The following is a 63,640-nucleotide window of genomic DNA, read 5'->3' as shown; positions in this document are numbered from 1 at the left end:
GATTTCCCCCTCAGTGTGGCAACAGTAAACATAAACCAGATCCTCTATGATCAAAATCATTAACTAATCTTGTAATATTTAAACACGGCTTCTAATAGCATCTTCCTCCAGACCTTTGAAACTTTCTTGAGTGACTGCTCAGCCTTGCAACCCAGATCTCAAAACATCCAGAGTCCAGAGCCAGTGGAGGGTGCAGGACCAGGCTGACTTCCTCGCACCATGACTGGCTCAGATGTTTTGAAAAAAGAAGGGCAAGGGCTAGGAAACACGGTGCAGCTATCATGCCTTTAACTCCACCTCATTGCCCTTTGCCTCCCCTCCCTTAAATACACTCCTTCTTACACTCCAGCATTTCATGTCACGATTTATAAATTTACCTAGAAGTTTTGAGTCACAACAACCAATGCCAAAAAGATTAAAATAAAAAAAAAAAAAAAATTGCAAAGTTCAAAGGCTGTCTGAAAGAAGATGCCTGGAAGAAACTTATTTCAGCACTTTTTAAGATTGCAACATCACCTCTACTTGCATAATGACTTTTCTTTGTTTTCCACAGAAGCTTTCTCTCTCTCCATGTTAGAGACAAGGGCTGTTCTGGGCCCGGCTCAAGGGTCTCTCATGAGTCTGTCTGACCAAGTAAAATTTACCCAGTACATGAGAGAAACAGCAATGATTTGTCCTTCTACCATCTTATTTTAGCGAATACGGAGGTAATTAAAGAGATTAGTTTCCTCTACTGTGTGTTGAAAGCACTAACAGTGGATGTTGGGCTTAAGGTGTGAGTGAAGCAAGGGCTGAGCGCCGCAGACAGGAAAGGAGTAGGTGGATGTAAGCTTTGAACGGAGTAAGACGACAAATCAAGAGGGAAGGAAGTACCGGGATAGGATTGGATTGTTGAGCCCGCTCCCCCTCGCTTGGGAAGCCGCGGGGGTCGGGCGCCCAGGGCGGGGACGAGCCCGGGGTCCGTGCGGGACGCGCCGGCGGCGGGAGCGGAGGCCGCGCCAGGGCAAGGGCGCCCTCTGCCGCCAGCGCCCGGCGCCCGTGGGGAGCCCCGTCCTCCGTCCCGCGGCGCTGCCACAGCCCCGCTCTTCCTTACGGCAGCCATCATCCCGAAGGAGGCACGAACTCCGCCGTTCCCGGGGAGCCGGGGGACGGACGGGGATGAGGCCGTGAGGAAGGCAAGGGCCTGCCCGTGTGGCTGGGGCGGGCTCGGGCGCCATCTTGTGCCCGCCGGGCGGGAGGTGCCGCCTGACGGCTGCGGAGCCCATCCCGCGGGAATGCTCCTGCCCCTTAGGAAACTGGGCGCCTTACTGCTCTTTCTGGAATATTGCTGGGCATTAGCAGCAGTTCAAAGGCTCCTTCTTTTTGTGTTTACACTGCTGAGGTATCATTGACAGACATGCCCGAGGAGTCTGGAAATTAAAATCACAGTAAGCCCTACACAGTAAGGTCAAGCCAGTCTCACAGATAAGCTTTTCCATACAGTGTATGATGAGCCCTCGACTCAAAGCATCAATCTTTGCACAGCAGAGCCCCAGGAATAAAGCACTGGTAGGGATTGTCCAAATCCTCACAACAGGGCCCTTACATTGCAAGCAATTATTATAAATATGTGTAATGCAGAAAAGTCCAGAGCACACAAGGCCGGAACCCCCACCTCCCCAACAACCAACCAACCAAGCAAGCATGACACAAACAACAACAACAACAAACCCCCCACAACACTATCCATCAAATGTAAGTCTTGCACTAAAATCCACAGATCTGGCATTGGGATGTGGCACATGCCAAGATGAAATGATGGCCTTCCAGGCTTCCTGTTACTTACATCCATCGAGATGGTACCCACTGGGCTGAAGAGGGAAATAAACCAGGACAGTAAAGGAGGACCTCTCAGTAATCATTGCTAATTACTAGCCAAAGTAGAACAGCTGCAGGTTGAGAAGATGAAGCACAATTATCCCAAAAAAAGGTCAAAACAGTCATCTGTGGTGGGATTTGCACCCCAGCGCAAATTGCAGAGTGGGTACCTAAAGCAAGGTAGACTGCAAGCCAGACTCAGACACCTGCTTTACAATAGGAGTTTATGGGTTGAAACACAAGATGCTTCCTTCCTGTTTGCAATCACATGGATTTCTGTACACAGAGGCACCAAGGTTCTAGGCCCGTAGCAAAACTCCTGAGGTGAAAGTTTGGATCAGCTAGAGACCTTCTGCCTCTCAACAGCCCGCTTTGCAGCTGGGTTGGAGGTCTCAAACTTGTCTCCCTCCGCTGCTTTGCACAGCCGACCTGGTAAGCTCAGGATCCCACTAGATGGCAGGACAGTTTAAGCCTTTGCTATTTCTACTTCAGAGCAAGCGCCCTGAGTCCGCAGTGGGCCACTGGTCTGCGCTGTCTGTACCCGGGGAAACCCACACTCGCCGCCATCTGGGGCTTAGCTCACTGAACACACATGGAGAAATCCATGGAAGTCTTTGTTCAATTCTGTTTCATGGGCTTTATCACACACAGAGCACTGGCAGAAAAAAGAAAGGAATATGAACTAATACTAATTTGCTAAACCTTGAAGAATTCCTCTTTATGTGTGTGATACATAAAGGATATTTAGCCCACTAATGGTAGCAGGTAAAGTGACAGTAGTAATAAAGTGCAGTTTAAACTTCTTATGCTCCCTTGTAATTTTTAAGTAATCAAGTGGTAAAGTGCAGTTATAATTTCTTAATAACATCTGGAAAACATCAAAGCGAATTTTCTATATATATTAAAAATACCTAAATTGTTGTATAGATGCACAATAAAATTACAAGGGTACTTCCTTTTTTTTTTTTTTTTTTTTTTTTTTTTTTTTTTTTTTTTTTTAGCATGCTGGGTGGGTAAGGAAGGATACTTGCTTTGTTATGTTCTAAAATGTGGAAATGAAAAAGTTACCTTTCTTGCTTGGTACTAAAGATGAAATTCTTTGTTTTAAAGCCCATGAAAGTGCTGTAAAATGATGAAAAAGATGCTACCTGTACCAAACTTGCAGGAATGGAAATTTGGATTAATGCATTATAATACCAGATTAGCCTTAATGGAAGTTTTCTGCTGTCATTTATCAAGGTAATTAAGTATGTGCCTAATTTTAGGCACCTAAGCAGTTCTATTGACTCCTGTGAAACCCCTCTGCATTTGAAGTTAAGCATGTTTTAAAATACCCTGCTGATTCAGGGTCATAACGTTTTGGCCATGTGAACCAAGACAATGCACTGTTATTAATTACCCATTAGTTGAACTAAAGGAGGGTGGTACAGCCTGGATAATGGTTGAAAGGGATAAACTGGCTCAGTGACAAACATATTCAGAAACACTTCTTTTGCTCTTTACAGACTCAGACAAAGTTTAATAGGACTATTATCTGTCTTCAGCCCACTAACAAGAAAATGAACCAAAGATTCCCCAGCTTCAGCTGTGCTTAAGTCAGTAACTCTGCCCAAGCCCCAGAGTACTGGACAGCATGGCATAAAGCCCCCCCAGACAGGCCTAAAGGCGTGAGTTCTCTTCTGCCTGAGTCAAGAATCATGCACTAATACTATTAAACTCTGCTCCAAAGACCAAAGTTTATATGGTACAATGTCTCCCACATCAGTCAGTTTGGGAGTCAGTTTATATTGGTCAGAAATATGCATTTGGCTCACAACTGGAGAAACTGGGTAAAATCCAGACACAACTAAATATTCCTACTGCTACAACTAGCTAAAAAAGAGATCTCTCATGCAGCCTCGACTAATACTTGTTTAGACACAAACCACGTGGCAAAGAAGCATTTCTGTGTTTGTAACTTGGTTAATTTGTAATTAGATAATACACAGAAATTACAGATATTTTAAAAGTGTTCATCCTGCTTTTAATTAAATTGCATTTTAAATCTTAGTTTTTACTACTGTGTTTTTTCAAATTTGCTGTTAAAATTCTTTTTTCTACACAAAATATTTTCAACTACAGGTTCATACAGCTCAAGTAAAAAGTAAACACCTGAGTGCTTACAATAAATTCCCCAGGGTGCTGAGCATTCTTGACTAGCTGTAAATTATACATTTGTGAGCACTTAAATGCCATTTATGTATGTAGTTATAGATTGGGGTTTTTTTACTTAGAATTTAGCACATGAATAATTTGCTAAATTCAGCTGGTTAATTGGTGTTTCAATAGAAAAAAAAAATCAAACTAGCTTAGACTAACAAAGTACCTAAAGTATCTGTTCCTGTAACAGATACAAAATTTCAATGTCTGTATTGTATCAAAGAAACTAAATATATCCAGTGCTGCAACTGTGAAAGAAGTGTAGAATTCGATATAGGCCATGACCCAGAAGAGCAATGTATATAAGGACTTACATTTCAGTAATACTCATACACTTGATTTTGATAGGATCACCACAGCTTCTTCTAATTTACCAATTTTACGTACTGTGGTGCTTTAAAGGAGGCTAGTATAGGAAAATGGGACTTCAACCCAGACCAAGAGTGTGTACCACAAATAGTTACCTCCTAGGCCCTCTCCACTGTGGTTTTCAGCTCTGGTCCTCCAGTATCAGCTAGTTCTCTCAAGCCACCTGTTTAGATCCAGTGGAGTACGTTATTTTACCTTTCCAAATCTGAAAAAAAATTGGGATGTTGCATTTATTAAATGAAAACAGGTTTAAGAGGAGGGAACTAATTGTCAGTTCAGTTGAATTAAACTGGATCCTTTATTGAATGGTCCCCAAAAGCCAGGGTATGAGTAAATTGCACAGTAGGAACGAAAGCTATATATTATAAGCTCTCCTGAGCTCTTACAAGCTGTCAGGTTTAGATTACACAAATATTTCATAGATGGAATACCAGTCACATGTGGGATGTATCCATCAGTGATGTACATAAATGGCTGCTGCCCAAGGAATCGTGAAGGTTCATGTCTGTACCTGAATCTTAAGCCTCCTATAATAAGGGAATCAATGCCAAGTATTTTCAGGAGCATGATTTCCAAAACAAAACAAGTCCTTTCAGTAGAGAAAAAACTTCGCCTAAAGTCTTTGTAAAATTCACAGTGATCAAAACATCTTCACTGTCAGCAAACAACAAAGCAAAATCCAGATGAAATAAAAGAAATATGTATTATTGGGCTTTAAATATTGTCCTACAGGAGAAACATTAAGAAATCAACCGAAGACAGAAAAGATGATAGTTATTTAATTTCCACAGTAAGATTAAACAATTTTCATCATTACAAACATATCTACTTTACTTTAGATACACATGAACAGCTACAATATTCAGCATGAAAACAAATGGCTGAAGTGGCGTGACCACAAAGAGTGAGAGGACTGAGATGATCTGACATAATCAAATAGAGGTAAGGAGACTCTGAAAACAAACACTGATGTTTAAGTAGTTTATAAAACCTTCTGATGACAGGAGTAGAAGAAATTTTTTATATATATATTTTTTTCCTCACACCCATCTACATATGTCTAATGAGAATAAAGATCTCAGGAGATAAATTACAGATAATTTCTGTAATCTAATATATACTTAATATCGCGTTGCGGGGAATGTACGCACCTCTGTGTCAGAGAAAAAGAAGCTGTTCTAGGAAATTAAGAAACAAGATTTTTATTTTGAAACAATGTTCCTGGTAGGTATATTAATTTGAACTGTCAAGGAAGATTAGTTAGGACGAATACTATAACCAAAACAAGAGAGAAAACTGAAAACTAGAGATACATTCTTTAGTTCTCTTCCTGTTTGGATATGCAGAACATTGCTTTTGAAAGATGACAGTAGAAAGAACTGTATGCCATCCACATAATCATCTAGGTACAAGTGTGTTGCAGAGTCATGTTCGGGCTGCCAAAGTTGCTACCACACTTCAGAATGGGTGACACAGGGAAACTGGGAAGTCTGTTGATGGGATTCATGAACCCAAAAGTCCTTAGGTGTTAGGAATCATTGCGTTTTCCTTCTGCCTCTTGACTTTCCAGCAAGGCTTTGGATGATGACACTTCTCCACCCTCTGCTCCTGCATCTAAACAGAGACAGAATGAAACATTTATATCACACATATTCTCAGAGGTTTTTTTTTTTTTTTAATGCAACCAAATATTTGAGTTCACTGATCATCTCTGTTTGGACTGGCTCTTTATTACCACAGTCATGGGTGCTTTAGAGAGAGAGATAAAAACTTTGAGAGGCATCTTCTAAAAGCTGATGTCCGATTGGTGTTGATTTGCCCACTTCTTGGACAGGGTGATCAATGTGCATTTGGCTGTAAAAGTAGATAGGAAATAACATTGTATTACTGTTGTTATTTTTTTTTCTGGGTCATTTCCAAAATCAAATTAGAATATTGCATTCCTTTGAGCACTGTGTGGTTTCAGGTAGATAACATTACAGTTTATGGATATGCCAGTTATCTGTCTGACATTTGACAATAAATACCTGTTATGTGAATTTATCCTGTCTTCACAAAATAGGGGATTTTTTGTTACTCTGAGTTGGAAGTTCACTCACAGCCTAGAACTGAATGCTTACATGACTGATAGAAATAAAAGCTCCCTAGTACCTCTGGTCATGATATGTATTGTTCCACGCTGTTTCTTTTGATCAAGTTTACTCACTGAGAAGCAGAAACTCCTCTTGCCTTGATTTCCTTGCAAAGCACAATAATAATTTTCACATTACCTTTAAGCCCTACATGGTAGTACCAGGTCCATAGCTTTTGGGGACAAGGAGAGGTCTGCTCAGCACATCTGGCTGTACTGTCCTCCACTTCATACTCCTCCATCTCCTCCACAGTCATAATCTAAGGGGTACATTTTCTGAATTGCTATAAAATATCAAAAACACTCCAAAAAGTTATATATCTTGGTCTCTACATATCACAGCAAATATATAATGCTGTACACAATTCATCAGCTAAAGCCCTTGATGAAACTGCTTGATGTTTTAAGTCTCCTCAGAGATTCAGAGGCTTTGGAGTTCTATAGCAATAAAGAACCGAGTTATTTGCCACCCTCCAGCTTTATGTAGCACAGCACTGTTGTGGAAAGGGAAACAGGGCAATCTCTGCTATTGGCTGTGTTGGGGTTAGGTTTGTCTCTTTTTCAGTCTAAAGAATTTTTCCCCATAAGTTACCAAGGAGACCAAGTTTGGGTACTTAAGAGTACTGAACTGAAACAAAGAGGTGGCTGAAACCCCGGTTTGGGAGATTTTTTCTTTTTCTGTCAGGGAGGGGGTAACTGCCTTCTCTGATAACAAGCCAGCTGTTAAAAACCGGGTGGAGCAGTGCTGCTTATCTCTGCTCAGATGGGACAGTGTTGCTTATCTCTTCCACTACCACTTACTCTTCCACTACCCCCATGGGAATATCTGTTAATGGGCCATTAAAGCTCACCAGTGACATGACACATTGCATCACACTATTGTAAGATGCTCTACCCAGGGAGGAGGAGCCAAATCATCTTCACCTAGATAAAAAGGAGCCACAAGTGTCACCAGACATCCAGTGTTCCCATGGGACTCCCAAAGGAAGATCGGACCCATCCCTGTACCCTTGGCTCCACAGGATCATCGCTGCTTCCAACAGGACCACATCTGCCACTCTAGGAGGGCTTACTTTTCTTGGACTGTTTCCAACACCAACAGGGTGTCAGGTTGTATTTCTGACTCTGTCAGAGTTTTCTAGGATTTCTCGTTTGTTTGTTTACTTGCTTATTCTTCTGTACTACAACATTTGTATTTTTAATATCCCTAGTAAAGAACTGCTATACCTGTTCCCCAAATCTTTGCCTGGCAGCCTTTTAATTACAAATTTATAACAATTTGGAAAAGAGGAGGAGGGGGGCTTGCATTCCAAGGGAAATTCCAATCTTCCATGGCAGATACCTGTCTATCTAAACTAAGACAGCTGTTTCTGTGCAGGCTGGACATCTAATATCAGTTGAGTCTTTCAGATAGGGTAGAGCAAAACAGTTTGTTAGAGGAAATCTAATCTCATACTTGGTGGCACTTAGGTGTGCAATAGGTGCTAGTTAAGCTGCAGAGTGTTATTGGCAGAATGGTGCTCTAACATAGGTTACCAAATGTGGAAGACCAGTACCGCTTCTTGCTCTCAAACATCTTACAGCCTCCTCTTCAACCTTTGGCTCACCAGTGACACCAATCAATTATTCAACATGGTTCCAGAGCACCTGTGGAAAGTCTCAGCACTCCAAAACTTACACACCACCAGAGGATGATCAGACATGGTACAGATGGTCTGCATTCCAGAGTTAGGCTTCAAGATAAACAGCTGGTGCCAGAATCTCTCCTGTTCACCTCATGAGAACATCAGCTTTATGTGGCTTTGCATAGTACGTGGACATTTGTATCATACAGATACTGTCCTTGTGTACTCAAAAAAAAAAATAGAGCAAAGAGCAAAGTCTCTTTTCTTTTCTAAACCAGAAGGTATTAGCACATCCTGTTCCTGACTTTTCACTATGACAGTAGCTGACAGCATTTTAGAAAGAGGAAATGTACGATCCAATGAGCATTAGCTAAATTTGAAACGAGATGGAGAGAGTCCTCCTCACCATTTCCCATAATCTTCACTGAATCTGAATTTCAGAGTAGCAACAAAATAGGGCACACTTTATATAGCCACATGTTCCATCTTCTCTCATTTATCTAATTTCTTTGTTCTGGGCTGCAAATGACTTTTCTTTTTAAATGACTTATTGTTAAAGTCAGAAATAGGCAAAAAAGATGCCCAAATGTTTCACAAACAAACTGTTTCCCTGTCACAGAATTTGAACTTCAAAACTGTCTTTCCATTTTGATGAAATCTCTGTTTGCTTATTGTCTCATCAAAACTTTAATATACAACATAATGAGGCTAAAATTCCCATCTAATCCTTGTGGAATTCCAATCCCAGAAAGCACCCAAGCTGTCAGGGTGGACCTAACTGCATCCTGTATTCACTTCCTATTATCACTACTGTAAACTGCTGACAACAGAATCTGCTGCCTTCCAACATGCTCTGGCACACTTATATGTCAATGACAAAAGCCAAGGGCAATTCCATGATCTTTATTATTCTTCAAATTCTGGCAGTGCTGGTTCTGTATTTCTAAGAACGTATCAGTATATTTTGCTAAACCTAACGTAACTATTTCATTTCTTCTTCTTCTTCTTCTTCTTCTTCTTCTTCTTCTTCTTCATGAATTGGATGGAGAACAGGAGAGGAGGACTATTGTGTCATCTGGAGGACCAGATGCCATGCTGTAACTTTTCTTATAAAAAGACTTGCACTCTTTCCTGTTTGTTTTGTAGGGACATAATTTTCATATTCATAGGGGAAAATGTCTCCTCAGGACAAAATAATGCCTTCTTCCAGGACCCATTCAGATTCTTATTTTCCTTGCTTCTCCTGATTCAAGTCAGGTTATGGTCATTCCCCTTTTCACTCCTCCAGGAAATGTTCTTTCTACCGGCTTAACAGTCCTCTGATGGGCCCGTGTGGGCTTTAGATTATAGAGCCCCAAGCACATGACTATAAATTAAATCACCAAAACAGCAATAATTTGAGATCAAATAAATCCTTCCCCCTGGTCTTTTTACGGTGCTTTAGGAGGCTGTACACCTTACATCCTGTAATTTCTTTGGCCAATGTAAAAGGAGGATATGCAACCCTGGAGACCCTTTAATGATCTACTTCAGTTCAGATTCATGGACCGTTCACACCTCAGCACAGGCTTGCCTTCCCTTTTGCTGCACTCACACCATCACTGCTCCTGGATGTCGGACTGTCTGTTGTGCTGGTACCACAGCAACAGCAACAGTGATGGGCATGTGAAGAAAAGGTTTCCTGAAAAAAGTTCTTATTCAAATTTAAAAAAAGTAGGGACAGACCATGCTCAGGAACAGTCTATATTTTTTGTTTCTTAGGCATGAGAAATCAGATTTTTCTGAATCTGGAAATTCCCCTGAAGTCACTCTGAAAGTAAAAAGAACTCACAAAGCTGGTGTTGATTAGACCTGGGCTATATCAACAGAGCCTCATCTAATTAAAGGACATGGCAAAACTGGGCACTGGTCTCAGATAACCAAGTTAAAAGCCTACTAAACAGGAATAAAATACTATAAACACTACTCTTAATGTATATGCCTGAGTTAGGATAGCTGTCATTGTATTAACAGCACAGCTCTGCTGTCTTATGCAAAGTTATCTCAGCGCAATAGTACACTGGCATTTAGAGTTGGAGTGATGTGTTATCCTAGTTGCCTGGAAATACAACTGTATTTTCTCTCAAGGGAACTGGAATTCAGTTCCAGGCACTTAAGTGTTTCTGTAAGCTGCTAACACTATATCTCTGAATGGATATGGATATGGGTCAGTATGAACTTGTCTCATCAGGAGGCACAGGAGCTAAATGCATTGGAAGGCTGAATTCAATTCTAAATGATGAAAGTAATGTTAGTATTGATATCAAAACTGCACAGTGGTGGAAGTCTTAAAAAAAAAAAAAAAAACCAACAAAGTACAACTGCATAAAGATGTCCTTTTCTGAATGCAAAGCCATTACCTTCTGAAACAGAGAGCTCAGCCAGTTTGTGTGGCAGGTCTGAAGTTCCAGCACCAGCAGGAGAGCCCAGGATATCTGGTAAGGCGTTTCGACGACCTGCCCTTCCTGATGCAGCAAAATCTGTGACCACAGGCTCCACATCAGTCATTGCTGACTCCTTTCCTCATAGCAACATCTGCATATGGAATAAACAGAAAAAGAAAACAGCTGTATCCTGAGGGATGCTGATCACCTGCTCAATAGTACAATAGCCAGAGGTTTTTCCCAATCGTTCTTTTGTTATTAAAAGCCATGCATTTCAATAGTAAGTGTTTAAGCTTTATTTCTGCCCCTGAAGAATATAGGAGACTGTCTGTGCGCGTCCTTACCTTGCCATTTGCACATCAGACTGGCACAATGAACAGTTCTGCACCGACAAGAAACCTGTGAATAGGGTCAGCAACAGCCCTTTCTGCCAGCCATCTGTATGTCCTTTTACGACCCATTCTCTCTTTTTAAGGGGTTTTGCCATACAATCACTTGGAAGAGAACTAAAATTCTGTTGCCGTACAGTCTGTGTGAAGTAAAGCATGTTTTCCTTATTATGAATCTTATTCAGATTCCTATTTAAAATCTTGTTAGAACAAACTCATTTCACAAAGGAGCAAACTATATAAAATGACCTCTCAGAACACCAACTGAAACTCTTTGTAGAATTTCTTTATCCTTCCATATCAAACCACTTGTTTTCTTCTGCTGCTTGTTAACCTTCACTCGAGCATGTGACTTTTATCAAATAATTAACTGAATCCTAGAAATGATGGAACCAATCGTATTCTGTTCCTGTGATCCCTGTCTCAAAGCCCATTGAACTGAGTGGGAAAACTGAGGACCACAATGGGCTTTCAATCAGGGACAGAGATGTTTGCGTGATCACACCCCGAGTCAACAGATGAAGTGTGAACACCTAGAGCAGAAGGGTGCTTGGCTGCAAGTGGCACACAAAGTGTGGAAACTGCCCTTAGCAGTCACAAAAATAATTTACACATGTGGTAATTAACTGAGCAATTTATAATTAGGTATCCATTACTCAATTTAAAACAGTAGTTACTTGCTCTATTTGAATGAGGTTCTGTTTGCATGTGGGAGCAGGAATGTTGTCTCTGTGTAAATATGGTCAGTGCTTTTGTGTGGGAAGGGATACAGATGGTACTGGAGACCAATCTGACAGAAGGCTGTTAGCTTTTGGTTGACAACTGGCTGTATTTAGACTAAGAACTGGATATGGAAAGTGTCAATCATGTTAGTGTTGTTCATATAAGAAGCAGAGCATCACAGTCCTCATTATAAAACTCTGCTAAGCTTGGGAAATATGATTGCTTTTATTTCATGGATAGAAAAAAAAAATACAAATAGATATCAAACATGACTTGCTGTGATGTGCAGGAAGGAAGAGGCAGAACTTTGATTACTGATACTGACCTACCATTTCTACCACAAACATTTTCTTTTCTCCATCAAAGTGCCTTTCAGCTGTGTCAATCCAAAACCAAGATGAAATATTCTTAATCTTCTTTGTATCTCTAAGTCCCTTGCAACAGAAGAAATGAATCCTTGTTTGCAAGAAACAAAGGCACAAATAGGACCGCCAAATCTGAAAGGTGACCTGAACATGCAAATAAACCGCTTGCTTTAACCAAGGGCAGTAAGTGAAAGGTCTCCTCTGGAGATTTAACAGAAGGTTCCTGTTCTGCAGGAAAACAGGTCAAATCCAAATGAAACTTTTCCATCAGTGGCAAAATACAGAAAGTATAGATGGGCATTCAAGAATGACGTTATTCAGAAAACATAAAAATCAGAGTCATCAAAGTTGGAAGAGACCTTTAAGATGATCCGGTCCAGTGGTCAAACATGCACCAACATTCTCAGTTAGATTTAGCATTAGATTTTAGATCAGAGGGTGAGATCAGCGCTTGGCATGAAATATGAAAATAAGGAGAACAAATCCATATTTATACACACAGTCTCAATGGTTTTTGGAGGTGTTCATATTTATTAAACTCTAGGTGTCCTAAATGTGTTTCCTCAAATGCTCACCACAGTAAGTAAAGAGACTATGAATTGCACTTCAAAAAAATGCTTGGAGTCTTCTTTTGCTTAGTAAAATTGTTAAAATTATTCTTAATGCCAAAATACCAGCATGCTTGCATTTCATGCCCATTTCAGCCATTACTACAGTGGAGCCAAAAGTATTGTAATGAGTAGACTGCTGTTCAGGTAAGATCTACAGAATGACATTAACATCAAAACACACTTCCTCAAGCCTGCCTTGTGGACTTCCTCCCACCCCCTTTTCTCTCTTGCATGGATGTTTTGGCCTCTAAGTAGTTAATTTTTTAAATGGAGAAAATCTGGTCTACAAGTCATGCCGTAAGAAGCTACTCTCTTCTGCAATACAATTTGCAGTACAGTTTGCACTTTTGCACTTGTTTCAAAGCCCTCCCTTTCCTCTCCAGCACATCTCCTTCTCCTCTGACATAATCTGCCTCCACTGCATAATACTAGGCAACCCAGGAAGATGATGAAGGACACAGTCTGATGTGCCTTCAATTAAGTGAATTTTGATTTATGAACTTGATTTAAAAAGTATGCAAATCTAGACAAATCTAGAACATCTGTCAGACAAAAAAATTAGCTGATCATTATCCATTCATCTGGTGGCTATAATTCAAATATAGCTATCTAAAAATACACCATTGTTCATATAAGCAACATTTACCATTACAGGTTTTCACCTTTGTTTTTTTCTACTTATACTGCACTAGCACAGCAGTGTGTTTGAAAGATGTGGGACTACTCCAAGAGGCTTAGAATTGACATTATAAAACATAAGTCCATTCATAGGTCCCTATAAAGCAAAACTTAAGGTCAACTCCCAACATATGAAATATATTATTCAAAGTAGCTTGCTGCTGTACTTGAGAGAAATGCTATTTTGTTCAGTAATGTTCTAAGGGAGTTCATCAATTTAATTCTGAGGATCTTTTATCAGTATTTTCTAAGGCCTACATCCAAGTAAGGATAGAGTTTTTTTGCTCCTGGTCTGTTTCTACCTTTACAATTTTTAACACATTCATTGGAAAATATGTCTACCTCTCTGCATCTGTTAAGCACAGTATTATTCATTCCTCCTCACAGAGTAAACAATAATTACAATGTTCACAGCATCTATTTTTCTCAAATCCACTCCTCCTCCTCCTGCTGCCAACATCTCCTTCCACTTCATTGAACCCATTTTGCTCTAGCCTTATCCAAGATAAAAATACTCACATGCTGCCAATGCCTGTGTGCAGTTGTTTCTCTGAGTTTCCAAATTACTGTTGTTATTTTTCACCTGTGTTGCTGCTCACCAGACTAATGGAGCACAGTTCTAAAGGAACAGTGCCAGATTTTCGAATCACAAAGTTCTGTACTTCCCCAGCTCCCTTTTTGCCGCAGCGAAAGACCAGTCCACCCAAAAGCATAAGGCAACTGGGTGGAAAAGAAGAGCTGGGCAGAGATGGAGGCTGCCTTCAGAGGATCAGTAGTAGGAAGGCAGGTGCATGACCCAGAAGGGGTCAGTTAAGATACTGAAGGCTATGACTGTCGTCCCAGCTATCACTCCATCAGCAGGACTAACTTTGCAGCTCATTACTGGGCCAAGACAGTGTTAAAGAGGTTTTGGGAGTATTAGATTAATCCTCTCATACAGGCTTCTGAAATGCCTGCAGGATCACCCAGAATGCACAAGAGACAACTCAGGTGTGCATGGGGGAAGGAAACACTCTGCTTGTGAAAATTGACTACAGTCAAAAGCAAAACTCGATTAATGATCTATCAGATATTCAGGTAAGTGTCCTCAGACAAAATAATGGCAGGTAAACTACCAGTGACATTTTCTCTAAAAGAGAGCTAGTTTGTTAATCTTTGAGTCTTCTTTTGCTGACAGCATAGCCAACCCTTTGAGGGAAAATGAGTCAGAGAATCTGGTGAGAATTTATTTAAACAAATGACAGGAAAAGAACAAATAATTATCCTGAAACAATTTGTGTTGAGAATCAAAGGAAATAATGCTTCAACTTGTTTAGTCGTAGCAGGTGCCACAGTCCACATTCAATGTCAGTGTTGTCTCTTCTTCACTCTTATTTGTTAGAAAATAGATAAATCACCACCTTAAGTATTTGTGAAGGCTAGTTTTGCTTCCAATCTTTCTACCGTCTAACACAGACAGAACACCAGATTTGTTCTGCTTGGAAGTACAAACTCTTCTTCAATAAATATCAAAAGGTTCCCAACATTGGCACTGTGGTAACTCCACTCCATGCAGGAGCCTAAAAGACCAAATACATCACTCCTTGCTATTCAGGCACTTTTGTCAAAAACTTATGAATAGTCTCTGCCTGTGCTATCAGAGAGAGCTATATTTCCCAAACCCTGTTTATTCTGAATGTCCTTTAGTAGAAACAAACTGGAAAGCATGAATTTCTCTCACAAAACAGCTTAAAAATTCAATAGCCAAGTAGTACTTTCAGAGCCAGACTCTTTCTGTGTCTTGAGGGTCACTTACTGTAAGATGCATTTCAGCATCTTAATATATTCAGAAAAAACTTTAATCCTTCAAGTAGTGTTCAGCTTGTCTTTATTTACTTGTAATGAGTGTTCTCCATGCACCTCTACCCCAACAGCTTGTAGGTTCAAAATTTTCTAAGCAAAGAGAACAGAAAACTTATTGAATGAAGTGCTTCCCATTGTGCAACTGAGATGAAAACCACATCTTCTTGCTATGCAATTCCCATGCTTTCACATCCACTTCTGCTGCAGCTGCATCCTCATGTCTTTGTCTCACTAAAGGTCTCAGAATAGGAACATTTTCATTATACATGTTCACGTGATCATTATGCTTTATCCTGAAGCATTTCTGGACCACAGAAACCAAAACCAACCAACCAACCAAACAAAAAACCCAAAAAAAACCAAACAACAACAACAACAAAAACCCAAACAAAAACACACCTAGGAACATCCATGCTTTTAAGGAAGACAGCTTAGAGATTATGATGATAACTAACAGCAATCTGGGCCCTTGCCTAAATTTTGTAAGAAAAATTTCTCTTATGTGTTTTTTCATATCAGGAACATTTGTTACACACAGGCAACCCTACTTCTGGGAAGCACACAGAAAGATAAGCAAGTGTTCTTTACCAATACATCTTTACTGTATGTATATCCAAACACAGGGGTTTCGATTTTGTTTGGCGCTTAGGGAAAAAAATCACACATTTCTTAGTATGCAGAAGCATTATAGCTAACTATATGAACGATAAAAGTGATCCACTAAGAAAAAAGAAGTAAATTTGTAACTTTTCAGGTTTTTTAATGTTATCACTAAACTAGAAACAAAGAGTGCTTTTTATTATTTCACACTAGAAAGATGATTCGGGTTTTCTGTATCAGCTGAGTTGGCCTTTCTCAGAAAAATGTTCTCAGAAAATTTTCTCAGAAAAATTTTTGTTTTCCTATGCAAGGAAACTAAATTATATTCCATCTCGGTAGATCTACAGTGCAGAAGCATGTCCTTCTACATCTGTTTCAGCCTGTCTGTTACAGCCCTATAACACATGATATTTTTGGGATGACATTTGAAAGTTTGGTATATTGTGTAACAGGTTTTCCCTTTTGATTCTTTGCAGTGTATACACCTGTTCAGGCATTTTACACAAAAGTCTTGTATGTTATTTCCGCTCTGGGTATATGACCTGCTCTACACTCTTGCACCAGAATCAAAATCCTTATCAATAGTGTGCAAAAATAGCTTCCATTTTTCATCTTCTTAATACCAAAATGGTCAGACTGGGATATCATGATTGCACCATTCCTCCATTTCCTGGTCTCAGAAGCACTGAATGAATACCCAAGATATTGATCCTGTTGTTCAGAAGCCCATCATTTTAGGGCACAGAATCTGAAAAACTTGGCCAAAGCTGTAGGATCTTTTTCTTCAGAACGGAACTTGGAAACTTTCAGTTGAATTTTCAATCCCTTCCATGAAGCCAGTATCATACTCATGGGAAAGACAAGAGGAGGAAAAATGCAACATAGGACTAATCTTGCTGCCTTTAAGCTTCTGGAGGATGCACAGATACCAATGCTGCAGTTCACCCTCTACAAACCTATACAGAGTAGAAAGCTTTTGTAGAAAGTGAGCTGTGTCTGACCCTTGAGTATGCACAGTGCTCTGATGCACAGGAGAACACATTACAGCTCTATATAATTGCAGCTCTAAATGATGGCACAATTTTCTCTTTGTGAAAGAAAATAAGGGAGAGAGGAGAGGTCATGATAATGACAACTGAATCAGAAGTTATCTGCAGCAAGTAATAAATGAAGTGACATTAGCTGAAGGCAGTCGATACCAGGCAACCAAGCATGTCATTTTCCAAATGTCTGTGAGTGACCAAGAGCAATGACAGACATAAATGTTAGTCAACTTCATGGGAAACACAGTTCAATTCTAACTCATCAGCCACGCTGGAAAGAAATCAAACACATCCCCTACTATGGAATAAGAAATGAAGCTCAGTAGTAACAGATCAACTTACCAACCTAATTCTTCCTCTTATATTTTGTCTGTTCATCCCCACAGAGTTTTCATTTCCTGTTGCAAATGCACATGCCACTTTCTGAGTACAGCCACACAGTTCCAACCTGTTAAATCCTTTCTTAGAATCTGCATCTGGCCTGAAATTCAAGAGAATTTTGCCCACTTTCAGGAATATGTATGAGGAGTAATTTCAGAATTAGAAATAATTTTTATGGCTGCAACATTGCAGTTCGATTTTATTTCTGATCTTTTGCACTGTCAAAGACACATAAGGAATTTAGTATACCCCAGCCTCTCCAATCTCCTTTCTCCTCAGCCTTTCGACTGGGAATTCCTTGGGGAAGCATCATTGAAGTTTTTCCTTCTTCTTTGGTATCTGCTGCCCCCGCATCCCACAAGCACTTCCTGTAACACAGACAAGTCATCTACCAGCATAAACCAGCATATGTACGTCAATCTATATCCTTCGTTAGAAGCAGTAAGGAATTTGGCTCTTTACTTGTCAGCTCTGTGGAATAAAACTATTCTGACAAAACCACTTGGAAAATTGAGGCAAGCTAAGAGCTTGAGGCATACAGGAGTCCACTTACACAATGCACTCCAGAAAAGGAATCAGCCCAGTGTAATGTAAAATGCTTTAGTGAGGAGATGAATTTACAATTTAGCAGAAATACGAGAATGGAACAATCCCATGCACGTAACCAACATGGCGGTGTACCCAAAGTCTCTCACTTTGGGAAGGCCCAAATCTCCTTGAAATCTTACTGACGTGAATGAGGAGTGTTTCCATTTGGCTTAGAGTGAATCTGAGTGTACCTGTACATACAGTATGTTCCCAGGAAGGGAAGTCCTTGTAGAAGTGCTTACAGAAGAGGAGTTGAGGAGCAAGAGGAGTTTCCTGGTAGCGACATGTGGACACAAAGGGTTGAAAGCTGGGAGCACAAGGCTGACAGAGAGTAAAAACCACCAGGAGCTGTAACTGTGTTTCTATGTAAAGAGAGATTACCTGAGGGTCTGTGTGAGACAAAGAAATTACACAGGAAGCTAAAGAGACGCGGGAAGAAAGGAGAGCTCTGGAACCTTACTGAGGAAAAGGAACAAAATCAGTACTGGGGACTTTCTTTGGAAGACAAGGAAGATGGGAGGAAGAGGCTTGTTCAGTCCTGGGGAACACTGCAGGAGACCAGCTCTGGTGCAGGATGAGCAAAGAGATGGACACAATGGAGGCCCTATGCTTAGCAGCAAACTAGCTAGGAAACAGGTTGGTTTGTTTGTTTAAAAACATGTTAACTACACCAAGGGTCTCTCTTCTCAGGGTTTTTTTGAGGGAGATAAATTATTGTGACAATATGATGTGCTACAACACCTTGGCCACCAAATATGTAGTATTTGTGACAACCTTTACAGACTGATATTGTTTGGAGCCCTCAAAAGAACAAGTAACTCCAATAAGAGCTTGTGCACAGAAGTGCCCTGCAGGCGGTACCCTTCCAGGGAGAAAACTCCCTGTTTGTTTCATATTAAGACCTCCAGATTGTCTCTTGGAGGTAGAAGTGGGTTTGGTGAAAGGGTTACCTTTCTATTATGAAACTGGTGAGGGACAGAAGCTTGTGATTCTTTCCATTCAGCAATTAGGTGGCAACAGTCTAGCAGCAAGCAGTGTGAATAGCTGCAGGCACCTTGCTAAGTTCCTAAGCCTCCAAAATGTGGGACTGGGACCATTTCCATTAAAAAGCAAGGATAAGCTCTTAGAAGTACTTTATTGATTTAGCTATGCAAATAAAAGCTGACATTTTATTTTATCTTTGCCACAGTCAAGTATCATTCTGAAATTATTATTATTATTATTTTCTTTCATTTGTATGATTCTTCCTTCTTCAAACTGTCTTGGTTTAGGAAGACAGGTATCTGCCAGGGAAAGCCGGAGAATGTAAACTACCACCACCACTACCCTTCTTCCCAATTATAATTTTTTCAGTTAAAAGCTTTTAGGCAAAAGATTTTGGAAATAGAAATAGCACTTCTTTACTAATATGTAACAAAACAAACAAACACAACTACAGCACTGATAACCAAAACAGTACCAAGAACTTCGAGGACTTGGCTTCACAAAAACCCAGGGCAGTTTGTTCTCGGTGCCCCCGCAGGATCCTCAGAGCACCAAGCTGGGAATAGTGGAAAAAAGAGTCTCGGGCTGGCAATTGCAGAGTGGCAGAAATGTCCTGGCAGAGCAGAGGCAGGGCAGGGGGATGCAGGGTCACGCTGTAGCAAGAGGAGCAGCGCTGATGGAACCACCACAGCAGGGCAGGGCTGGCCCAGCTGTCGCAGGGCGGCAGAGGAGCCCAGAACTCCAGGGTGAGCAGACGATGACAGACTTCCCAAGACTGGGCCGCAGCGAAATCCTCCAGCAAGAGCACCCCGAACGCCAAAAAAACCAGACCCCCCTGGCTGCCTGAAACTGTCCTTTTTTCTGCCCCAAAACCCCACTCCCCTCTGAGCTTCGACCATCTCTTTGTTTTGTTAAATAGTCTTAAGTATGACATTTAGTCTCCTTGGTAACTTATGGGGAAAAAATTCTTTAGAGTAAAAAGGAACAAAAACCCAACCCCCAACACAAACCTACAAGCTGTATTCTTTTAGCCTGGATCAGACCAGGAGACCATCCTGGATCGGATTTACTTCTTCCCTGCTCATCTCAGTTTCACCTGACTGATGTGGGAAAACTTGGGTTTAGCCAGCTTTGGAGTCACAGCCCCAAGCACTTCTTCACCTCAGCATAGGAGAGGATACTCTATGTCTTATAATTACATAGTTTATGTCTGATGAACACTTTGGAAAAGTTTAAGTCCTACCAAATCCACACACCATTCTTATCCGTGAGTAAAACTTTCCTATTTAAGTTTTTTATTTTTGCATTCTGGTTTCAATAGTGCAAGCACACACCAAGAGGAGTCACGATTTCCAGAACAAGAATTACTCATTGCAGTCTGTTAAAAAACAAAAACAAAACCAAAAACAAAACCAAACCAAAACAACAAACAAAAAAACCCAAAGCAACCAAACAAAAAACCACAACAAAACTCCCAACACAAACCATGCCAACAAAAATGAAATGAAACTTAGTATTAAATTGCTAATTACTCATAGAGGACTGGAAACAGCATTTAAAACAAAGTATGCTTAAATATATTCTTTATTGAGTAGTAAAAGTACTAACATACTAATAAAGGCTAATTTTATTTTCTTTACCATGGAAAGCTGCAAGAAAGCCTGCTTGTCTTTGTCATGAGCATGCCTGTAAATCTAACACTTCAAGTTTTTTATTATTCTGCTGGCTTCCTTAAGCACCAGCATGACTGGTTAAGCAGGTGACAACTTCAGCTATTTCAGAAGCATTGTTGATAGAAGCATCTCTACCACCCTCTTCAGCAAATACCAGTCTGAGAGCCCCTCAAATATCTTGCAGACATCACCCCAACACTTCTCTCAAACATGGTTCTTGGGGTCTCAGCACTCTTTGCTTTTGCCATGAAGCTCTGCATAACTATTTGCCCTGTAATTATTCATCTATTTCTCACATCTATTTCTGTCGTGTCTCATACTCCACAAAAGATCTGGGCTTCCTGACATACTCTTCTGCCTCATCCAAGAATACTCCTGGAAATCCAATCCAAAATACCTCATTAGGCATTCTTCACTGAATAGGATGGTGGAATAAGAATCATATTTGCTCAATTCAATAAATGTTTGAATAGTTAATAAAATATTATTTTATTATGTCTGTTCAAGGGCAGTAAAAGTTCTTTGATTTTGTTTATATCAGTGAACTATTGCAAGATAATTCTATAAAGCTATCTCTGCTGGTCTACCCAAAGGTTTTTCCAATCACATGTTTCTAACTAATAAAAGATAATTTCTTTCCCTAAAAACTTTGTCTTGACCATGTCCTTAGACCACCACAGGTGCTAGAAAATCGTTCTGGTTCAGTTTGCCCTCAGGGGAAGATGAACCAACAGAGAAGAGAACACTGTGCTTTTTGGACTAATCTGGTGACTGTTAAAGTAAGCCCAGGCAGGAAACAGCCACTTGGCAAGTGAACTCCAATACAAGGAAAATGGAGATGACCTCCAACTGCAAGTCAACCTGGTGCCCTGAAACAGCCTTTAATGAGTTACTTAAGTTTCCTACTGGTCTCCTTGACATGTCAGTGACTTTAACATTCACAAAGATGAAAAATCAATAGGACATAAGGATACCTTTTGAGAAGTTATATGACTTTGCTGCACTGTCTTCAGCAATTGCATTTTAAATGAGGACCCTCAGTTCCTTGCTCAGTATGTTCCATTTATACTATATTTATGCTTTAGCATATTTTTTTGCCTCAGAAACAGTATGTCTTCTATATTCAACGAATAATTTTTCATTTCATTTCATTCTCCAGCATACATCGTGCTTACTCTAATACAATTTCACTGAGGTCACAGTTTACCTGTTCAATCTTGGCAGTAGTCCTATTTACTGATTTTAATGAAATTACAGCTAGGAAAATGTGCCCCCATCTCATGGTGACTCACCAAGAAAAAAGACTGAGATTTGAGACATCAGTCTTTTTTAGGTTTATAATTTAAGTTAAATAATGACCTTGATTCACAAGACTTTCTCAATTATATTTACAATAGACTTTAAATTGCAAGTAAAAAAATAAATTCAATCAATTACAATTCACTGAGACATATCCTGATGGTACATGTTTGCAATTTGACCCTTCAGTTCCCCACATACTTCATCTAATTGCAAGGGTTGTGTTGCTTCCACTGAAATTTGATAATACAGCCAGGACACAGTACTAGGAATGAGCACTTTGACATTCAAGAGCAGATCACTGAGTCAGATTAGGTGATAAGGGTTATCTCCAGGGGACAGGACACCTGAGGATAGAGTCTGTGGTTACCTGTGTGCCAGAAAATCTGTGACTGCACCATGGTCAGAGACCACAGGGTATTTACACCCACAGGCACAAAGGACCAGAATAACAAAACCCTTGCTTTTAATCCTCTGCCAGAATGTTCTGAGACTGGGGGAAAAGTTTTTTTTCCACAGAATAAAGAATATAGGGGCATAAGTATTTGAGAGCATCCTGTTCTTAAATTTCTGGAAATGAGCCAGCTAAGCAGTGCTCCACTGAGTATCACTGATGAAAGAAATTAAGTAAATCAAAAATCCACAATCCCACAATCTCTTGAGGGGTAATGAAGGAAACAAATAGGCTATATGATTATCCATAATACACATTAAGAATCCTTTCCTTAGAACTTATTTTGGATTAATTTTACACTTCAGGTGAAGGGTTTATCTGCAGTACTATACTTGCTTCCCCCTTCCTACTTTTAGATGACTCTATGTGTTTCCTCTGCCTCTCTGCTGAAAGGATACCATTGATCACAGCAATTTATAAACCTCCCTGACTTTCATGCTGTTTCAGAGTGTCTCTTTTTCCTAAAAGAATAGGTCTAATAGTTAAAATTCATAGTAGTTACAAGTCTAAACAAGTCAGTAAAATACACATGGGATTAATTTGGTTTTATTTCTTTGGCCTTTCAATATACTTGTATTTTATGAAAGTATGAATCATCTCTATTACCCTCTAATGACCTTAGCCTGGGACACTCAACGAGCCTTCCTATCTTAGAGCTTCACAGTTATAGACTAGTTTCATAAAAAGGAAGACATATTTCAATCAAAATTCTACTAAAATATACTAAGAAAATTATTTTATGGTCTCAGCGAGCTTACTTGGCAATTAAGAAAAATTATTGTCTCTCAAAAAATCTAAGCCTTAAGAGCAAATCCCTACCTCCAATAGTTAGAGCCTATCTGTTTTTCAAAAACAAGAACCAAACCCAGAACCCAGACCTTTCCAAAGCATGCATGAGGCTGGTAGGCAAGTAATTTCCAGAGTTGAATTAATGTATTTTAAATTAAATCAATTAAAATTATCTCTAATTAAGGCTGATGGCTTTCAAAGAACCCTTTCCATTTTGATAAATGATCATCCAGTAAACATGCCATGCTATTAAAATACCTGGATTAAGTGTTTTAAATAGGGACCACAAAAAGGTGTATTTATATCTCAAATGATAAGGAGGCTGCAAAAACCACCAGTACATATAGGATGATTTAAAAGATGAAAGTAGAAAGTTCAAGTGTGCTTTTTATAAATTACTGGAATGGAACACTCAGACTTTCAGTACTGAAAAGGAGCATAGAATTTTTAGCAGGGCCTGTTACAGGACAAGAGATAATGGTTTTAAATTGAAGGAGGATCAATTTAGATTAGACACAAGGAAGAAGCTTTTTATAGGAGGTGGTAAAACACTGGCACAGGTTGCCTAGAGAGATGGTGGATGCCCCATCATTCAAAACATTCAAGGTAAGGTTGGATGCGGCAGTAAGCAACCTGATCTTGTTACTGGTGTCCCTGTCATCAGCATGGGGGTGAGACTAAATGAGCTCTCAAGACCTCTCTCAACCCAAATTATTCGACAATTCTATGATTCTAAGTATGGCTGGACCCTTAAGATATTTTAGCTGAGATACCATGATCCACAGAACTTTTATTTAACTTTCTTAATCTGCATGGGCCATTGATGCTTAAGGAAAGTGAAGGAATGAAAACCAAAATATAAACAAGCAATCAAGTCTTCTTCCTATTTGTCATACAAACAACATGAAGTGGAAGTTCCACATACTGATTCCTTTGGATTTAAAAGTTTAACAATCAGTTTGTTTTCTCCTCATCTTTTTAGTTTTAATTTAACATTTAGTCTGCTATATTCTGAGTGAGAGGTGGGTTTAATTTTGACATGTTAGAGCAATGTCATTCTTCCACAAGAGCAGCAGAAGCAACAAGCAAGATCTGTCTAAGCAACTGTTGCTTCCCTTTGGAGCAGAATTGGATAGGATTTTCATCTTGAAAACTCAGAGGAAAAGGAGAACCTGCACTTCCACTGTGTAGGGATGGCACCATGTAATTCCTGAATCACATCAATTTTAATTAAACTATTTTACTAGGTCCAGACAAGAGAGACACCTCTGACTGCTCCTGAAGAGTTGCTTGTCAGTATTCAGGGACTGGCACAGGGTGGGAGAACAGTCAGCTTGGGTTGCTATGGATATGGTGACTGCTTTAATCACTAAGGTCTTTGACATTTCTGAAATTTTCATTTTTTGGTTTCATCCCTGGAAGTCCACAAACTTCACTTGGTTTCCTTGAAAGAGTCCATACACAGCCTCAGTGATAGAGCACATTTCCTAGAAGGGGATGAGGCAATGAAATCCCAGACCTTGCTTGGTTTATCGCAGGAGGATTGTTCCTTTGTGCACTCATCCAGCACTGAGACAAAAAAAGTCAAATCCTGACAGCCACAGAGGTCATGCAGGAGGATGAGACGTCCTTCAACTCTTCTGTTACCTTGAAAGAGACAGCACCAGCCCTGCCTTGCCTCTGCCTACCCTCCCATGGCAGCAAATGCCTTCTCTCCTCTGTCCTACAGCACCAAATTCACACACTCATAGACATGCTCTCTCCATGCAGAAAGTGCCAGTGTCCCCTTCCTCACCCAGCCTCTCCCACCTTGCCCATGGAAAAAGCCTCCACCATCCCTGCAGAGGCTCTTCCCCAGGCAACACAACAGGTGAATCTCCCCACAGAAAGACAGAAAAATGAGCAATCCAACCTTGCAGAGAGGGAGTTACACGTGCCATTTGGTGTTACATCTGCCATTTCAATCCCTTGTTGAAGGCACTTTGTTGCAGGGGGTTGAGGAGCCCAAAAGGACTCGTTTCCCTTTGTGTAAAGATTACTGCTCAGCAGTGACATTTTGTAGCTTTCAGATTTTATGTTTCACTGGAAATAACAGCCTCCTGGCAAGTTCCTCTTAAGGTTTTGCATTGGCATTTGGTCAGAGTGTGTATCTACCTGTGCAATGTGTGGATTCAGGAACTGCAGAATGCTCAGAAACAAATTTTTCTCATCTGCTAAGCTAATGACCTCTCCTAAAATGCCTGTGAGCTCTGAACATTTCCTTATTTAGTTTTGTCAGCATAATTATATTACAGCCTGACACCCGACAGCGTAAATTAATCAGTGTTCTTTTAATTTTTTTATTTTCCATACAAATTCCCCAGAAGTTGTTTTTCTTTTCCCCCATTTTATCTTATTAAGCACAGAAAGAGAGAAAAGGCAAAAAACCAGATAGGCATTATCACTGAGTGAATCTTTCTGCAAGCTCATACTTCTTTTTCTAGATTAGAAAACAACTCTAAGACTATTTTAGAGGACATGTTCTGCAAAGATGTGTCTTTCGAGAAACACAGAGACCTAAGTGCATTGCTTAATGGAAATTCCATAGGAGGATTTCTTTGCGTGGTTTTTTTTTTGTGTTTTCTGTTTGTTTGTTTGGCGGTGTGTGTGTGTGTGTGTGTGTAAGTATGAGTTGAAGTTTCAAAAGAAAGCCTGGAAGTGATACTGACAAGTGCAGATCATTGAGGAATTATGCTGATGTTGTAGTACTCAAAATATTTACTCCTTGGTTTATATACTGGGATTTAGTTCTGCATTAAGACCTATACATTCAAAAGGTCAAAAATAAGAAGGTGCTTGTCATGGTCTCCCAATGAGTGCATATCCTTAGAGACGGTGGGTTCTCTTTTTCTAAACTTCATTCAGCACTAGAGATTAGTACAGCCTACATCTCCTCTCCAGAGCCTTGCATAAATCTGGATGGAAAACTGCAGATAGCGAGATTTCTTTCTGCAGATGACCTTTTGTTCTTGAAGACCTACCAAAAATTACAGGCATGATAACATTTTTCTCTGGTCTTGTCTGCTACATACTTATGTCTCAGTTTAAAATGAGCAGCTGAAAGGTTTCTTTTATTTATAACTTGTGTTTTTCTTAGAAAAAAGTACAGAAATAATTCTGCATTTTCTTGACTGCAGATGAGTAGACATGACTTTTCATGGAACAGGACCTTTATGCAAGTCTCATTTTAGTCCCATTTCAAACATTCTATTCCTTACAACATCAACCAAGCCACAGCATCTTTGTTCAATGAAATGGAGGTTCCGGAGAGCACTGCCAGAAAAGAAATCCCTGCAGATACCCCTCCATAAAATACTTGTGCATGTATGCTGATAGAGGGAAAAAAGAAAGAGCAAGATTTGCTCCTGCCTGAGAAGTTTCAACACTCCTCCCTCCATTGTAGAGCCCTTCACATTTGTGCTGATTGTGTGAAGGCCAAGGACAAGCAAAACCAGCTATTCCTTCTCAATTCAGAGCTGTTTGTGTCCAGTACTCCATCTCAGACTCCTCATGGTCACATACAGCTCCAGAAACCTGGCTCTGATACAGATATCCCTGCAGGGCTGACCTGACAAGTCTGCATTTTAAGGGCCAAATAATTTGTTTCACGCAATGAATCTTTCTTCCCCTCCGAAGGAGGAAATGGTGCACTCACAGAGGAACTGAACTCATTTCTGTACTTCTCAGCAGGGAACTCCCTAAAACACTGATAGTCGTAGCCAAAGGACATAATTTTAACATATAATATGGAGGACTTTTTTGGCTTTTAATCTAACCACATCACTATACCAAACAACAAGCTATTTCTAGTGTTTCAAAGGAGGGCCTAGAAAGACAAATATGACCCCTCAGTGTGTAAAACCCAGCAGTGGGATAACACTGACAAGGCTATGAACATTTAAATAAAGGGGAACTTCTCTGTTTGCTTAGTCTGTTCAAGGCAGTAAGGAAACAAGCACAGCTCCTTAACTAAACTTCTTTAGGAATGGCAGATGCTAATGAAACCTTGTTAAAATGTTATAAAAACAGCTCAAAAGAGTTATAGAACACAAACAAACAGAGTTACAGCAAACAGAGCATAAGAAAAAAGCTACTTACAGGACAGCAAAAAGAGGCTGATGAGTAGTAGAGACACCCAGAAACAACTGGAAAGTGACCTCAAAGTCTGTCTTCTCAGCTGACTACAGCAAAACACCAAGGGAAAGCTGAACTCTTGCCAAGAAGGAAGATAAAGTTGCATGCATTTAAAATAAATGAACAGATTACAAGTTCACATACAGGAGGGCATGTCATGCAGGTAGACTTCCAGACTTCAGCTTTTCATTTAGGGCACTTTTGGTACAAAAATAAATCCTTAACAACAGTGTCATTAAAGGAATTCTTCATCCTCTCATAATGGAAGGCAAACCTCTCTGCACCAGCAGTGCTGTTACATTCACCCCAAAGGTGGCAACAGGTGCTTGGATACTGAGCGAGCAGCAAGACGTGTCTGTCTTGTGGCATTCTGCTATCCAGAGAACAAGTAACTGTGCCATAAAAACTACTTTCACACTGCTCTAAGGTAAATACTACTTTGCCAACACATTTTCAGCAATTATCTAAAGCAGAGCTCACATTTCAGCATGTAAACACAGAGAGTTTCATAGCAGACAAGAAAGGTAGCTGGAAATAACCACGCTGCCTATTTTGTATTAGCTGTATTAGTGGATTTGGATGAAGAATCAACCAGACTGCAAGAGGAGGGTCATTTAGTATGGCTGCTTGGCAATCTGCACAATTCTGCCCCATAAAATGCTAAATACCTTCATGCTCATGGTTCAGGGATGGCTTCAGCCCCACAGCACGGTCTCAAGGGGGGCAGCATGAGCTACAGAAGAAAGCCACTACTCAAGCTGTGCCAGCAGCTCCAGATTCCATTGTCTCCACAAAAATAACCTGCCATCATGTAACTACCAGAGAAGCATATTGCCACTGGAAAAGCCTCCCTGTTTGTAAAAATCAGAAAGGCTGCAGCACACACATATTTTGTGTGCCACGTACATCAGCAGGGCAAAAGAAAGGAAAGGAACAATCAGGAAAAATTAACTTCTTGTTTGAGGAAATGATTCAGTGTTCTGCACCAAGTAAAGGTTGCCTCTATCTGACGTTTTTCAAGGATCAGTCACCTACAAATGCGGGGGGGAGGGGGCCTGGAGGGGAGATGGGGGTTTATTTACCACTAAATAGGTTTCTTCCAACACAGAAGATCCAAGCTGAATAAAATTCAGCTGCTATAAATCTAAAGCAGTCCCACAGGAGTTACATTTCTTTAGATGTGAGATGGGGCAACTGAGATAGGGGTCTTAGCACAAACTGTTCACATCAGCTGATTACTTATTTGCTAGAGTGAGAAAGGAAATATTTCAGTGGATGTCGGTGGACACACAAAGTTAGGTAGCAGAAACTGAAAATAATTTGCCTACATACATATTCTTTTTCTGTACAGTGTCATCTCTATTTCAAATATTTAATGTAGACAGGAAAATAATATTTAAAAAGCTAACAATTTGTTTAAATGGTTACATTAATTTAGCCTTCAAGCAACTTATGGAATAATTTGGGTACAATATGAAATCACACTGAAGTCTACACCAATGTATTCAACAATTCAGCTCTTGGCAAGTATACCCTTTCCTTCCCCAGATTCTCTTTTGGGTGAATATTCTTTTCACTGCACTTTCATGTTGAGAAATAATGAAATCACTTCATGAAACTTAGTACAGATTTTGCGAAGGGCTCAGAGAACTCTTGCCTGTTTCACAGCTATTAGTTATAAAAATGCTGCTCCAGAAAATTTTTAGAATATTAACAAAGCCCAGCTTTTTGAAGTAGATATGGGGTCATCACAGAGAGATTACTGGATTTCAAAATACTTCAAAATAAGTGTGCTACTTTTCAGCTTCCACCTCAACATTTCTGCCACAGTAGCTAATATAATAGAACATAAATTTACAGGCAAACCGCAATCTTGCCTGAAGCTTTTAGCACTCTGTAAAATTAGTTTTCTTCTTGTGCATATCAGCTATGCCTATTTTATTGGTTTTGCTCAATTAACACATGCAGGAGAAAATTCAGTGATATACCTGTCCTTGGCTACTGGTTACTTAATATGCTTCATTTATTTTAGTATAGTTGGTAAAGCAAAGCAAGAATGGATTTCTAATTAAGAACAAGGGTCTGAAGAGAGTAGTGTGAACACAGGGAGACAGAAAATTTTATTAGAGTCACACTACCTGCAGAAAGGAGCTATATGGTTGATACCATGATGATGCCCACACACAGCTCAGCTGGAGTAAGGCAATGGCCAACAGCACCATTAGCCCTTTTCCCAAGCTATTGTCTTCCTTTCCATTCCCGCTCCCTTCAGTAAAACATGCCTGGTATTAGCAGGGAAGCATCAAATTGTGAATGTTATCTCAAGTTAAAATGCTGTCTTGTTCCAAATCTGTTGCTCACCTGAAGACCAAAACCCATGCTTTTACTACATTACTGTACAAATTGTTAGTACAGTCAGTGCTTTGAACCACATCCTTAGCCCAAAATGCTTTCTTTGCACACATGCCCTTTCAAACCTGACATTTTGTGTATTGATTTTGGCTGCTTTATAGGTACTTAAGTGCTGAGAAGAAGAAAACACCACGCACATACAAAAGGTCTGTTGATGGGTTCTCTCTCTTCTATTTTGAAGCACAAAAGCATTACACATCTTTGAAGCTCTTCAGGGATCCTACCAGCTAAAGGATAGATTTTTTTTTTAACAGTTACTGCAGCTTCCAAAACTGCGACTTAGAAACCAAACTTTCACACTTAGAAGTTTAGTGAGTGGCTTGGTGCCAGATAAACTAATGATCTAAGAGCTTCCTAATATGCAGCAGGATGCTTTAACGAAAGTTTGCCCATTACATATTTAAGAACATATTATTTGCTGTAAACTTGGATAAATTTTGTTGGTCTAGCAGCAGTGAGAGCATTCAGAGACTCTCAAACAATACACTTAAGTTGTGCAAAGTCTACCCTGGTATGTCATCCTTTATTAAGCTACTTTTGTACTTTCAATACATTTATTTTTTCAAGTAATACTGAGACTCTTGGTTTTTCTACCAAAAAAAAAAAAAAGTACTATTTATTAAATTGCTAATATATGAATGAAGTATTCTGAACTTGAATTTAGTGCACTTGAGAAGCTTAGCTAAGTCTTTTTATAGACCAACTAAGCTATCTTGTATGAAATTTTTAAAGAAATCAAAATTAAGACCATTGGATTGATGCCCAGAATGTTCTCATGTTTATCACACAGATATAAAGACATTTTAGCTTATTTGTAACATGCATTTATTTTGTATTGTTAGGTGTGGACATCCCTACACCGATGTCTGAGGAAATATGTCATCCAGTTTATCTCTGAATGCTCTTACCATAGCCATTACGGTGAAATAACTAAGGATGAAAAGAAGTTCTCTGAATTTCATTGGATATTAAACTGTTTGGGGTTATCCTAAAGTGAATAAAGGTGGAGTTAAGCTCAGTGCAAGCAGCCATTTGCAAAGTAAAACCTTTCGTGGACGATTGTGATGAAGGCCCACCACTGTCCCTGGAATTGATCATGCCTTATTTCTTGTTTCACGCACCACAATTCCTCACAGCATCTGGGAGTGGATTTTCTTCATTCTTCAGCCAAGAACATGTCTATGTATGACAGGTGCCATGACACTTTTGCTTGAGGTAGCAGATCTGCAAAGTAGCAGATAAGCCAAACTACAGAAATAGATGCTGAAGTTTCTTCTCCCAAGCCGTATGCTTCAGAAAATTACTTCAACCTACAAATTTCCTACATGAAGAAAGAACCACCTGGAACTAACCAAAAGGTAACACCTGGGGAGGGGCCTGCCTAGGGATCCCACCTGTCACAGACTGCTCTGGGTTGCTAGGCAGCACCTGCATCTACTCACTGCTCACTTCAGCTGATAAAGAAATCATCACCTCTACAATGACTCCTTCAAACCACCAGGCATACTTCATTCTTCCTTTTGAAAACATGCCCAGAGGAATACCTTGGGATTTGAAGAAAAATTGCCTGGAGCTGCTATCTCCTAGGTGAATGCTTTGATCCCCAGGGAAGAAGTTAAGTTGAGCAATAGCACTTTCCACTGTGCAGAAATATTGCAACTTAAATTCTGTTTTTGTGATGTCAAGTCAAGTTTTGCCCTAGTCTTTACACTTTAACCTCTAAGACAATGCTTTAACTGAGTGGAAAAAAAAAAAAAGTCAAATACTAAAGGAGGTCAGTGTAAGCTGTGAGACGCACACAGATAAAGAGACTACAAACATGTCTAAAATAAGCAGAAGTTATTTATGCAATTATTTTGCACCCTCTGGGCATCAATTTTTGTGTTTGTTGCGTGTCTCCTACTGTCCCCTCAATCCCCAAACAATGACAAGCTGCACCAAGTTCAAGAGCTGGATCATCACATAATGAGGCCTGAACTGATGCCAACATGTACTTTATCACACATCACAAAATGCCCCTTGTTTTTTTCTCCTCACCAAATAGAAAGCTGATTTGCCCAAGGTCAGAAAAGCCTTGCTGACATGGCTTTTTTGGAAAGAAGTTCTCAGGTACATCCCAAGTTAACCACTGAAGTTGAACTTAGTGAATTCTGCAACTGCTAAGAAAACAGCGATGACCAATTCTCAAGGTGGCCTAACTGGATGAAATGAAGTGACTTTTGATAGGCAAACTTATTATTCCACCTCTCTGTCAACCCAAGCCCTGGGTGTATTCTGAGAGAGACTCTTTGCTCTCTTTATTGTAAACCAATCTAGCAAGTTTCTTCTTCAAAGTAACATTTTTAAGGAAAAAATGTAATACCAAACATCCAATAGAGGCAAAAAAAAAAAAAAAAAAAAAAAAAAAAAAAAGGTGTTCTTGTTATATACTTCAATATAATTTCAGAAACTTTACACTCATTAATCCACATTAGAAATTTGACCTTGCAGTCCCTTCAATTTTAAGAAAGAAAAGAAATTCTGGAATTTCCCTAGTATTATTTCAGATTTATTATTAAGTCATTATTTCAGACTACTCATAGGCACACTTTGGATGATGTCTTTGTATCTGCCCATTCTGAATGAATTCTGACTCTGCTGCTGAAGAAAAGCATGAGCTTTCTGAGCTTTTCTCAAAGTCAGCTGAAGAAATGAAGGGAACGAGTAATATAATTAGGAAGAGTACAAAGTAGTTCAACTTTATTCTGTCTAGTCTTCTAAAAACAGTTCTGCATATAAAAATGAATTAGGGTCACTGCTTCTGGGACAACTAAAAAAAACCTATTTAAATCAAAGCAAGGAATCCTGCTTGACTTTGCTGAATACTTTCTGAACAGATGGAGTGCATGAGACATGAAGAAAGGTCTGGGAGGAAGCAAATTCTCATGGGCCCTCAGAGGCCACAATTCACTGGTGCTTCAGAATATCAACACCGATACATTTAGGAATACACTAAAATGTCTGTATCCTGACAAAAAAAAAAATTAAAAGAATAATCAATTCTTTCATGGTGAAAACAAGTCAACAAAGCAAGTTTCTTCTCTTCAGATGGGAGTAAATAGATGAGGCAGTCAGGCAGAAATCAGTAACTTAAACTTCAGCATTGGTCATAACCATCTTCTTCCCCAGGCAGATTTACAAGGCCACAGGGACAGGCTGGCGTAAGTTTGAACTCTGGTACAGAATCAGTCAAGGTGCTGACTGGGTGTGAAACGTTTTACACTTTCTCATGCAAGAAATCACTCAGTCTCTTGCCAATGACACCTGGTCTTGCTGTATGTGGTTTAATTTTTTTTCCATCTATTTTTTTTGCCTAAATGTGAACATGTATCCCACTGTCTTTGAGCTCATTTCCTGCTCCTGCTTCCAGAAATTACTCCACTTTATTTTGGACCCTGAATACAAGTTTTTTGAACTTGCTTAAGGCTGGAACACTAGACAGTGTTATTTTCATGGAGCAGAAAAACCCCTTCATTTTTGCAATACAAAAATACCTCAGTTAAGAGTTTGCTATAATTCTGTTCTGCCTTCCTGCTAGTTACTGCTGTGCCTTTTTGCCAGCCACCATCTTGAAAAGTCAAATATCTGCTTCCAGATGAGCAACAATGTAAGGAATTATTCTAAATAAAATATATGGCAGCATGAAAAAAAGCAAACATTTTCTTGCTTGGACATCTGCCTAAAAGTCCTGGCTAAGCAACCCTCTTATGAAGAAGACAAAATAGGAGTTTGTCCACATCACAAAACCAGCACACTTTTCATCATGTCACCAAGGTGGACAACAGCAGTGTAACCCTCCATTGTTTGTAGGTCTCTGAGAGCAGGACAGGAGGAGGTGATTGGGACAGAGCCAGAAGTAGAGGACAAATCAAGGCTGCAAACTCAGTTATAAAATCATAGAATAATTCAAGTTGGAAATGACCTCAGGAAGTCATCTACTCCAACCTCCTACTCAAAGCAGAGTCAATAACTAATTCAGATCACACTTCTCAAGGATTTGTCCTTTCAGCTATTGAATATTTTCAAGGATAAAAAAATCCTTTGTGCCAGGGTTTCACTGTCATAATGAAGAAAAGTCTCTTCTTTACCTCGGGTCTGAATTTGTCCTCTCCTTGCTCATAATCATAGTCTCTCATAACCATAGTCTCTTGATCTCCTGCTGTGCAGCTCTGTAAAGATCCAGGCTCCACCTTCTCAGCAACATAAGGGAAGGCTTGTCATAGGTCCCCCCAAGTGTTCTCCAGGCTGAACAAGCCCCATTCCTTCATCATCTCTACAAGTGTTCCTTTCCGACCCACTCCTGCTCCAGTTTATTAACATCCTTTTGGTAAGGCAGAAGCGAAACTGGACAATCTTCCATTTGTGGTTTAATGAGTGCTGCCCAGGATGTTGTTATGCCTCCCTTGGTCAGTAAAATTTAGTTTGCTGTGGGCAATGCACAGAGCAGGGTAAAATGATTAGGGTTACCAAGAGTTTTCAGATTGAGCTGCTCATCCCAACAGGTGTGAAAAAGATGAGGAACTATCTACTGACAGAGCAGGAATCTATATTCTAAGAGTCTTCATGTTTTTGAAACTGGGCATGGTGACAGATTTCCAGTTCGGCTGCAAGACATATAGAACAGAGCATGTGGTATCCAAATCAGGCATCAAAAATCAGCCTTTTTATTCTAAATAGGGCTGGCACTGAGTCCAGTTTCCAGATGGTTTTCTGTTGCATGTTTCTGTTGCTTAGAGGAACACAGCAAAAACAGAAGGGGAAGCCCTTCTCCACAAAGAAGGAAGGAATCAGGGAAAGAGAAGTAAAAGCATGAAGAATGAGTCAATAATTAGTAAGTTACGTCATTTTCCATGATACTTTTCTCCAGCAAGGAACCAGCCATGGAAGCTCTCACTTTTATGCCAAACAATTCAATGCTTGATTCTGCTGTCTGTAGTAGCTTTGGCTGGCATTTTCCAGTCTTATTTATACAGTTAGATGCAAAGCAACCCATTAAAATGCTTGTTATTTATTAATAAATGTGGTGTCTGAAAGGACAGATGCTCTTGTTTACCATCCCTTCAGATTTCAGTCAGTCTTCATATCATCCTCTATTCTATACAAAATCTGACTTCTTTTGTTCTTCATTTGCTTTTGATATTTAATTATTCAAACCGCTCGATGACTGCATTAGGCTCTGGTTTAGTTGTTTCCATATATAGAAATTTTCCTTACAGCTCACTGATTGCACATTCATGTATTAATCTAATTAAACAACAGTGGGAAATTTCAGTTTAAGAATTTGAACCCTGGAGTAGCTGTAGCTTCTGAAAGATGCCCAGCACAGCTGCAGAGCACATACTTAATACAGTGGGGACATGACAAAGCTGACCTAAAGGACTGCTAACTACACTCACCTTCAACTATGTGTAGGCGTTCCATTTATCTGTGGTATTAGAGCCCATTTAATACCTAGCAAAAGACAGCTCAAATACAATAGAGGATAATGTCAAATCAAAAAACTGAAACACACTATACAATAAAATGTAATTTGAAATTTAAGTTGTAGCACTACACACTGTTGTGCTGCACAGCTCCAGTACACACAAGCACTCAATTTCATGTCCAGTTTTCATAGCTGCATCCTTAAAAACAAATTATTAAGCACTCTGTACAACTGGGACCATAAACATTTATTTAATCTTATTTTCTAACTTCATCTTTCAAAATAGTAGCTGGAGGCTGAAGAGACGCTACCAGGACACAGAAGGTCCAAATGGTCAACTTTCTGTTCTTAACTCTTCAGGGTACTGAGCACTGCTGATGTCCACAAGTCTCTACCTCTGCTGGGGAGAGGTAAATCTATTTAGCAGCTTAAAGGATCCAGCCCTATTAAAATTAAAGAAATTGAAAGACTTCATCAGAAAGGTTTATTTAATTGGGGAATTTTTCTTTTCTAACAGTAAGACCTTTCCCTGCTATCTGATCTCCTGCAACAGACTGGGTCATTCTTGCAGGGCTATTTTGCTGCTGTGGTTTTGAACCCAGGCCCTCTGAGGAGACCAACAGAGCAAAGATATAGCCAGTTATAAACACAGGGTTCTCAGGATACCATCCTGCCTAAGGGCATCCATAGGAAACTGAGCCTGGGGCTTTTGGCTGCTGCTCAGAAGCAGTAGCTGAGATATAGAAGAATTGGAGCACAATAGCCTTTAACTCACTGCTCTTTCAGCCTTTGTCTCTTGACCTTCAATCCATCCTTATAGTTTCCTCACTCTTTACCAGCATTTCTTTTTACTTCCATCTCACTGATGCAGAATTCAAGGTAATAAATAAGCATTGCAACCTTACTACTCTTTTGCGTCGGTTACAACTTACTCGGCTTGAAGCAGAAATGCAGGCATCTACACTGTGGCAGCCAGAATGGCAAACTACCTTTCCACAGACATAAACAGTATAGGAAAGAGAGGCACATGTGTCTTTAATCCTGCAGAGGCTACGGAACAAGTGTAGCACTGCTTCCAGCTGCACGGCAAAGCAGCTGTGGTTGCAGCATTAGGACGCATAAAATGCAAGGGTCAGCAAGCAGCATTTTGAAGGGTAATGCAATTTTGTTCCCTGGTCAGAGATTTGCCAAAGGCAGAGAAGCCACTCCAGGCTTGCCACTGTCTGGAGTACAGCCACACAGACACCAGTGTGTCAGTAAAACACCTTTTTTCACGTGCCCTAGCAGAGGGCAGACACAAGCAGAGCCACAGACACACCAGAGCTCCAATCAGCTTTATCTCCTGGCCTGGGACCAGAAAGAACCACAGACTCAAATGGTGCTGGGGAGGAGGTGTGGCTAAAAGAATTTAATCTTTCCCATTCTGTTGTAGAATCCATTGTGCTTGTTTGTCACATGGAAAGGGAGAGAAGAAAGAAATCTCCTCCAAACATCAGTATACAATCTTACGTGGCTTGCAGTCACAAATCAGCAAATTCAGAGACAGACCTGTGTCTGAGCAAGGCTACAGCTTATTTCCGTGCAGGTTATCATACCATGCACAGGATTTTTAAAGCGCAATTACTGCCTCTGACATCCTACCTAAAGGAGTGGAGTGGTCACCATGGTAACACCTGCATCACATGGCAAGGAACACCTGATACCAATCAATCTTGAAAACATCTTTTTAAAGAAACAGCCTCCTGGAAAACTGCAGATGGAGATTTCTTTCTGAAACTAAGAAGATGTTCTCTTATAAAAAAAAAAAGAAAGTTTTACCTTACTGTCTTTTCATCTGACTCTCCCTCCATACAACCCCATTCTGTTGGGGTTTAAAGTTTAAAACCCCTATAAGTTTAAAAAAGTGATAGAAAATAAAAAGACAATGGTGTTGTGTTGAGAAGAGTGAGAAGCATCATAGTACAGCTGTCATGTAAATGATAATCTTGCATTTTTCTCCTGGAGCATGAACTGTGGCTTCTAAGAATACGGCCACAGTCTGGTTGCTGAAACAAAATAGAAATGTGCCTACTGTAGTGTCTCCTACCTTCCCAGGACAACAGATTTCCCTCAAATGTTAAAAAAGCTCAGAAATGTCATCAGCTTCTTTCTCCCTTTTTGCTTTCCAAATCTGAAATTCAATTTCATTAATTGGAGTTGTGTTCCTTCATGGGGATCTTAGAAGAAAAATATGTTTAAGGAAGTGATGTTTGTACTCAGCTTGGCACTGTGGGTTTCTGAATTGCATTCTGCCACCAGCCCTCCAGACATATCCAGCAGCCAAAGAGCAGATGTAGTTGCTAAAGTCCCTGTGGTTTTTGGCAGGTTGGGTTTTTTTTTTCAGCTTTGTTCCACCCCAACAGCCTTTGGGTTCTCTGTGCTGTGGCTGCTCCTCTGCCTCTTTCAATGGTCTGCTTCCTCCTCTTATCCCAGTAAGGATAAATAATCCCAGAAAATACCTCATTTACAAAGGTCAACAGCCTCAGCAGTATTTCCAATATAGTCTTGCTATTTCCTGTTTCATTCTATCTCAAGTTATTGCTGCTTTCATCATTTGAAAATCTGCTTCTTAATTTTCCTTTGAAAAAGACTTCCATCTTTGTCATCTTCCGCTTTCTCTACATTCACTTTTCCAAGTAATTCATAATCATCTATTCTGATAGTGTTTTGCATTAAAGCAAAACAATACATGTGGTCAAACAGTAAACTCACACTAAGAAGAAACTCCTTTACCAAATACGATTTCAGAACAGAAGAGCCATTAAATGTGCAAATACCATTGACTGACAAAAGCTGGATATCCAACTGCCATAGAACTGGTAACAAATCTGCACAGAAATTTTTTCAGCATCCTGAAGCTGGGTGGAAAAACAGCAGCAGTAGACACTGCATGAGTCCAAGGAGGTAACAAAACATCCTTTCCTAAGCTCACTGAAGTCACTAGAACAGGTCCCCCTCTGCCATGCCCTCCTCACTCCTGAGCAACCACAACAGAATATGTGCACAGGAACTGCTGCCACAGGTTGTTTGAGCTCATGTCTACACAGTACACAAAAACTGATAAGGAAAATGTTTCCAAAACTTATTTCCAGGGTTCTGGTTATATCTAGAACTAACTGCTTAACTCATCAGAAAAAAGATGTGACTATTGCTCTTCAAAAAGAGTGCTATCAGGATTTTTCTGAGAAAGTGCAGCAACTGGGTGGTTATATATGTCACTTTGCATGTATCCAACTGAAATGTCAAATCATACTTGTTTAGCTCAGGCAAGTAAAAAAATCCAGTTGTCTCCCATTTTTGTATAATATTGGCCTCTACCTACAGGTGTGTTTCAGGAAAAAAGCGAGGCATGTTGCTTTGAAGCTAGAAAAATAAAGGGAATTGATGATATGTAAAATTTGTGGCAGTTGTTCTCTGCCCTCAATATGTTATGCAAATAACTCCCAGCAGCTGTACCAGGTATTTATACTGTCTGTGATGCTCTACAAGTCAGCACTAGCTGTCATGCAGTCTTGTTATATATGAGGAAGTCCGGCTTTAAATCTGCTTTCATAGTGTGGAAATTGCATTTATTCAGCTGTGCTTCTGATGTGTGTCTCACAGTAAATGGCATTATTGCTCAACATGCGCAACAGAAATATAAAACTCCAAAATCAAAATGAAGACACACATAACAGTGTATTGGGTTTTAATCTGTGGCAGGGCCAATTATGATTTTCAATCTGCACATAATCAATGACAGAAGAAATCCATTGATTCCATTGATTTTGACTGGGATCAGAAACTATACTTCAACTATATTCAATATCTTTTGCAAAGGTAAGTGGCAGGGGAACATCAGGCAACTGCAAGGGAGTTGTTGCAGGATTTGAGAAAGCTCTTGTGGCTTCTTGTGTGTAGGGGAATCTGCGGACGGCTGGGACAAGGAATTCTGCCAACCTGTATATTCTAGAACATGCGGTTTTATTGCAAGGGTTGTGGGTAAAAAGGCCTTGCCTTCAGCCACCAGCCCCGGCTGAAGAGAAGTCTCAAATAGAGAGGGAGAAAGAACAGCAGGGTGAGAGCTAAGAGAGAAGGGAGCGAGAAAGCAAGGTGGCAGGGGGAAGAGCGCAGGGGGAAGAGAGCAAGAATAGGGGGAAGAGGAAGGGTAGGAGTTAAGAGTTAAGAGGAGAGGTAAGAGTTAAGAGGTAAGAGCTAAGAGAGCTAAGAGTATCGGGAAGGAGAGGAGGAAGAGGTAAGAGAGCAAGGTCTTTGTTACAATACATTATATCTTCTTTTGTGATGAATATTCTAATTTACAGTGACCAACCAATACAAGACACAAAATCCTATAGAATCTACATACAGCCAATAAGAACTACTATATTACCATACTGTGTTATATTTTAAACTCTAAAAACTGCTCTTTAGACTTCTGTTTTACTACATTGACCTTTGGATCCCTTAGCCAGCAGAAAGGTATTGTTCAATCAAAAGGTATTTTCCTTCGGCTAGCTAGGCTATTGTTTTCAGGTTATATAGTAACTAAGATTCAGTATCCTACAACTCAAAGTAAGCTTTCATTTCTATTTCAATTATAGGTTTCATATTTTCAGAATCTTCTGTTAAGCAATCATATTTATAAGGTTTCCCTGATTCATCTTCCCCAACACTTGTGCTTTATCAGCCTCAAAACAGCACTCAAAACCTGGCCTTCCCAAATTCTGGGTTAAAGACAACAACATAATCCATGCGGTGAAACACACAAAGGCAGTCTACCCTGGCTCTGGAAGAGCGTTGTCATAAATAAGTAATTACTTACGCACTTCAGCCTGGAAGCTGAACCTTACGCTCGCCACCACAAAATGATGGTTCATATATTTCCTATATTAATTTATAAATGAAGGGTCAGCACAAAAAAATAGCAGTGAGGGTCAAAACTGTCAGGAATATTTTCATTACCGTCTCTATCAGGTCTACACATGCATTTGCTGACAGGAAAATCAGAAATGTTTCACCTCTATGCAGCCGACTCATCAGTGCTGTAGGAGCTGTCAGTACTGCAAGTTTTGAAACATATGCTAAACTGATGATTTCTGAAAAGTCTGCTACTATCATTTTGTGTATGAATTTCAAATACCAAATTCCAGATAGTGAACATGGCATGTGACTTTTAGGCTGGTGTTCATTTTTAGTAGTCCCTTACGAATACAACCTTTGTGTAGGCACCTACACTGGGAGTCTTTTTTATCCCTTGGTGCTGTGCAGTAGCACTAGCTAATAATTAGCTTGCTAAAGAGTTATTTATGCAAGTGGAAACACAAACCCATTAGATTTAATAATATTTTTTTCTTTTGCACTTGTGTAAGATAGAAATAAAAACAACTTGATAAAAATTTGGTCAAAAAAGAGAAAACAGGATCAGAACAGCAGATCTTTCCAGGAAAACAAGTCAGACAGTTTTAAGTTCCCCTTTCAGATTAAGACTTCTGTTCCTGGCACCTATGGTAAAGATTTTTTTCCCTAGTCCAGTTTAAATTTCTGAGTCTCAGCACTATCACTCAGACCCATTTGATGTCTTTTTTTCTCCTCCTTTCAGTGTCTTAAAAAGCAAAAGGCAAAAATAAGGCCTGGATTCTTTGACAGGGTTTTTCTTCACACTGTAATTAATGAGGCTAATGTGCTTTACTGAATTTTCACTAGAAAATATCAAAAACCACCATCCCTCTGAGGCAGTGTGGAAAAAAGGTACAAATTCCCCTCCTTGCGGCTGGCAGCATGGCCTGAAATTGCTTTAAAAGGCTCAAAAATATTTGGAGACAGACAGTCTGCCCTACTTCTTGTATTTCCTTATGAAATCTTTAGACATAAACAATTGACCAAGCCAGGGACTAAGATTTGACTCAGCTACACCAACACTCCAATAGGAATTTAGAAGGCAAAGGGGTCCTCTAAGAACCCCATGACCCACTGGGATCATCTGCCTTACCTTTTAGACCTTTATCCTTTTTTGTCCTTGTTCCCCATGTAAATAATTTAAAATTTGGTTCTAATCCAAGTTTGCTTTGCACACTTTGTCTGTGTAGCCAGTCATAGAATGAACCTTGCCATTGAATTTTGTTAAGATGCACCTTCTCAAATTCAGATTAAACCTGCTGCTGCTATTACCTTTGGCAGTGATTCCTTAAGTGACTTAAAACACTCATCTGTGACAGTCTCCTAAGAGAGAATTTGTGATAACTCTTGCCTTATTCTCCCATCAGTTGATTTTCCATCTGTGTTAGGAGAAGCCTCCTAAGTGCTGACTTCTGCTAAGAGACATTTTATGCCGGGTGTTGAGAGGCACAAGATTGCTGTCTGAACTCAGCTGCACTGCAGGGGAGGGACCAAACTTCAGCCTACACACAAACCCTTCACCTTTATGCTTCCTGTTTTCATCACTGCAATTACAGCATCTTAGAGGCTGTAAGAGGCAAACTTGCTCATTCTTCTGACATACACAAATATGGCACCAATTTAGATTGTGCACTGTGTAATTGTATCGATCTGGAGCACTGTTTCCCCCCTTCAGTGTGGTGCCCAGTCTCTGGAGGCTTTGAAGTAAAAAAAAAGGTGTCTATGTTGAAGAAATAAAGATATGATGTTAAGGTGGTTTGAATACTTTATCAACTCATTCTTATGTCAGTGGGAACATTTCTAGGATCTCAAATGCAGGGCAGAGGTCAAAGAAGGGGATTTTGCACAGGTTTGGACTAGCAGCAAGTAATTCTGCTTTCTGTGAAGCATCTTTGAAACCTGAGAGGATGCACAATGACTTAATCCTCCTGACACAGCCTCTGCTGAACATGACGAATATTGGCAGTCATGCTTTCCACATTGTAAAGCCATGTTTGAGGAGTTTATCTTTCAAAAAAGGATGGAGCTTATCAATTTGCACATTTTTACCATTCCCATACACAGAGAGAGGTGGGCTCTACATCTGGACAGATCCTGGAGGTCAATTCAATTTCCAGACCCATTGCTGCAACTATTAAGGTGAACAACTTATGCCATAAACATAATCTGCAGTGAAATATGTAGAAAAAAAAGACATTTCATGAGTTCTTTTATCAAGGTTAAAAAACAGTCTACAGCTACTTGGTAGGCTATCTTATGCTTAAGCCAAATCTGCTTACAGTTGCAGTTCTTTTCTCTACCAGCAACTTGCATAAGAACATCTTACTACTTTCAAAAGAAATTTCACAGATTCAGGGAAAAAAACCTCAAAACTTTCCATACAGAGTGTTATTAATATTTATTGACACATATTTAAAATGCTAAATCTGTTCTAAACATCCGGAAATGAGCAATAAATGAAGATTGTTTTGAGCAGCAGAAAAAGTTTTTTTAAAAAACAAATCTGTCTGTATTATTGAGGCTTAATTAAGCAACATTTCCTTAACAGTCCTGGCTGTAAGTGCATACTGGTTTACTTACTTATTTGCAGAACTGCTGAGTATCTGTACTTCTCAAGTGGAGTCTCTAAGAATTTAAGCTAAATTATAGAGTGTAAAAATAATCTTCTGTAATTAGGCTTTAAGTATTAATTACACAAGTTCAAATGTTTTAGTAACATACATTTTCTTCAGATCTTCTAATACAATGAGTAAGTCTGTTCTCCAGAGCAGAGCAGAGTTCCTGTTTCGTCCAGACTTGTAACTAGTTCCTGTTTCATTCTTTTCTTCTGGGACATCTCAACATAAATCATTGGTGTAATCAATAGATAGATCATCTAAGGGGTGTTCCCTGCACATGCACCATTTCTCACCTGACACTATTTCTATGTGGGCTGAGAGGCACAAGAGCAATGCTTTTGCCTTCAAAACTGCTCAGCCCACTGCAATGCACTGGCAACGTCTCTACATACCTGAAGTGGAGCAGAAAACAATGGCTACAGCTGTGGTAGGGACAAGGAAACAATCCCACCAGCTTGCAGAGGGTGATGATGAGACAACAGTAACATCCAAAAGAGAAATTAGGCAGCAATTAGGCTTAGCTTTGGGAAGATTGTGCTATCATTCCAGATGTCCTGTCACTTGGCCAGGATCTCTGTCAGAAACCAACACTGTGCAAATTCACACACCTCCACGGATTTGTGGTTTGCTTTCCATTACGCATCATCTTAGCATTTCAAATATTCACAGAATTAAGAGGCAAATATCAATTGATTCCAAGACAGAATCTGCTTAATGTCATGAAGGTGGCTTCAGGAAGCAATTTCTGGATGTCTGTGGCAAATCTACCCTGGATTTGAAAACTGTGTTCAAGATAAAAAGCTGAGTGAGAGGTTCAGGAGGTAATCAATAATGTTGAGGACATCATAAAAAACCTGAAAGAAGCAAAATCTATCAAAAACTATTAAACAGAAAAATACTATGCTTCACTCAAGTAATGCAGGAGCTGCCGAGCACAGGACACATGGAGACTATACAATGGTAAGCACCTTCATGTGTTCACAGTGTTTTCCCTTCTTTTTGACCTCTCTCAGCAATAAGACACTACACAGTAGATACACATTTGATAAGAACCAGCACAACTGTTCCAAACTGCTCTGGACAAAAGTATAGAAACAAAAACAAACTCACCAAAAGAAATCCCCATTATATCAGTTCTAAGCAAAAGAAAAACTTCCTTTCCATACCAAAAAGAAGTCCAAGTCATTTAGTCAACATTGGTTTAAGAAAACCCATTCCTTTCTGTGACAAGGCAGAACATCAAGTTTCTAACAAGGAGAAGACTAAAAAAATATTTTAAGTTTTGATTTCAACTTCCAGAAGCCAGTGTGTAAGCTAACCTCCAACTAGCCCCACGAAAATTTCCTACAGAAGGGAAAGGACTATCCTCTCCTATGGCAAGAGGTCTACTGTGTCTGCTGATTTTGGAGAGGTAGAAAACAGAATCTGAAAGTGGAAAACTACAAGGGTATTTTGTGCTAAGAAGATGCCATTTTCTAATGAAAATGGGAAAAGATCTTATTAACGCCATTCAGTTTAGGGTGGGGTTTTGGTTGTTTTTTTTTTTTTGTTTTTTTGTTTTTTTTTTTTTTTTTCTTCGAAGAAGCATTAGACAATGAAAAGCACTCTAAAGACTGAAAGACCTCAATCAGAAAAAATCTAAGATTTTAGATTTTATCTTCCTATTGAAATTATTACCCCTCCACTTGGGCTAAACTCTGCATGAATGGTAAAATGGAAATTTTCACAGTGCTCAAAGAGATGAACACACATTTTTTTTTCCCTACTTATCACCCCATAAGCCCTGCAACTATGGGCTGGTGGCTGCAGAGGCAGCCCTGCAGTGCTGCAAGGTGCCCTTCTGAAAGGGCACCAACACAAGTAACCAATCCCTGTAACAATGCTTATAAAAGCAAGGTGATGATGAGGAAATTTAAAAGTCAAATGCCCCAAAGAATCAACACCTGGTTTCCTGTCTACAGAGACATCTCCAGAGACATCTCTGACATTGGGCAGTCAAAAGCAGGAGATGAAAATTTATGTGATGTCTCTACCATTAATAAAGCCATTAACTGAAGTCAGCAGTTCCAAAACTAAATCCGTCTTTAAAACCTGTGACAAGAAGGAAAAGGGGTCAGAAGCCCAGACAGACCCCAGCTGCAGGATATGGTCACTTGCCAATGTTTAGCTAAAGCAATCTGCTCTCACGCCAGGGTTCTCCAAGGTTCTCCAATGGCATTTAGAGGTGAGGGGAAGGCGGTCCAAGGAAAGACAATGAATCATATCTGATCACTAAAGAGATGCAGAGGGACAGAAGGAGTGGAAAAGGGGTTTCTTCTGTCTTTATTCCTGCATTGTGCAGGCCAGACACAGCTGCAGCCCAAGGAGTTCCCTACCATTCTCTGGAACAACAACAACATCTCTGCAAAGAGCAGGAAAAGAAATGTAAGACTCATTAAACCTCAGCCCCAACCTCTGCACACTCCATTATGGCTTCATTCAATAAACAGGATTTTTACAATCTTTGCAATCTTTGAAAGCTTTGCAATCCTCCTTGCAAGATTCCTTGCTGCTATCAGTAGGGAAATGCAATTTTACATGCCTTGAAAACATGGTATTTATACCTGCATGCAGCAAATAACAAGAGTAAGATGCATAACTGATATCAATGGCAGAACAATAAGCCTGAAGCCTGGATGAAAAGCCTCAAGAGAAGTGTCTTCAAACACTGCTGCCCTCCCTAATTTCATGTCACATTGTCACTGCACGTTCTCCTGCCTCCACACAGTGTCCTGCACAAGAACACCCATGTCTGCCAGCACAAGGGTATCCATCAGACAGGTTCTGTAACTGCAACTGTTAGTGTTTCTTTTGACCTGACAGGCTGTGACTGACCATGTGATATCCCATGTCTGGTGTCACAGAGATCAAGCCTGACATAAAACAATGGAAGGAAGCCTTGGCACATGGGGTATCACACAGATGAGAGCCAAAGGTCACCTCCAGACTCTCTGTGCTAGGACACCAAACCTCAGGCAATGTGGTGGTGTCCTTGCTCTTCTCTCTGCTGTGCATGCACACCACTGAAATGATGGGAGATTACCTGTGCAGCTTTAAGCGGTCTGGGAGTGAACATCATTCTGATACTAAATTCACCAGGTATTTTTCCTAGTCCATCTCTCTGTCAGGTGTGCACAGGAACAACATTCCCTCTGTTCATCCCAGGAGTGAATTCTTCTCTTCACCTGTATTGAGGAGAAGGATGCTTATTCTGAACACAATTCACATGTCAATGCTCTACACAAGGATATGGTCAGGCCACACATCAATCAAACATGCAGCTTTGCAGTGACAAGAAGGCAGATCTATAGATTTTTTATTTGCCCTTGGTATGCAGGACATCTCAAAAAAAAAAAAAAAAAAAAAAAAAAAAAAAAAAAAAGCAGGGCTGGCGTACCATTGTGCTGCAGAGATCCATCTGAGAGGCTACTGTAGCCAGGAATGATTTGTACCAGATGTTCTGATATATATCAGAAGCCAAATTCACCCTAATTTACCTTCATCTTCCCAAGGCAGAGAGGTACCAACACAAAATCCTATCCTTCAAGTCCTGGGTGGTCCGTTCCTCAGGTCTTGATGCACTGTGGGTCTAAGCTGGCTAAAAATACCCTGTGAAGCAGGAAACTGTTCAAGAGTGCTAAACAGTTCTTCTAAGGATACACTGCTTCCAAACAAATGCAAAAAACCCCCTTGAAACAGAAATAGGGCAGGATACATCTCACAGAAAGGAAGAGACAATGGCAGAGGGCCTCAAGATGGCCTGTATTCAGCCAAGTTCTTTTCAGAGTTTCATTCAATATCATAAAAATATTCATGCGTAGCAATTCAAGCATGTCCATTCCCAGTGAAAGGTATCCAGGCTCTACAGTCAAATCATCATACAATGCTCTCTCTGACTTTTCTCTTTTTGTCCTTAGTAATGTTTTGCCTCTCCAAAGAATTCTCAGGACAGCATGATGGAGAGGAGACACCAGGTATTTAGCAGAACTGTTATATCTGTTAGGAGCACAAAAGCTACTCTGCCCCAAATGCCATCAGTCAAGGATTTGTGTCCAACCCTCTTCCTACCACATGCTCTTATCAGTTAACCAGTCCTACACCATCCTCTCAGTTTTCATGGTCACTGAGTTTCATGAGCTAATACTTGACTCTTTAGAGATGAGTGCGTTGATCACATCTGGGAGCTTATTGTCAAAATACTCAATATTTATATGAAAACTGTATCTACATGAAGAAAAAGGAAGCAACTTCTACAAATAAACTAGTCTCCTGAAATTCTGATCTTTCAGCTACAGAACTGGAGGCTGCAAAACAGGTATCAGATATCACAAACTGACACAGATAAAATAACCTGGTTAAAAAGAGCTGCAAGTTCATATAAAGCCCTTTACTAGTGCAAGTAGCAATTTTATCTGAAATTGTAAACGACTATAAAAAGAAAAATCAAAGTCAGGATTTACTAATAGCCTTTCTGAGATTTCATGCAACTAGAGAATGTGCTGAACCTACATATCCAGGAAAGCTGTATTTAGTAGAGTGTGGTTTCAGATTGCTTACAAAGTGACCTGAAATAGTTGAATGGACCTGGAGTCAGGGGCTGTAGGGAAAAACAAATTGAGTGAAAAAAACATTGCTCAGTCTGTGCAGTGGCAGAACTCTTGCTTTGTGCAGCATGTCAGCACATTGGGATCATAAACATTTCACAATGAATTTCTATTATCACATGGTGGGCACAGCAAAATCCAGGGCACCTCACTCGTTTGCCTCACTAGAGCACACAAAGTGCTCAGTCTTTCAAGAAGCTTCCCCGGTGACACCGTTGTCTATTCTGTGCTCTGAAGGCTTCATCTCACAACTCAGAAGGTAATGTTTTGCCATTTTAGCAGGGCCAAGCTGGAGATTCATGAGAAAACCTGCCCTACCTCAAAGATCCCCAAAGGATGGATGGCCTCGAGCCACAGAAGAACACTTCCAATGCAAGATGCCCCACAACCATCTGTGTCACCAAAACACATGGTGTAGGGGATCTTTCAGGTGCCATAGCCTAGACTGAGGGAAAAAACAACTCTGACAGCAAGATATCATCAGGCTGAAGTAAAGGCTGAACAGAAATTGTGGCCACAAATGGCCACAAATCCACCAAGCCAAGGTGGAGGTGTGAGGCCAGAGCCAGTAGTGTTTATCTGCTTGGATAAGGTGGCACTTGCTATGCTGCCTGGAGGTGCTGTGAGCCCACACAGTAGGCTAGGCTTTGCTGAAGCTCATTCTGGATTAACTGGATTGCTGCCCTAACTACTCAGTCCCAGAGGAAAAAAAAATAACACAGAAAAAAAAATAAGAGTTACATGGTAAAAATGCTTCTTCAAGATCAATTTATGAAAAATAAGAATGGCTTAAATCCATTTCTGAATTAGAAGTAATTAGTTTGGTGGTGTAAAAGAAAAGGTCTTTTGATCTGTTTGGCTTTTTTGTTTCTTGTTTTGTTGGTTTTCTTTTTTTTTTTATTTTTATCTTGAGCCATCCATCCCTCTAAAGCTCTGAACAATTCCTGCATTAACTCAGTAGGCACTGCTGATTCAAAGCAAGGATTAGTCACAAATCTGTGGCACTCCAGAGCCATTAAAACAGCAAGCTGGTGGATGGGAAAAGGGCATATGCATCTGATAACCAAGATGACCTTTCCTACAGATATTAGTGTTTGATTACCAGTATCTTTTCTGGTTATACAGTTCCACCAGTTCACTGCAACATCCCAGCTCTTCCTGAATTGTGGAGACAAATATAGGACAGTCTTTTCCACACCACAGCAGTGCTACTTATGCAGTGCAAAATTGTGCAAAATCACCAGAACAATTTTTTTCTTCCAAATAATGAAGATATTTTATAAGCCCTATTAAACCCAAACATCAGTACTAACCCCAGCATTAAACTGCTGAATACAGAGCAGTTTTCCTATGGGCAATTTATGACCAAAGGAAATATTCTACACTTGGTATTTTTCTAGCATCCAGTAATTTTTGAATGGAGGATGGAGCTACCCAAGATTTAAAATGTTATTCAAAGTGTCCTCACCTTGAAGATGAAAAGTAACCTGCATTGGAATACCATGCCACAGCCCCCAAAAGATGAGACAACCCCTGGATGTAACTGGTGTTGCCAAAGTACATTCACTTAGTCAGCCACCATTCTCCTGAACAGACGACCTGCCCATTTTGGTTACAAAACAAAACCATCCTGACCTTTCATCTCACTCCTCTCTGCTAAGTAACAATGATGCCCATTGTCAAAGTACACAGACAGGGGTCCTCAAGGCCTTTGCAGGTGCCACACACCTTGTCCCCTGAGCTCTTGTTGCTCTGTAACCTCAGCTCTGCCCCTCTCTCCCACTGTGGCTGCCTTTCCCAAGGCTTCCAAGCAAACACCTTGTAAACCCAACACCCAAGAGGAGAAGCATAGACAGTTAATGAGCTGTTTACCAGTGACTTATTACCAAGTGCAGCATGACCTGAGGGAAAAAAAAAAAATTATTTCTATTCCTCTAATTTAGAAAAAGAGGGCACAATTTCCTCCAGAATGCAGATGCCACAGAATTATTAGTGAGCATTTCCTGATATTTTGTTCACAGTTTAAACATTCAAATTGGAGTTGTAATAAGTGTTTGTTGAATGTTTAGCAAAGTTAAGCTCTATTTTTATCTAGAGAAGTATAACTTCAGATGTTACAGTTCACCAACAAATTCTGAATGCCATATTTGTTCAGAGTGGCATTTCTCCTAGGATCTACAACTCCAGAGCTACACTGAAATATAATTAGCAATATAACACATCACTGCAGCTCATCTGCATCTTCCACTTGCAAACAAACTGCTGCTAAACTCTGTCAAGTCCCAGCAGCACTCTCTTCTCACCTTCCCTTCCTCCTCACCTCAGCTTCCCTTCCTCCTCATCCTCCCCCTCTAAATTCAGAGACACAAATCGACAGAAAACGTGCCAAGACACTTTCTAAAGAGATGTAAAAAGGAGAACAGTGTTGTGTATATTCCTCACCCAAAATAAGCTTATGTGCATTTTATACAGCCCATATGCTTATTTTCTTAACAATTCTTGAGACTCCCATACTGATAGCAGACATGAACATGCCATAATATTCCTTCCTCAGTTTCAGGGGTTTTACCCCTGAGGATATCGCTCCTCTGAACATTTCCAGAACATCTCCAGCCTCTCCCAAGTTCAGCACTGGCTGTGCTGGCACTGTGCAAACACAGCTCGCAACACCACGGAGCTGTTTTTAGCTCCCATGCTGCCTGAGGCTGAGCATCTTCCCCCTCATCACATCCCATTTAGTGATGAGCCATCTATCCTCATGCTTTTCAATGCTACACTCTCTCTTGGAGCCTTAAAAAGACATGCTCTAGCAAAAGAGCATGTCTCTGTGTGTTCTGCTGTCAAGGTCTTTGCCCCAAAATCAGAACGAGGTCTTATGCTGCACTTCTTTTGTTCAGCTGTATAAATAGACTGGGCCTGCTGTCTTGCCAGAGCAATTCAGACTGGCACAGGAGGAGTGAAGGCAGATCCCCCTGCCAGCTCCTGGTAAGAAAACATCTGAACAAATATCCCCATTTTAGGAACAGCTTAACTTCAGATGGTAATTACGTCTCACCTTTGAGGGGTTCCTGCTTTCCTAAGCCTGAAGGCTGGACCGCCTCCCCTGCCACAGCCAGAAACAAGGGACATGCTGCCATCAGTACATCCAATGTCACTCCTATCAGATGGCAGCTTGGGCTGTCAGCCTCGCTTCTCCTCCTCCATGGAAAACTGACACTGGAAAGTCTTAACAAGGAACCCGGGATTACAGGAGACATCCTTTGCCCCAGAGACGGCACCGCCGGCTGTTATCTCTGCTCTCCAGTTCTCAACCAGGAATAGAGCAGGAACAAATGCACTCAGTCCTACACTGAAAGGCAGCCAGACAGAAAGGCCTGGGCTGAAAATCCCAGCTTTTTGTTGGCTTTAATCAAATGGAATAGCACTGGGAGGACGGGTGAGAGTGGCAGTTGGGAGGTACTGAGCCATTCAAATTAAAATTGACCTTTTTTTAATTTGCTTTGATTAACCTCTAATCTTACATGCTTTTTCATAAATTCTGAAAAGGTACAGAAATGAGGCCAAGATACAGATTTAAAAAAACAAAAAACCAAAAAATTTTAAAAAAACCAAAAAATTCGCTCTCAAAATGTATGCCTAGAAAAACTGCATGGTTAAAATACTTATAGTAATGACTAATCAAGCCATTAAGACATAAAAAGCTTCATTTAAAAAAGAAAAAAGGTGCATCTATAAATCTCATCTTTCAGTTCTTCCAGGGTATTTATTTAATTTTCAAGCAATAGAACTTCAGGTTCTAGGTTTTACAAAATTCTAAAGAACAAGCAACTATTAAAATTATTAAGGTGTGAAGTTTTACTTGACTTTTTTGGTTGTCAGAATCATGAGGCAGATATCACGCCATGTGGATGTGGGAAATTGATCAGCTGGATAAATTCGTTCAGCTTTCTTCTCTGTTCTGCAGACCACCAACTGCTACTAAAGAGGCCTCCAGCTTTCTTTGTTCTCCCTTTACATGACAAAATTTAACTCTCTACAAAGGCTGGATTGTTTACCATTAATTAACACAACGAATATACAGCTGAATGTCTCATTACATCTCTTCAAGATAACTAAGTTTCTGTAACAATATTCAATTTCTATGCTAAAATGTGTGAATTATTGTAGTTGACTCAAACCAAGAAACTGTCTCTCCTTATATGGGATTACAGCAAGTAGGTTTCCATTTGGAATTATTTTAATACTCAATAAAACTAAATGAATTAGTATCATAATATTAGTATCTTAATAATCTTAATACCTTTTTTTTTAATCTTCAAAACTTGCTAGAACAGAACACACTGAGTCTCTTGGGAAATCTGTTTGAGAAACACACCATCCAATTTATTCTGTTTTACTTTGTAGTGCTACTTCCAGTTACCTGTAACTAATGAGAATCTAGAAGGAGAGAAGGAACATAAAAGTGAGTTACTCATTAATAAAAGGAACTGTGTGGACAGCATGTACTCTCGCTTCAAACTGTAAATAATAAAACTATCAATTCAGAACAGAAAAAGCCAGCACTGCCTTTTCAGTGATGCTTTTCCTAAAAGCATCATGCCTTATGATAAACACCTTCTATGTTCAAATGGAGACCTTCCAATCACATCAATAATAGGTTGTTCCCATTAGAAATTGGCTGAAAATTATTTGTATTCAATTTAATTCCTTCCACAATTCTAGCTTTTGCAGCAATCAAATGCAAGTTCAAGGGGAAAGAAAACAAATATTCCTCCAACCCTCACATACTTATCTTTTTAAGCTTTTTTAAGCTCTCTGAGGTAAACAGCAAGCACTTTTAGTGACAGGTTCTGAGTAATGATGGGGAAGAGATGGAAAGTGGTTGAAAGTACCACTGCCTTCTTAATGCCAACTCTTTTATGTTACTCAGAGAACACATGTTCAATCACTGCTTATGAAACAGCTTTGACAACATGGAGAGGAGCTTTTTGCTTGATGTTTGCTTAAATGAAACTCCATTGTAGAAGCAATTGCTTATAGTTTACTTTTTGGCATGGTTCTTTAGTATTTTCTTGTTAAACAGAAGTAACTCACAGCCTTAATAATAGACTAGTCAGTGGCTGTCTTCTCTGGAGACTTTGTTACCAAGAGGTTTCACTGCAATCCAGCTCTTCTGAAAAGAAATTTAGGGAAAATATTAGAAGGGTGGTAACAACAGAATTTCTAATACAGGTGAGACACATTAGAAGAACCCCATCCCCACTTAGAGACCTTTCTTTTAAACATCAAACTCACACCATTGGACATGATGCCTACTTCCAAGAAAGCAGTAGGCTCTGTGTTTCATTTTTGAACACAGAATATAACTATCACATTAAAGCTTTAGCAAAACATGTTTACAGAAGGCCCTGCATTTTTATTATACTGTATTGTGCCTTGGAGAAAGCTTTTCTTAAGTGAACAAAAGCTGCAGAGACTGAATTAGACTTGAAGCCCAAAACAGACCACATACTTAGAAATTGTTTTACAACACTGAATTTAACTCTATCTAAGGCAGACTGTATTAGGGAGATATTTTGAGGCAGGGACTGCAAACCACTATGCTGTTGGTAGCATCTATTTGTTATTTCTTATTAAAGGTACTGTCAACTGCCCTTCCTTAAGTCTGTTAAATAAGGTTCCTCTTCCCTGTTATGTGTTTCATGCATAGATGGTTAACAAAGGCTTCACAGCAACTTTTCAGAGGCTCAGCTTTGAGTTGGAATGACATGGTCACAGGACAACTCAGGCTGGACGGGGCTCAGGATTCCCTGGTGCAGCCCAGCTCCAAGGTAAGATGAGGCTGATCATGGCTGTGCTCCCTTGGGGCTGGAAGTGCCCAGAGCAGAGCCATGATCAGCCACTGTGGGCAGCCCACACCTCTGCCTCCTTGGATTCTTTTCATTGTGCATCATCTGAACCTCTCTGACTTGGTCCAGCTGATGCCCCGTGTCTTTGCCTCTCTCTTTTGAACCACCTCCCTCCTTGTGGCTGCTGTCAGCACCTCCAGAGCCAGCTTCTTTCAGACTGAGCCTCTCTCAGAGAGACTGTCCCTCAGCCTTTCCTCACGGGGCAACTGCTCCAGCCATGACCATCATGCTTTTGATATTCTAGAAAAGGGCTCCTTCCCTGGAGGAGAGTGCATCCTGTTCTGCAAGGAAACAGGAAAAGTGAACTATGCTGACACACTCCACAGCATCATCTGACTCCTTGTGTGCAGGGCACTGCAATCCAGTGTCCAAGCCTGGCTCTGCTACAGGCAGGGTTACAGCTAAATCAGTCTAAATCAATTTCTTCCCATTACAAATAGTCTCTGTAGGAGCATTCCATCTATCCTGGAAGAAGTGGCAACAGAATTACAGACTTCTGCCCTGCTCCTCAGTTCCAAGATGGCTTTCCCATTTTTTTTTTTTCCCCAGAAAAACCAGCCCTCAAAATTTCCATTCATACAAAGAGCAGGAAAACTTCAGCACTGCCACTGTATTGTGGACTTAAATCAAGACGAAGTGCCATATGATTGCTTAACACCTTCTTGTGTCATCTGCCAAAGCAAACAAAGCTATTCACAACTGGCTAAGCCCTGAGAAGCATGTACACTTCAGGCAAACCATATCCTTCTACTTGGTACTATGGGAGAAATTCTAATTCAAACATTATTTTTAGAACTGCTTGTCCACTCAGAGACAGGATTTCTAGACATCATCTTCTCATCTTCTGCTTCGTCTCATCCTCTTACCCAATCAAACCTCATCCACATAGACAGAAGAGGCATAACAAGATCTCCACATGATAATTCTGGGACAAATCCTATCAACACTATTTAATGGAAACTCCCTTAATTAAGGACTATAAAATCCACCTTTGTAGACAGAAATTGCTTATGAACAAAGCATACCATGTATTGCCCAGGAACTAAAGCTATTTTTGATGAGGCAGGGGAAGGGTACAGAATTATCTCAATGACAATCTCTTTCTCATCATTCAGTGAAATACCACAGAGCACTTTCATCCGTTAGTATGAAATATTTAAGAGCTGCCAATGCTTCTGCATCTGTCTGAGCAAGACCAAGGTATCTTGTAATGAAGAAGATATAAAATATCGATGGGTCAGTTAAAGGATACAAATGACACAAGATTCCAAAGCAGGCAAAACAAAACTTAAAAGGGATGTTGAGCCTGAGCAAAGGGCAGTACCTTATACCGACACAACATCAAATTGTGTGGTGTTGAATGCTGCCCATCTTCCAAGGGCATTTCAATAATTCCAAAGCTGCATAACTAATCACAGTCCCAGGTTGCTCAGGAGCTTACAGACAAATTCTGGATTTCCAAAAGAATGTTGTGAATTGGTTGCAAAGGTAATTGCAAAAGGCTAAAATAAAAGGCTACCCATTTGTCCATGGGGGCTGGAAGGCAATATGAATCATTCTCTCTGTTCTGCCTCAGCAGGTGTTCTGAACTGCAGGTATAAACATCACTGTATACTGTAAACCCAGTTCACCTTCCTCTGTTGGACGGAATATGTGATAGATATTTGCTATTATTATGTATGTAGTAAATACTGTGGATTAAAAGAAGAAGCAGCAAAATGGAAAAAGCAAGTGCTCCCTGATCTGCAATTCTTTTACTGGGATCTTCCTAGGGACACAGAAAATGGAATATTTTTAATTCAGCACAATCCAGCACAGAAACTGCCCCTACCTTTGGGTTCATCACAGAAAGATGTGTGTCAACTACCAAGAAAAGACAGGCAGAAAACCTCTGCTGCATATACTCAGTGCTTTTTGTGCTCAGGGAAACCAGCTGAAATCCTCCTGTCAAAACGCTTCAGCCTGGGTGCATCTGGCCAGAGCTCCCAAAGGCTGCTCAAGGTCTGTCTCCCCAGGCACCGTGCAAACCTGACCCTGGTGAAATCATCACCTCCCTTTGCTGACAGTGTATTTTTTTGGCTGTAGTCAGATGAGCTGCATCAGCCACAGCTACACCATGTGAAGGACTCCTGCTCCCAGCCCAGCCCCTGGTCTCTGGGCAGAGGCCACACTCCCTCTCTGCAGGATGTCACTGCCTTTCTCTGCCCTGCCAAGGTAAGGGCACAAGTTTGCACATCCTACCCAATCTTTCACCACAGCACAAGTTATACACTTCCACTGGCAGGGTTTTAAGATCCCTCCTTTGGATGCATTTGAACTGAAGCAGACTGGGTAGCACCTACATACGATGCTACATCCCACGTTTCTGGGAGTGATGTAACTACTGGTGAGAAACTGCTGTGGGAGTTGTCTCTGACACCAGCTGGGAGCCACCCAGCCCAGGGTGTGGGGTGGCAGCTACCTGGAGCACAGCAGCACCCCCCCCATGTGGGGCTGCCAGGAGGCCAGGTCCTTGCTGCAGGGAAGGATGCTTGGCTCCCTCCAAGCGCAAGAGGATGAGGCAGGGCAAGATGTTACATAAGTGTTTGTGCTTGCTCACAGAAAAAAAGACATCACTGTGCACCTCGTCCTTCCTCAAATAAGAGAATAAAGTCAAATGTAATTGCTTTACAAGCATGGTGGTGCTCTGTCTTTAATGGGGAATGAAGGCTTTAATGTATATAAATGATTGTAGAAGATGTAGAGGAGAGCTTTGTACAGTGTAAATGCAGAAAAATATTTTCAAAGAAATCAACGTTATCCAGTGAGCACTTTAATAAATTAAATTAATTTATAGATGTATGTTCATGCTCAGAGAGCAAGGCCAGTTGATACAATTTCTACAACAGGAAAAAAGCTAGCAAATCAACTTAATACTATCTTAATACTATCAAATCTTTCTAAAGAAAAAGAAAAATAACTTAAAAATTTTTAAAAAATCAACCAAAGCCAACCACCTTAGAAAAACCTACCCAGAGTAATTTTATGGGGAGATAATGAAAGAGAAAAGACAGACAAGTATTGTGATGTTATTAATGCTGGCAAGACAAGGATGTAGAAAATGGGCAATTATCTGTAAACACAGCTCCTCAGTGGTGTAACAGAACAAACAATCAGAACAAAAAACACCACTTAAAAGTCAATGAAAGCACATGTATTCATAAAGGCCTTGCTAGATAAACTCACAACACCTTTTCATATTTCTCCTCCATTATCCTTCTCATGACAAGGGGAGAATGTTACAGCCTCCCACTGGGCAGAGAAAACAGAAGGCGGCGTTTGGATGTGGCCTTAACCAGTAGAAACAGCAGTGGCAATAGGAAGCAAATTAAAGTCTAATCAAAAACCTGTAAGCAATTGAGAGAAACTGACTGTGGAAGAAGCTAGGTTTTATTGTGACCACAGTAATCGAGTGTTGGCTCTGAGTCAAGATAACAAAGAAAGTCACTGCACCACCGGCTGCCAACCCTGTATCAAGAAGTATTTAAATTATGGACAAGGAAAGCAACACATCAGCTTACGAAGTCAAGGAATGACAGTTCTGTATTCATAACCCATTATCAGAAACATCTCAGACCTACTGAGCTTATTTTGAGAGGACTGTGGAGAAGAAAAGGCACAATCAAAACTTCCACAACTGTGCACTCCCATGGAGCAAAGAAATTGAAAAATATAATCATCAAACCTTGAGCAGTGGAAGTTATAAATCTCAGCATCCTATGGAGCACCCACATAAATTTTCTCATGTCTATTAAGTTGAATGCTTGCTACAGCTCTACCTTCAGTGGGGGCATCAACTGCATCTCCCTCATCTCCCTGGTCACCAGAAGTCTTGAGGTTTGTAAGATTTCATCACTTTGAAATCTCTGCTCTTCTGTTTATATTGGCAGAAATTAATCCCCGAGGGTAAAAAAAATTACACCAAGGCAATGAGGGGAGCTATCAGTCAGACAGCATTATTATTGTTTCAGCTTCATCTCCTTAGGAAACCAGGTTGAAATTAATATAGTCAGGGCAGAAGGGAAGAAATAACAAACATAAATCTAAAATGGGAAAACTTCTAAGCCTAGAATTTTTAAGTCAAGTACAGAAGACGTTATTTCACGTGAGGAAAGCCAGATTTGGGAGCTTTTCACAAACAGATCACCATTTCTGACTTTCTAGGATTTCTGCTAAGCCATACTCTTAGGCTGCAACGAAAATCTGGATGATCCCCTTGTAAAAACGCAAATGCCAGAATCTTAATCCATTCTAACACAGATGTTTGACTGTCTAAATACTTCTACCAGACAAGATCATTTGGATTTACTTTTGTAATTCTCCCCTTTCAGTGCTGGGGGTGATCCCATGGGTCGGGGCGACCAGTCTGCCACAGAGCGCAAAAAATCAATCCAAAATGTTGAACGGTTCCACTGCTACAAAATTATTTGAGAGGAGGAGGGAGACACCTGCAGTGCATGGAGGCTCTTTGGACATCAAGAAGTGGAGAGAACACACTAATTTCCCTCACTTTCCCTCCTCAAAGCCAGTCAAGAGGAAGCCACGCCCAGAGAACCGAGTGCGGTCCTGAGGCATCTTCATCAGGAGGAGAAACCAAAGAATTACAGCCAAAAGGCCAGCAGGAGGTCAGGGAACATATGATGTTGAGCTGGTGGAGATAACTATACAAATGATTCCTCACAGATCTTCCATCTCAGGTTTTAGAAACTGAAGGAAGCAGTTACATTCTGAAAGGTTCACTAAAAACCCTCGTCTGTATACTAATAGAAAATATTATTTGTTAACAGGACAGTCAGTAAATGGACAAGGGAACAGTTCTGCACTTTCAGACATATTAACAACATGACCTGACTGAGTTTCTACCTCTCTGCATTTCATGATTTGCATCAATATTTTTTAAATTTGCTATGATTTTGAAATTCATGTATATTTTTATACATGCTGATGTATAAAACACCAGCGTGCTGATGTTTTCTGCTGTTTTGCCTTAATTTCTAACTGTCATGACCTATGTAATTAAAAAAAAAACCAAAACCAACCAACCAAACAAAAAAAGACTGTTGTTCCAACAGGGCGTATTACAAACCCAAGGTATAGAACTAAACCTTCACTCTAATAGTACACTAAACTGTGTGCTTTTCTAAGTTATATGGATATTTACAGCTTTTTCAAATTATCTTACTTACATATGTATTTGCTATCAACCACAATGTAATATTTTAAAACCATCAAGGCATGAGCATTCAAGTTCAAAAGTTCAAAGAGAATAATACAAGTTGAAACAGAAAAACTCAGTAACTCAGGCCATTCTCATCCCCATGACTTCTTCAGTCAGAAAAGGTAAACAAAGTGTCATTGTCTTTCCTTCAGCTGTTTTTAAGGTCTCTGTTTGATCAAACTTTTCATCAAGGAATGTTTTTTTCCTAGAAGGTGATGAAGTTATACAATGTAAGTCAATATGCCCTATAAATTTCCACATTAATCAATCCTAACCACAATGCCCCCAAAGGTAGACAGTAATTTTATCTATTGCTTCAGGAATTTTTTATCTTTTACTTCTCTGTTTGCTAAAAACACTTGTCTGCTCTGCAAAGCTCACAAATAACTTCAATAAATGTTGAGAAGCATAATTTATAACTGAATTAAGAAACAATTCTCTTACTGCCAACATTCTTTGGCAATCAGAAAAAAAAAAATCCTGCCTGATATGTGATCTAAACACAGGGACATTCCTTGCAAACACAGAAAGCTGAAAGTCAGTGATGTATTTTACCTGGTTTTCTAGGCATGGATTTTGCATTCACAAACTGCATGTTAGTTGTTCATTATCTTGTCCGTGAAACTTAAATTATGGACTTCATGCAAAACAGTTATGTTTCAAATATGTTCTGTAATATACTTAAGGAGTTAATCACTCTCTAGCCTTCGTGTTGTCGCCACTGATTAATTTGACCATATAAACATAATTCCAGGAAGGAGACGTGCTGAAAAATCGCACCTGGTGCACTTCTGATTGCTTTTCTGCCGGAGAAAAAGTAATTTCAGTTTCCCTGCCGATGAGAGGCAGCCTGTGTATGACACCGATTAGCGGCTTCCCCTAAAGGTTAATAATACCGGGCGCTAAGAAACATTAAACCTGGTTAGTCCGGAAGCACCCAGGGCAGGGAGGCAGCGGCAGATCACCCGTGACCTATCCCGAAGAACGCCTGGGACACGGTGGTCGGGCACGGGACATCACGTCCCCAGGACCACCCTCCGCAGCAGCTTCACCCGGAGCTGCCGGGCCGCCCGCTCTCCGCTCCAAACTTCTCCCCGTTCCCTTCGATGCCCGGGCCGGGAGGGACGCGCACGGTACCTGGGCGCTCCTCGTCGCCGCGATCGCTCCGGTTTGCGGCCCCTCCCGCCACCCTGCCGCTCCTGCGGGATGCTCCTGCCGCCAGCCGGCCCGGGCGGGCGATCCAGCCCCGGCAGGCACGGCCCGGGCGGAGCGGGACGGCACCGCGCCTCTCGCCCCCCGCCCGGCCCCGGCTTCCCCCGCCGCCGCCGCCGCCCTCACCCGGCGCCGGAGGTGCCTGCCCTCGGATGGCGCTGCGCCGGGAGCCGCGGGATGCTGTGCCGGGATGCCGTGCCGGGAGCCGAGGGATGCCGTGGCGGGATGCCGTGCCGGGAGGCGGCGGGATGCCGTGCCCGCCCCCCCGGCGCGCCCGTCCCCGCAGCCCGTCCCGGCGGGAGCAGCGCGGGGGGGCCGGGCTCCAGGGGCTGCCAGGCCTGGAGGTGGCGGGCGTGGGGCACCATTCTCCAAAATACCGATGGCGGGCTGGCTCAGGCTGCCGCTGCGGCCGGGAGAGGGGAGCTGGGTGGGACACCCCCGGCCCTGCAGCAGGCGCGGAGGGACGCACCTGCCGAGGGTCCCTGTCCCCCGTGGCCCCGACAGCGCACAGAGCTGTCCTGCTGCACACTGATGTGGGGGGAAGAGCAGGTCCCGGTGCCCTAAAAACAACAGAGAAAACAGCTCTTACCTGGAGCCTCGCTGACTTTACTCCCTTTTCTTTCCCCTTTTTTTTTGGCTGCAGTCCCTCAAACTGCACCAGCAAAATGACACAGGACATCCTCCCACTCCTGCCCGACGCAAGCAGCGAGCGTGTGACAAAAAGTTGGCACTTGGATGTAGTCATATGTGACCCCTTTTGGCTCCGGGCCTCGTTACGTCGCACAGGGAGAGGCTGTGGTGCAGCTGCACGCCTCTGTCAAGGCTGCTGACCTCTGGGACATGCCTTGGTGCAGGAGTTTGGAAAAATCCAACCTTGGGCCTGAAATCAGCAGTCTTTGCCATTTTCCACTTAAAATGGTGAAGAATGCTGCAAGTTCTCTATCTTAAAGACTGTGTTTCAGTGGAAACACAAAATTAACATCTTCAGGCATGTTCTACCACCAAACTGACTCCTAAAGTTTTTTAAAATAGATATTTTGAGCATAGCATAGATTTGTTGGTTTTGTTTTTTCAATTGTACCAAAAGGACTGTAGACTATTTTGAAATCACTTTAAGCTGTTTTGAAAATCACACTATAATCTCTCTCTCTATATATAGATATACATATACATATATATGTATGTATGTATATATACATATACATACATACACACACACATATATATATATATATAAGACTTCATCCAGCTGTTTCCGTAGATCCAGTCAGAGCCAAATGAAAGGGAAATCTGCACAGAAATTTTACACTTAAACTCAGAAACTTTCCATTCATATACTGAGAACTGGACAAATGAAGACAAAGGTGGGTATCTTACCTGTGTTTTGCAGTGCTTATGCTACAAACCATGTCAAGCTTATCATATTTATTTATGATAACAAATAAAAAGAAACAGAGGATTAGAGTTTTATTCCATTTTGAAAATGAGGTTGGCTTTCATGAACCTAAAATCCCTTGGTTTTACTTCTTACATATTTTTGGCATGACCTAGAATACTTAGGATCTATTTTTAACATTATTTAAGCCATGTTGTTAAAGTAATCCTATTTAGAATGGGAACTTTAAATACCAAATAACTCAGGTGATGGCTTAGAATTGGTTGATTATGTTGCATTTTCATTAGATCTTTCCAAACGTCCTCTTAAAGTACAAGAGCTGTACTTTGGAGTCCGGCCAATACTCCCTCTAAAATATTTTTCTTAGAAAATAATTCACTGTATCTCCTTTAATGATTACTCTCTTTGCCATTTTTTTCATTATTTGGGCAGATGGCTTGATTTCTCAAAAAACTCTCTTAAGACTACTATTTTTAGCTTAATGACAAAAATAACTGGTAAATGTCTTTCCTTTTCCAGGTTATGAGGAAGGTTTCTTCAGAAGAATGATCCTGCAGTTATTCTCTTACAAAGCTAGTATTTGTACCATAGATTCTCATTCAGCAGCTCCTTTTTCCAGCAGAAACTGAAATTCAGTGTGCTGGTCACCTGGGCTTGCTTTGTGTGAGGACACCTGAGCTAAGGAGGATACACAGGTATTAGTGCCAAGGTCCTGCCCTGCACTTAACTTGGCATCTTGAAGTCTTTGACATCCTTCTAGCCCACTTGTGTGTCTTCTGAGGGAAAATCCAACCTGTGGATTCCTTCAGGCTGAGGCAGTTGTAGGAGTTCTGAGGTAGCAGGAGATGCTCCTCACCTTTCCTGATGTAGCTGGCATGTGCTATGTGCAGGAGGGATTTCATGTGTGGGGTTTGGAGTGGAGCACTTCAGACACCTGCTCTGACTCAGATCCAGCACGAACGCCTGGAGGAACCACTGATGCCTATGGAGGGAGATGATTACTCCATGACAACGAGTTCTTCAGGGATGTGCATGTTCCCAGTGTGGCACTGAGAGAAAAAAAAAACCTTTTTGCAAAAGAGTGAATCAGATACCTTAGTGGTGTTCAGTAGTGGAAACCTGCTTTGAAGCAGCTGGGATCAATTTACTTTCTGCTGTGGGCATGCCTTGACAGAAATGTGGAACTTCCACATTTGGAGCCATAACTGGGTTTCTTTTTAATTTCTTTATTATCAACTGCTATTTATTTTATTTTCTCCTTTCTTGTAGCAAAATCAATGTTACTTGAAAAAGAAATTTTGTATTTGTAAGTCTTGCTGAGAAACTTTTCATTCACTGAGAACTGATATTGTAGCCCTGTGCAGTTTCTATACTTTTAAATATCTGGAGGATTAGGAAAAATCCTAATGTATTTTAATAATATTCATGCCAAACCTGTCTTTCTTTATATTATATTGTACATATTGTTGAGTTTCAGATTCCCAAAGACGCCTCTAATTGAGTCAATTACTACCAGAGGAAACAAACCAGCGAGGAAAATACTGTAAATAACTGTTTTTGAATTCCAGTTGTGAAATTTATGAAGAAGATTATGGTTTACTGTGGTGCCCAGGAGACAGGGAATAAAGTCAGTGCCCCAGATTCTGTGACCATGTTCCATGTTCCACTTGGCATCTAAAATTTTAAAGATAAACAGGACATAAAGAAAGTAAAAATGAAGCAAACCCAAAATTCGGACTTTTATGACTGTTTTGCTCTCTGCAGCAGGCACTGGCAGTACAGCCAGGAGGGGAAAGGGATTACACCTGGGGAGCAGTGGGGAGCGGCAGGAGCACCATCCTTCTCCATAGGCCACCTCACGGGATGGGCCATGGAGAAAATGTCCTGCCTGTGGCCCCTCCCTGGGGATTGAACTTTGCTTAGTTGGATTTTCGTAGGATCTGAGCAGCCATGGCACTGGAAGGTAGCAATGTATCAGAGGCTGAGGCTGCCTTTTAAGCTGGAGACAGAATCTTACCACAGTAAAGGCTTCTGAACTCTCTCCTTTTTGCTAGAGCACTGATTTTAGAAAGCTGACATTTTGGACTCTTTAAAAGCATCAACTTAAGAGGTGGAAAAATAAATTAATATTGAAAAGACAAAGATTCTTAGATAAATAAGACGACAAAATTAAATAGAAGAGATTTTATCTGAAGGTAAAAGACATTTTTCCAGAAGCAGAAGTTATGAGGAAACAAGGGAGCTTACACAGATCCTAAACTTAAAAAAAATATTTGGCTTAAAAATATAAATGAAGAACAGCTTGCTAAAGGCAAGTATAAAAGTTATTCATAAAACCTTAGACCACAAGAACTAGGAAGTTCTGCAGAGCTGAAGGATTACTAAGGCGTAGGAGGATCACAAAAGGCCACGAAAGAGGTACTAATGCAACTCTTCCTTTGCAGTTGTTTCTACCAAAGAGCTTGGAGACATTCATATCCATCCACTTTCTTTACAAAATCAGGTCTGCAGAGTTATCCTATATCGAGTGGTTGGAAGAAGAAACAAAAGCTCATATAAGGAAAATGGATAATAAAATCAGCTTGCCTGAGTCCTATTCACCTGGAAGTATCTTGAGAG

General features: G+C 40.5%; 1 protein-coding gene across 4 annotated transcripts; it reads right to left on the bottom strand.

Annotated features, from left to right (window-relative positions):
- Positions 1 to 5,182: 5,182 nt before the first annotated feature.
- On the bottom strand, positions 5,183 to 60,329 carry PKIB (cAMP-dependent protein kinase inhibitor beta). 4 transcript variants are annotated; one of them, XM_066314334.1, is made up of 3 exons: positions 60,215 to 60,329; positions 10,581 to 10,755; positions 5,183 to 6,039 (listed from the first exon to the last, which is right to left on the bottom strand). In XM_066314334.1, the coding sequence occupies exons 2-3, from the start codon at positions 10,726 to 10,728 to the stop codon at positions 5,954 to 5,956; spliced, it is 234 nt and encodes a 77-aa protein (XP_066170431.1). In that variant the 5' UTR covers positions 10,729 to 10,755; positions 60,215 to 60,329; the 3' UTR covers positions 5,183 to 5,953. The 4 variants fall into 4 exon arrangements, with proteins under 4 accessions (XP_066170431.1, XP_066170430.1, XP_066170432.1 ...); XM_066314333.1 differs by lacking the exon at positions 60,215 to 60,329 and adding an exon at positions 59,752 to 59,862; XM_066314335.1 differs by lacking the exon at positions 60,215 to 60,329 and adding an exon at positions 59,194 to 59,302.
- Between the last annotated feature and the right edge of the window lie 3,311 nt (positions 60,330 to 63,640).

Source organism: Sylvia atricapilla, chromosome 3, assembly GCF_009819655.1.
Source record: "Sylvia atricapilla isolate bSylAtr1 chromosome 3, bSylAtr1.pri, whole genome shotgun sequence".
NCBI lineage: Eukaryota > Metazoa > Chordata > Aves > Passeriformes > Sylviidae > Sylvia > Sylvia atricapilla.
This window is presented reverse-complemented; position numbering and strand designations above follow the sequence as displayed.

What these genes read in the sequence shown, in the direction of transcription:
- PKIB (XM_066314334.1), bottom strand. Translation starts at nt 10,728, where the DNA reads ATGACTGATGTGGAGCCTGTGGTCACAGATTTTGCTGCATCAGGAAGG. An exon ending in TGAGCTCTCTGTTTCAGAAG is followed by an intron (nt 6,040 to 10,580) that starts GTAATGGCTTTG and finishes GTCTCTGTTTAG; the next exon opens with ATGCAGGAGCAGAGGGTGGA.